The sequence below is a fragment of the Chiloscyllium punctatum genome, chromosome 10 (genome assembly GCF_047496795.1).
Source record: "Chiloscyllium punctatum isolate Juve2018m chromosome 10, sChiPun1.3, whole genome shotgun sequence".
Taxonomy (NCBI): Eukaryota; Metazoa; Chordata; class Chondrichthyes; order Orectolobiformes; family Hemiscylliidae; genus Chiloscyllium; species Chiloscyllium punctatum.
The window spans coordinates 71,951,398-72,023,486 of record NC_092748.1 but is presented as its reverse complement, the minus strand read 5'-3'; the positions used below and the strand labels follow the sequence as shown (position 1 = coordinate 72,023,486).

The 72,089-nt window shown below is 37.9% G+C and overlaps 1 long non-coding RNA gene across 1 annotated transcript; it reads left to right on the top strand.

Moving 5' to 3' along the window:
* The first annotated feature begins 32,466 nt into the window (after positions 1–32,466).
* Positions 32,467–45,542, top strand: LOC140481799 (uncharacterized). Its single transcript, XR_011961608.1, has 3 exons — positions 32,467–32,589; positions 32,749–32,821; positions 45,349–45,542. It is a non-coding gene; the product is annotated as an uncharacterized lncRNA (long non-coding RNA).
* Positions 45,543–72,089: the final 26,547 nt, after the last annotated feature.

The following is a 72,089-nucleotide window of genomic DNA, read 5'->3' as shown; positions in this document are numbered from 1 at the left end:
GAGACCAGAATTGCACACAATATTCCAAAAGTGGCCTAGCCAATGTCCTGTACAGCTGCAACATGACCTCCCAACTCCTGTACTCTGACCAATAAAGGAAAGTATACCAAACGCCTTCTTCATTATCATACCCACCTACGACTCTATTTTTAAGGAGCTATGAACCTGCACTCCAACAAATCAAATCCCTTACTGAGTCTCTCTCAGTTCTTTCAACCATAGGAAGTTTTTTTAGTCCCAGGATCACAAAAGAAATTCACTGATCCACTCTCCAGAAAACATGGTCTGTGATGATATAAGAGTGCAAATGCGTAGGTGTTTATTTATTATTTATACTTAATGAAATTTTTCAATTAGTATGCTGAGCATGGAATTTAATTACAAAATATCTAGAATAGTTTTAAAAAGGAATAATTTGTAAAAAGTATGACAAACAGGTTGTGTCAGCTAAAACTGGATAAGCTATGCTGAACAAAGCATAGATCATAGAACACTACATCGCAGTACAGGTACTTTGGCCCTCAATGTTGCACCGATCTTTGGAACCAATCTGAAGCCTATCTAACCTTCACTATTCCATTTTCATCCATATGTTTATCCAATGACCATTTAAATGCCCTTAAAGTTGGAGAGTCTACTACTATTGCAGGCAGTGCGTTCCATGCCCTGACTACTCTGAGTAAAGAAACTACCTCTGACATCTGTTCTCTACCTATCATCCCTCAATTCAAAGCTAGGCCCCCTCATGCTAGCCATCACATCTGAGGAAAACGGCTCTCACGGTCCATCCTATCTGACCCTGAAGTTATCTTGTACGTCTCAATTAAGTTATCTCTCAACCTTCTCTTTAATGAAAATAGCCTCAAGTCCCTCAGCCTTTCCTCATAAGACCTTCTCTCCATACCAGGCAACATCCTAGTCAATCTCGTCTGGGCCTTTTCCAAAGCTTCCACATCCTTCCAATATGCAGTGACCAGAACTGTACATAATTCTCCAACTGCAGCTGCACCAGAGTTTGTACTGCTGCAGCATGACCTCATAACTCCAAAACTCAGTCACTCTATGAATAAAAGCTAACACACCATATGCCTTCTTAACAACCCTATCAACCTGGGTGGCAACTTTCAGGATTTATGTACATGGACACAGATCTCTCTGCTCATCTGCACGACTAAGAACCTTACCATTAGCCCAGTACTCTTTATTCCTGTAGCCCCTTCCAAAGTGAATCACCTCACACTTTTCCACATTAAACTCCATTGACCACCTCACAGTCCAGCTCTGCAGCTTATCTATGTCCCTCTGTAACCTGCAACATCCTTCAGCACTATTCACAGCTCCACCAACCTTAGTATCATCCTCAAATTTACTAACCCATCCTTCGATGCCCTCATCTAGGTCATTTATAAAAATGAAACAGCAGTGGCCCCAAAACAGATCCTTGCAGTACACCACTAGTAACTGAACTCCAGGATGAACATTTCCCATCAACTACTACCCTCTGTCTTCTTTCAGTTAGCCAACTTCTGATCCAAACCATTAAATCACCCTCAATCCCATGCCTCTATTTTATAACAGTAATCTTGAAGTAATTTTTTTTTAAAAATGTGGATGCTGGAGATCTTTAACAACAACAAAAATTGTTGGCAAAACACAATAGGTCTGGCAGCACCTGTGGGAAGAAAGCAGAGTTAATTGTTTGAGTGCGGTGAATCTTCATCAGAATCTTGAATTGCACGACATTAAAAAATGAATAGCCGATATATTTGTCTGCAATTCCTGGCTTCACTACTTTTGATGTGAAAATTGGGTTAAAGCTTTTGTTAAAATAGTGGAATGAAGAATCAAAAATAAAAACAGTACACTGTGTTATATCCTATTACTGTACATGATTTCAGTAAAGTGATCAGATTCAAACCCAATTACACATAAATAGACAGTAGGTGAAGAAAGCAGGATAAATCTGCTTTTAAATACACTGCTGCATCTCCAGTTTTACAGATGTAAAACATGCATTTAATCATTCAAAACCTATCGGCAGAGATGGACACCGCACTACATTAGGAACAGTTCCAGAATAGGTGTCTACAGCTCACCAAATTTAGATATATTCTCCTACTTACAGAGAAAGCTTGCTACAAGCATCATAAACAGCTAATCTTAAGAGGATTGCTGAAGGCAATGATCAACAATATATTTTTCAAAAAGACAAAACTTGCCTACTGTGGAATTAGGTAGAGCTACAATACTTCTCAGGAGCTGGCCCACAGACTCAGAATGATGTCAGTCCCACTTCACCATTTCCTAATTACCTCCTCCTTGTTTTCTTGAGAATTGCTGTTAGCATGACCCTTAAATTGATGTTGGTTTTATTGGTGATGTGCATCAGGTGTCTGATGTTCACTGCTCGAATCTAAATAAGTCACAAGGTCCAATTGTTATCCAACCTTTCACCTTCCTGTGCTGGTACAGGGACTGACTCAGGTACTCAACTCTCTTGTCAAAGTGACCCTACCAAACTTCACCTCTAAACAATAAAATCGACATTAGAAGAAAGATAAATGCCACAGCTAACCTGAGATCCTGGGTTAATCAGCCTCCTAAACAATTCTTTGTCCTGAGGAGTAATGTACACAATATAGGAATGTATATAACATATGAATGTATATGACATAGGAAAGTATATAACATAGGAATGTATGTGACAGCCCAACTGGCTGTCCCCAGGATTCAGAAACAGAATACACAGTTCAATAGCTATTTCAGTCAAATTATTTTCTCTGTTGCTCATGTCCAACTCCCTCTTAAAATTATTGATGTTATCAGCCTCAGTCACTCACCTGGTCAATCCATTCCCAGTGTCTGAACAGGTTGTTTAAAACTATCAACATTGTGCCCTCGGTGCATTAATCCTTTTTACCTTCCCTCTTCTGAATTCTAAATTTTGAGCTCAAGATCCATCTCAGGACTTTAACCTGTACATGAGGCTGATGCTTTGGGTAGGAGTTTTTGGATGATAGTGTCTCCTGCCTTACCACTGAACATATCATCTGGGAACATGTTCCCATCATTACTGGGAGCCTATGCAGTGTTAATTAGTTGGAAACAGGACTTTTGCTTCTCACCTGGGAACAAGGTCCATGTCAGCTCTGTAAGCTCTGCAATGCCCACAGAAGCAAATTCAGGCAATCCCCAGATTCTGTGTGGGTATGTTATAAAATCTTGCATAACTTCTTGGCAATCTGGCCCCTTTTCCTCGTATTGTATGGTTGATTGCTCGCAGTGATGTACAATATGAACAAAATGTTTATTCCTGAGCTGAGAATTTGAGGCAGATTCCTAACACAAGTATAGCATTTTTAGTAGACAAAGCAAATTAACTTTCAAACCAAGATTAAACCTAATCTGATTGTTGTTGTTGAAAACATAGATCAAGTTAGCTTCTACACTGTGATTTAGGATAGCAGTGTGTATTATTGAATATTCTCATTACTGTCAATACAATGACACACTTTGAAAAACGTGGAAGAATGTTGAATAATCTCTTTGGAATTTTGTTTTGTAATTCTCTCATCATCACATTGATTTGCATATGTAATGTACGGGATAAAAACTGAAAACTGTGTTAAAATGAGCTGATGTAATTATGTTTCTTCAAATCTAAATTGACTGATTTGTATCATTTTATATTGAAGTGTTTTTAAATAGTCTATCTCTTCAAAGTAAAGCACTCAGCATGCAATATGCCATTTACAGTTGTGAAAAAGAAAATTGATAACTGCTCCTGGGAATAACTCCAAAAGGTAACTGCAACTTTTTTTGTTGTTGCTTCCGTGAATGACTTTTATCTAAATACCCTTGGAGACTATTGGCTTTGTGGGAAATACTTTGAAATCCTGCCAATCTAACAGTATCTTTGCAGCAGAAGGGATTTCAAAATCCTTTTTGTAAATTCTTTCATGGGATATGGGTGTCACTAGCAAGCTCAGTATTTATTTTGCATTCCTAATTGCCCTTGAACTGAATGTCTCGTTAGGCCATTTCAGACCAGTTAAAAGTTAACAACATTAACTTTTTAGAAATGATGTCCAAGGTCCAAATTCAGTTGTGGCACCAGCCACACTAATAGATCAGAAATATTATCTGAATTCTAGGCCTATGGCTGTTATTGCAGATAATCAAGTAAGTTTTTAACACATACTGAATAGTTTATAAATTAACAGGTTGTGATTCTAAATGTTACTGTTTGAAAAAAGGGCAAGAGTGTACCAGCCTGGGGATGTAGGAAAGCAGGTTGGTGAAATGCCAGGTGGCTGTCCTGGCAGTCAGACAGTCAATTATGCTGACTGAAAGGTCCAATTAGTGCCCTCTTCTTGGGCTGCTGGCATTTTGCCTGTGGCAGTCTAGCCTGCCATTGTTTGGAGTGGCTGCCACAGCAGAGAAATAACCTCCTTCCCATCTGGAGGCTCCTTCGTTCCTTGGTCCAAGGAGAGGAATCTAGTCACGGCAGCCACCACCTCTCTCACTGCGCTACCAGGTTTGCAGAGCTGCTGGCTCTCAGATTACTCCAGCATCATGGAGATGCAGACTGCAGTCCTTATCCATGGGCCTGCCTGGTGACAGCCTCTTAACTGGGGGCCGCGAGAATCATTGTTGCCAGAGTCCCCCTCATTCCCTGAGGGGGCTTGCTAGTGATATCAAGACTTCACACATACTGAGAAGACTCCTGTCATAGATTTCCTCGAGGGCAGGGTAGTATTCATCATATTTAAATGGAACTATATCTAATATAAAATATGTAAATTATAGTAATTATACATCACAATACATTTTTCTACACAGTCAGAAAATGGCAGCTACTCAAAGTTGTTAATGTTTGGAGTGCACTAACAATTTTTGTGTGACTGAGTACTGCTGATAACAAGCGTGCTCTTGTGAGGTTAAGTACTGCCATGTGATTATTCACTGTTTTGTTCATCCCTCTGACTGTTCAGTTATGGAAACAAGTATGTCCTCCTCTCAGGACTTAAGTATCGTATGCAGCATTTGAAAAAAAAGGAAAAATAATAATTTTTTTATGTTAATCATTTTGCTAAAAAAAGAAATTTAAAATTATAATTACATTGTGCAATTTGGATTACTAATTGCCCTAAATAGGCACCCACATTGCTTAATATTGTTAGTAGCTTAGTTACATCCAAAGTCATCCTTATATTCTGGAGAAATGTTGCATTCTAAGAATATAAATAAGCAGAAAATAAAAAGGAAGGGACTAAAGGTAACATAAAAAAACATAATATAAACAAATACTATAAAATTCAAATAATTTCCCTGAAGCTATGTTCAAAATATGAATACAGTCTACACACATACATGCATTTTCACATGTGCATTTACATGCTTAAACAACCTGGCTTGTATATGCTGAAACAACCAACATGCAAATAGGCCAGAGTGTGACGGTATGTTTTCACAGTGGCGTATCCAGTGCTTTATATTAGATTTAATGGAAGAGCACCAGAAATGGAAACCATTATTTTCCAGAATTACAACGCATCTTTTGCTGAAAATATGCAAGAGAATGGAAAAACCCATACATTGATATTAAAATAAATAGACTACTGATTTTCATAAAAATTCTCCTGATCAATTAGTGTAACTTTGATGGAAGTTCCACAAAACTTCTTGACAAATAATGTAACCTGCAATTAAACTAAATTTACTTCAGTTGATTGGCAGAAATGGTTTGGAAATGCAAACCCTTAGCATATTTTAATTAACATTTCAAAATAGGGCCTGATAAACTATTTCGTGTGAAAACTTAATTTTTCAAAATCCTTACAGAAGTTACCTTAATTAGGCTTGTTTGTTTTGAAGTATATTTCACAAGTTAACAACATAGATGAAGAAGTTGCTTGTGGGCTTGATAGTAATTTATCTGAAACAAAAGTAATTTATTTGAAACTTATGAAAACATTGAGGGGAGGAAAGAGAAGGCATGCAAAAAAGACTGGTGAGCAAGATTAGGGAGAATCCCAAGGTATTCTCCAAGTATATCAAGTGGAAGAGAAATATAAGGAAAAGAGTAGTGTCCATCAGGGGGCCAATGGTGAAATCTGTACAGAGCCAGAGGACATTGGTAGAGTGTTAAATGAATATTCACTTGGAAGAAGAAGGATGTAGGTACCGAATTTGGGAAGATGGACTACAAACATCTTTACCAGATTAACACAGAGTGGAAAAAAGTTGTCCAAAGTCTTTGGGAACTGTCTAAGAAGAAGAGAAGAGGTATTAGAATTACTTTAGGGAAGTCCAACACAGTCCAAGGGTCCTTGTGGAACTTATTTGGTTTCAAAGTGTCTTTGATTGGTAAACATTGAATAAAGGACATTCATTGTAGTCTGGTAAGGGAGAAGACTGACAGCTTTCAATAGGACACAATGTCATCACACAATTTCATATACTAATGAAAGCTCAATGAATGCAACATCTGAATTGAGCATGTGTTGATAGTCATTCTCAATATGGATGTTATGTCAGGGCTCTCATCAGATCAGAAATTAGTTTTCACCTTAAGGAATTTGGGCTACACCTTTGAAGAGAACCTGGCTAGGAGGAGACAATTTGTCCAGCAGAAATATGTGTCATAACAGCAATTTTTCCTGGTTTGAGAATGATGATTCTGCTTTCTTTAGTTTAGTTGAGTTAAAGCCTATGTCAATGTCAACTCCAGTATGAGTAGTAGAATGCAGGCATGAGGGAAGATATAATGAAATGGTCTTGGAGATTTCCTGCAGGGATTTGTAACAAGCTTCCTCAGTTGAAATGACCTTAGAACTGAGGAATAGCTTTAACATACAACACACACTAATAGAACACATTAAGAGACTGTTCGACCTCATAGTTTTCAATGAGTGGCCGAGTCCATTGATAGGTTCGGACAACCTTTATTGTGATTTTCGTATCAGTTACTGCATAACAAAAAAGTGTGCAAAAGTTTTGGAATGTCTTAACTTATACACTTCAAACTTAGAGCGCACACTCCCTCTCCTTTGATAACTATTGGGTAGCGGTGTAATTGGCTGCCTGGTACAGCATTTTATACAGATCAGGCATGCCTTTGCAATTTCAATGCATTTCCAATTAAGTTAATCGTATCTCTGAATGACAAAGAGATGAACCATGCGTGTGAAACACCCCCTGTCCTGCACAATGTTTTCCCAGACTTTCTTACCTTCCTTCTTGAGGCTTTTCACAATGGATACTGTATTCAAGTAACATTTGCCAGCTGCACTGTGTTAACTGCTAATTGATTGGATACTTGACTATCACTTCAGGGCCTTTTAAATTTCTCATTACAGGAAACACAAAATAATATTGATTTGTGATCAGTTCCAACAAAGTTATGTGGTTACATCTAATGTTATAATTCTTTAGCTAATAACTTGTGTCTTAATGTGTTCATTCAATTTATATTCCAATGTCTACTAATCTCTGTTACTATGATTCATTTCTCCCTTTAATGGTATAGGGCTGCTTTTACTGTCTGAAACTGGTTTGAATCTTTTCCATTAATGCTTTTAGTGAATTTTTTTGTATACAGGTAGATCTACAACTATTTTGGAATCTATATCTTGATTGTTTGAAGGATTTTCACTAAAACATCCTCTTAATATCATAACAGAGTGATTAAATAATTCAAGAAAAATAACTAATTAGTGTGAAATGTTCTTATCTCTGCCTTACGTGTTAGCAACTGCAGCTGCACATTCTATCTCAGTAACCTTGAGTCTACAGAGCTACTATTGTTCTACTTGCAAAGACTGCATTTAGCAAATATTTTCCCAAGTGCTCTAATTATTGTCAGCCATGTTCTGCTGCGCTAGCCATGGGCAGTCAATGGTCATTTTGTGTTGCTCAGTCATGGGTATCTCTAACAGAGACCTCACTGATAGACACATTGAATCTATGAAAACAGATTAATCTAATGGACCATGTTAACATCAAGATGCAAAATTGTAATGAAATTAGATGTTGCCTGATAAGCTGCTGATTCCAGGCTTCTGCATTATTGGACTTGAAGCCTGGATAAAAGCAAATCAACAAATGGTCTGTTCTTATAAAGGATGGCCTCAGTGCAAAATTAGCCCAAATTCTATTTTTGAACCACTGGAAACTCAAAGCTGCTCTAGTAGATGATTGGCAGTTGAAGATACTCTCTCTGTCCAATTAAAATGTCATAGTCCGATTGAAAAAAAAGATCAAATATAAGAAATTGAAGCAGAAGAAGGCTAATCCACTCTTGAGTGTGGTTCCCCCATTCAATAAGATCATGGTTGATGTGTCATGGCTTTTACTGCCTATCCTGCATAGCTCTTAACTCCTTTGTCAATCAAAAAAACTACCTAACTCAGCCTTGAATGTAGTCAAAGATTCAACCACTAATGGCCTTTGTGAGAGAGAATTCCAAACATGAGTGACTGTCTGAGATAAAAGAATTCCTCCTCAAATAGGAGACTCCTTACATTTTGAAACCCTAGTTCTAGTTTAGTAAAAGCAAAATACTGCAAATGCTGGAAACTTGAAACAAACACAGAAACTGTTAGAGAACCTCAGCTGGTCTGATAACATCTGTGGAAAGAGAAAGGGAGTTAAAATTTCAAGTCTGGCATGACTCTTCTTCAGATATCAATATAAATATTTAATTCAGTCATATGCTTATTTCAGCCAGCAACATTGAATGCTTATTCTGAGTGTCCTGACAAAATTACAATTGTCAGAGCAGGAATATGTAACAAATTGTGCCCTCTGTTATGGGGCATTTCTTTTTATTTTCCCTAGAAAGGAATTTAAAGTTATTTTCCCAAGTTATTTAAAATTACAAAGCTTATGTTCTCACCAGCAAAAAGGTCAGCGTCCATAAAATCCCATCCTTCTTCACCTTCCTATGTCCTTGATAGTTGATTTTAAGGTTCCTGCTAAATCTATAAATGGTTACTCAATCTCAGCTCTCCATACTGCCAGGTCTAATCACTTGTGTGCACCCTTCATGTTTCTTAATCAGTTTATTTTACTTCGGTGACTACTCTATGAACTAACTTGCTTTACCTTATGGAATTTCTTGCTTCACTGTTTGTAACTTGTTAGTTCCCATTCTTTCTTTAAAAATCAGTTGACTCTCTCTTTCCATTGTGCTTTAGTCCCCTTCTCAACCGGTCCCCTTTATTTGTCCTTGATTTTATCTACTTGATATAAACTGCTCTGTTACATGTTTTGGAGAAAATATTTCCAAGTCCTGAGTTATATGGACATGGAAGGTTTTATATTGTGGACTATCATGATGTTGTCATTTGATGCTATTTAAACATTATTGAAAGATAATTAGTTTTTATTTTTCTAGGATATTCCTGGCTCATATTCCAGGAAGAAACAATGCTATTGTGTCAACAATGGTATCAGCGTGTACATATTCATTACTAATGTGGTCGAAAGACTACACTATTTTAGCAGAATTACTGTGTACTTTTAACTTTTAGTCTAATGCTTAATATAAACCAAAATAAATTTATAAATTTAAAGAATATTCATGCAGCTTAATGTATCCCACCATTACATATTTCTCCCTGGTATTGTTACTTGCATTCCCGATGCATTTATCATTGAATTTTAATTAGATGGAATTTCCTTTTACTATGAAATTAAAATATTAGACAAGGTTTCAGCACATAATTTGTGTAATTAGTCAGAAAAAAAAGCTTGGACCATATTTGTGTGACAAAAATCTAAATAATAAAACACTTCAAATTGTTCTAATGAAATCATAGGTGTTAACCCAGATAAATGATGCTAGTTTTATGTAACTATTTGTTCTGACTGAAAGAGAAATGATCTAGCAAAAAAATCTTTGGAGTTATTAAAATAAGTTATGAGAAGGAGTTAATTGCTTCTTCATTACAGATACAAAAGTTAACAAAAATAAACCTGTACATGTGTTTAGTTGTGAGGCACATTCTCTATTTTTGTATTGAATGAATCCATGTAAAATTTTCATCTAAATATGTGCGACAGACCTCTTATCGCAATCTTCTATATTCCTCAAATATGGTACTTTGATAGATGTGCTGACAATTAGGTGAAATGATTCAGAATTTCCATTTCCACCACCCTGTAACACACATTGAGTGCATGGCCTCTTTGGTTTATTTTCATTTCTAGTTCACTTTTTTTTCTAAAAATGTCTCATCAAACCATTGAAGGAATTCAAGTGTGTATTTCCATGCATTAATGAAAACCACATGCATGACTAGTACTTCATTTGAGAATGGATATGGTCCATAATTCTACTTCAACAATTACTGTGCACTCAAATACATCAGTTATAATTTTTACTCAACTGCCCTGAAGTATTACATGCAAAAACCCATAAAATTTCATAATAAATCTATTTTCAGCATATATAATGGAATGCACAATTAAATTATTTGCCACAAGCAAAAGAGTGTATCTCTAATTGACGATGGGTATATCCGTATCGTTATAATGTAAAAATTTTCACACAGGAAATGCAAACTTCTGTCTCTTTTTGTTATGTATGTAAGACCTATTTATATTCAATTTAAAATATGCACAATTATATAGATTTTAGTTTGCAGATCATAAATCATAAAAATATATCGTAATTAGGAAGACACCTTGCAATGATAGGTAAGTCAGATAATAAGATTTTCCTGTACTTTAAGGGAAAATAAAGCTTTGAAAAATAAGCTTAGTTCTTCTGTTAATTTTCCCTTTCCAATACACTGCATTTGCAAACTGCAAAATAACAGCATCTATTTTCAGATTCTCATAGATTTAATGAATTAAAGATTACATGCAGAGCAATTCTTAAAATTCCTGTTTTTGCAAGGAAATTTACATTGATGTGCAGATCACAGTGTATGGAAATCTACAGGTTATAACTGGGAACTAAAATGCATGCCTAGGTTTTCCTATTGCTCAGTGCATTTAATTGGAGTAAAATCTTCAGATTAGTTGCCTATTTTGTAAGCACAATTTTCTATTTCCACCTTCAAAGTTTACTATATAATTTTGAGGATATAACAGAGCCATGCAATATTGGTGGTATGTAAACTCGTTGTTTCTGACTACAAAGCAGGTTCTGAGTAGAATATGGGAAAGTGTATGAAACTTTAGAAATGAACAGGAAAGAGACAGTTAGAGATTTTATGTCATTTGTTGAAAAATGGAGAATTAGTCTCAGTTTCTTAATTTAAATAAACTTTTCGCAAAATTAATTCCTAACCGTGGAAGATTGGGAATGTTTTCTTACCAAAGCAATACAATTAATCCTTAGACACAAGTCTATTCATTGATGCATGGTTAGAGGCTACAGCACAAGTTTATTTTTTTTTATTTTCAACAATCTTTCTTCCTTTAATATATACTTAGAGAGTGATCTGATCATATGTCTGACATGAGAGTCTTAAGTGGATTGTTGATTGTCGGAAACAAATAGCTTTTCCAGATTTTTTGCAAGTTCTTCTTGCATCGAAAAAGGGCTTTGGGAGTAAGTTAAATAAAGCAATGAAATGCTTTATCATTGGTCTTTAAAAAAATTTAGAACAAATTGTCTGGATTAAAATAAAAATGAATATCTGAAATATATGGAATGGAGGTAAACAACAATAAATGCTTTAGTATTCAAATAATAGTTGTTTTTGGACTGAGGTATTAATATTACAACTGTATTATTAGAATGTTATTGCCTGTTTCCTTTTTGACATATGCAAGTTTGAAACTTTAAAAAAGTATCTTTCCATAAATATTTCCATTAACTTGGACTAGCCAGCAGTCTAAGAAATCATACATTTCTTTAAATATTTAAGCTTAGAATTTCTGTATGGGGTTGTCCATTTCCCACCTTCATGTCAATGAAATATTAATGTAAACTCCAGAGAAATAGCATCAGTGATTATTTATGTAATTGCTCCAGGGTTTCCTTTGGGATTAGAGAATTTCTTTCTCCAAGTTAAGTGAAATTATGATTGTTACCCTGGTGAAATCCTTCCAATACTTTACTAGCAAACCACATAACAACTCACAAGCCAATTTAATATACTCTTAGCATCAGAATATACCATCCCATTCCCATATCCATGAGAATCTAATACCTTTGTTACAAAGATATTTAAGAATATTGTAATGATCTCAATAATCCACAGTGCCATTACATACAGTGGGTGGAAATCAAAGTATCCCAAGAGTGGGCTGTAAAATGTGGGCCTTATAGCTGGAAAGAATGCTTGAGGTGCAGAGTCTTCCTGACCACACCCAGTTAAACCCAGGGCAAGAGTGTTAGGTGCAGCATTTTGACGAGGGAAAAATTGAGTTCCTTAAGTGGTCAATTAAGAACAAGTAAAGGATCTCAGCCCGCTGTTGCTAATATTCTACCAGCAATTGGAGGAAAAACCATGCTAATGCCATGTAAATGGGTGTGCATGCCTGTTGCTTGGTTAGGGGTAGTGGTGAGATGGTCCCTCTTGTTCGACTACTCTCACATGTAAGCTGGGGTACCCTCACAGGAAGGCTTCTCCTGTCACTTTATACTGACACCATAATGTTCTCCTCATTGGGACCTGCCTGACTGTCTGTATCAAACTACTTTGCTTACCTTTGATTGGTCAGCAGAAGCTAGACATCTTTTTATCAGACCTAGAAGCTCTGACATTGACCAAGCAAATGCCTGATTGAGTCACATCCCAGTCACGGAACTAGTTGTGTTGGAGTTGCTACTGACTCTTCACATAGTGAATCAGCCCCTTACCTCAACTGCTAAATTCATCTCAATGTCTGGAACTGAAACATCTTTCATACTGTTTTATACAGGAAAGCAAAAGAAAAAAAAACGGATTGGAGTATCATATAATTGAAACTAGTTTTCCCAAATGTCATGAAATTCAAATTAAATGCACTTTTCCAATACTGTGAAAAAAATGCTCTTTAACTTATTGAGCTACTGTAAATCAACAGACAGTATGAAATAACTTATATGGGATAAAAACTTAATATATGCACAAGAGACCATCCATTTTTTAATAATATGTGCAATTTGCATAAACAGAAATGTTACTAGGGATCTATGGAATATCAAATGAATTAAATTCATGACAAATGTTTTAATAATTTACTCCAAACTTTTCACTGATCAGTAATTACAATTTTCTAAGACAGAGCATTTCAATTGCTGAAAACGTCACTTTCTAATGGCAGCAATGTTTACTTAATTGCTAATAACATTTGAATTATACAAAATATTTCATTTGATTATGAATTTATGCATTTGGTTAATGTACAAGCTCAATTAAAACACAACATTCGATTGTATAAGTAACATCTAGTCACAAGTTTCCAATTGTACCTCAGCTGTCGTAGGCCTTAGGCCTTGCTGTTTTCCCTCTAAGGCATTCAATAATATTAGTAACATAATTATCATCAGATGTTACATATAAAATTGCCAAACACTGTGAGGTAGATATTCAACTTGCTATCCCGGGGTAAAACTAGCTTTATAGTTCAGTAATCTGTATAGAAATTAACTAATTTTAATCCTGGCTGAAATTAACGGCTGTAAAAATCAGACAGCTGCTACAATGGATGTTGATCACAAGGTGGACTTCATGCCCAGATTGAAACTTAAAGATCCACCCCATATATTTTTCTTGCAAATATCATAGGTGGAAATACAAAGAATACACAGAAATAATTAAATATCTGTCACTGACAAAAAAGAGAAAAGATCAAGGTGGAGTCACACGCAAGTGGGTAAAAATGTAAGCAGAAGGCAAAAGAGTTAAGCATTCAAACATTTCTCTGCATCAAAAATTAAAACTGCATGGCAGAAAACAATAGGAGAACAAATGAAAATGCCAATTTTAATTTCATTTGCCGGTTGGAGATGGGCATCGCTGGCAAGGCCTGTATTTATTTCCTTTTCTAGCTTCATTGATTCTTTTACAGGATGTAAACATTGGCTAGACCAATGTTTGTTGAAAATCCCTAGTTGCCCATAAAAAGCTGGTAGCAAGCTGTCTTCTAGAGCTGCTGTAGTGCTTGGAGCATAAGAGCAACCACAGTGTTACTGGAAATGGAGTTCCAGAATTTTGTACAGAAACAGTAAAGGAACTGTGATGTGACTCCAAGTTGGAATAGTGGGTTTAAGGTGTTGATTCAATTTAAGCAGGTAGTATTGATGTCAAGATCCATGAGTGTTATTGAAACTGCACTCATCCAGGTAAGTGGTGAGTGTTCCATCACACTCCTGATATGTGACTTGTAGATTAAGATTATGTTTTGAGGATTTGGGAGGTTAGTTATTTCCCACAGAGTTCTCAGCCTCTGATCTGTTCTGGTAACCACAGTATTTATATGATTGATCACTGGTAGTCCCCAAGATGTTGATAGTAGGTGATTCTGCAACAGTAATCCTATTAAATGTCAAATGACTTTTTTTATTGTTGGTCACGGCTATTGCACAGTATTTGTGTGATGCAAATGCTGGTTGCCATTTATTAACACAAGCTGAGTGTCATCAGGTTTTGTTCCATTTTGAGGTGGACCGCTTCAGTAAATGAGAAGTAATGAATGGTGCTGAATGTTGTGCATATTCCCATCTGTGACTGTATGATGAAAAGAAGCAGCTAAAAGTAGGGTGGGCCTAAAACATTACCCAAATGGCCTCCAATAACCATAACCATTTTCCTTTCTGTGTAGTATCACTCCAACCTCTGGAGAAATATTTCTTCAATTTCCATTGACTCCAGTTTTGCTGGGAATCTTTGATGCCACACTCAATAAAATGTTGAATTGGTTTCAAGGGCATCACCCACATTTTTCCTTTGCATTTAGCTGCTTAATAGTATATATTTTAACCAAGGATATAACACAGTTAGAAACTGAGTGAGCTTGGCAGAACCAAAGCTGAGCATTGGTAAGTGAATATTGTTGAATAAAAACTGCTTAATAGAGCAGTTGATAACATCTTCCATCACTGTGTTGATGACTGGGAGTAAATTCTTGGAGTTATAACTCGTTTCATTTGTCTTTTTTATGTGGACTGCATGTACCTGGGCAAGTTTTCACAAATCCAGGTAAATGCCACTGTTTACACTTTACTGGAACACAAGGAAAGTGGCTAGTTCCTGAACACAATTCTTCAATGTTGTTATTTCGAGCCTTAGCCTTCAGAAATTCCTTCATATCATTTGGAATGAATTGAATTGGATGAAGACTGTTATGCGTCTCTGAGGATCTCAGGTGAAGGTCAAGATGGATGATCCACTTGGCACTCTTGGCTGAAGATGCTTGTAAATGCTTCAGCTTTGTCTTTTGCACCAAGATACTGGGCTCCCTCATCATTGAGAATGGGATATTTGAGGAACCTCCTCAAATTGTTAATTGCTTACCTTCATTCACATACTGATATAGCAGGATTGCAAAGCTCTATGTGACACATTGTCTAGTTCTGTCTGTCACTTTCTGCTTAAGTTGCCTGCCATGAAGGAAATCCTACATTGTAGTTTCATCAATTTGACACTCACTTTTGGTATGCTTGGTACTGCTCTTTGCATGACCTTCTGGATATTTAATTGAACCAATGTTGATCTTCTAATTGAGTAGAGGATATGCAGATGATGAGGGTTACAAGTTGTGGCTGAATACATTTCTGTGGCTGCCAATTACCCACAATGTGGATGCAAGTCTTGAAATGCTAGATGAGTTTGAAATTTCTCCCACACAATTTAATACAGGGAATCCTCAAATCAAAGGTGAGACTTCATCTCTACAAGGACTGTGCAGTGGTCACTTCAGCTCATACTACCATAACATATGCATCTTCCACAGAGAGATTGTAGAGGTCAAGATCATGTAAAATTTTACTTTGTGTTAATTCACTCACTACCTACCACAGCTAATATAGCAGCTATGTTCTTTGGGCCAGCTCAGTCAATAGTGGGAATACTGAGCCACTCTTGGTGGTAGCTATTAGAGTGTTTCAACCAGATACATTCTGTGCCATTTCCATCTGCAAATAGTATTCAATGAGGACTGATTCATCACCTGAAGGGAGATGATAGTTGCTGATCCACAGGAGACTTCCTTTGTCAGGTTTGATCTGATTCCATGAGACTTCATGGATTCCAGAGCCAGTGTTTGGAGCTCTGAGGGGAGCTCCCTCCTGACTATGTAACATTGTTTCACTGGGACAGGTTGGTGATGATGGTGTCTGGGGCTTTGCCTGTAAATTTGTGTTGGAAAAGCAACTTTCTTGAAACATTGCAGTCCTTGTGATGAAGGTACTCCATGGATCTAATAAGAAGGGAACACTAGGATTTTGACATGGCCATGTGAAAAGAATGGCAATAAATTTCTAAGTGAGGATAGTATATAATTTGGAGGGGAAAATTAAAAGGTGATGCTGCCATGTATCTGCTGCCCTTGATTTCTTTTATGTGTAGAAGTTGCAGGCATGGAAAATTCTTCTGAAAATACCTTGAAGAGTTACTACAATGCCCCTTATAGCTGAAGTATCCTAGGGAGGAGAGATTTCATTTTTAAGGTAATAAAGGTAATCAGCTGAGCTGCATTGTCCAAGATGGTGTCACACCTCTTCAGTTCTTTTGGAGTTGCACTCATTCAGGCAAAGGTAGAGTATTCTGACTATTATCTAGTAAACTATGAACGGGCTTTAGGGAGTAAAAAAGTAAGTTATACATTGCAGGGTATGCTGCCTTTTTAAAGTACTTTCACAGGATATAAGTGTTGCTGGCTAAGCAGCATTTATTGCCCATCCCTGATTGGCCTTGAGAAAGTACTGGTGAGCTGCCTTCATGCTCTGCAACAGTCTATGTAGTGTAGATACTCTTAGGATAGTGTTACAAAGGGAGTTCCAGGATCTTGACCAGTTAACAATGAAGGAATGGCAATATTCAGGCATGACAGGCCAAATAGCCTCCTCTGTGCCTAGGAAGGGGACTTGCGGGTGGTGGTGTTCCCATGTATCTGCTGGTCTTGTTTTTCTAGGTAGTAGAGATCACAGATTTAGATAATGCTGTGTCAGGAACCATGGTGAGTTATTGCAGTGCATTCTGTAGAAAGTTCATGCTGCCGTCATTTTATTGGTCACAAAAGGAGTGAATTTGAAGATGTGTGGCTTCTTGAGTATTGGTAGGGCTACACCCATCTAGACAAGTGGTAGTGTTGGTACCACACCTCTGATTTGTGCCTTGTAGATGATTCTGTATAACATAGGAAATAGAAGCAAAAGTAGATCATTTGGATCCTGAAGCCTGCTTCACCATTCAAAAAGACTGATTGATATGTTTGTGAAGTGGTAACTTGCTCACTGAGCTGGAAGATTTGTTCTCAGACGTTTCGTCATTGTGTTAGGAAACATTATCAGTAAGCCTCCAATGAAGCATTTATGTTTTGTCCTGCTTGCTATTTATGAGTCTTGCTCTGTTGTGGTGGTTGATATCACTTCCGGTTCTCTTTCTGAGACATTGGTAAATGGGTTCTAAATCGATATGTTTGTTTATGGAGATCCAGTTTGAATGCCAGGCCTCTAGGAGTTCCTGTACATGTCCTTGTTTAGCCTGTCTCAGGATGGATGTATTGTCCCAGTTGAACTGGTGTCCCTCTTCGTCTATGTGTATAGATACCAGTATAGATACCAGTGATAGTTGGTCATGTCTTTTGGTGGCTAGTTGGTGCTCATGTATCTAGGTGGCTAGTTTCCTGCCCGACTCTCCAATGTAATATTTGTTGCAGTCCTCGGAGGGTATGTTGTATATAACATTAGTTCTGCTGGTTGTTGATAAAGAGTCCTATAAATTCACCAGGAGCTGTATCAGTGTGGTGGTCGGTTTGTTGGCTACCATGATGCTTAAGGGCTGGAGTAGTCTGGTTGTCATCTCTGAGATGTCTTTAATGTATGGCAGGGTGGCAAGAGTTTCTTGGCATGTTGTGTCTTCTTGTTTAGGTCTATTGTATAGGTATCAATGGACTGCCCCACTTATCGGGTACCCATTGTTCCTGAATATGTTGGAAAGGTGTTATCCATTGGCTTCTCATAGTTCCTGGGTGCTGCAGTTTATAGTGGGTCATTTAAATAATGTCCTGATACAGCTCCGTTTGTGGGTGTTGGGATGAATGCTCCTGTAGTTGAGTATCTGGTCAGTGTGTGGATTTCCTGTAGTTGCTGGTCTACAGCTCTCCATTGGCTTTTCATTCTACTGTGACATGTAGGAAGGGGAGTTTGTTGATGTTCTCTTCCTCTTTTGTAAACTTTTTCAGGTAGAAAATCCTTTATCCAAACATCCAAAAACCGAAAAGCTCCAAAATCTGAAGGTTTTTTTGTGAAGTTTTTTTCTCATTCACAAGGTTGTTTGATGTGTAAACAGTTAACCCAAGTCGACTCCCACTCGATCCGTGTCATTCAGATGTGACGTGGGACGGGGTGGGGCCAAGCACCAATGGCCTGTTCTTACTTAGAAGTCAGCTTTTCTGATAAGATTTTTTTTAAATTTCACCATTAAATTGTCATTTATTCTGAAAACTGAAAAATTCCGAATTCTGAAAAACAGCTGGTCCCAAGCATTTCGGATAAAGGTTCATCTACCTATACCAGGAAGGATGTTGTTTATGTGTTTGTGGGTTTCTTGTAATTTATTGTGTTCCATGATTACAAAGGTGTCATCCATATGGCGGATCCAAAGTTTGGGCTGGATCACAGGAAAGGCTATTCATTCTAACCTTTACAAAACTGCCTCTGCTAAGAGCCCTGATATTAGTGATTCCATAGGCATCCCATTGATCTGTTTGTCGATCTTGTCGTTGAAGGTGAAGTGGATTGTGAGGCACAGGTCTACTGGTTTGAGGATGATATCCTTGCTGATGGAGTTGGTGCTGTCAGGTATTTGTGTCCTTGGTTCATCTAACAATGAGGGCATTGGGTGATATTTATTGATGTGAATAGGGCCATCACGTCGAAGGAAATCATGACCTCGTCGTCCTCAGTGTCTTTGATGATGTTGAGGAATCCTTGGGTGGAGTGGATGGAGTGGTTTGAGTCTTTTACTAGGTATTTCAGTTTGCATTGCAGTTCCTTTGCTAGTCTGTATGTTGGTATACTAACATACCGGAAGAGAGACTACGGGTCTGGGGGTTGGGGGTTGGAGCCTTTGTTTATGTACCTTTGGTAATCCATAGAAATGGGGTGTGTTGGATCCTTCAGGATTCATTCTTTGGAGTCCTGTCTTGCTAATTTCACCTATTAGATTAGATTGCTTACAGTGTGGAAACAGGCCCTTCAGCCCAACAAGTCCACACCGACCCGCCGAAGCGCAACCCACCCATACCCCTACATTTACCCCTTACCTAACACTACAGGCAATTTAGCATGGCCAATTCACCTGACCCGCACATCTTTGGACTGTGGGAGGAAACCGGAGCACCCGGAGAAAACCCACGCAGACACGGGGAGAACGTACAAACTCCATACAGTCAGTCACCTGAGGCTGGAATTGAACCCGGGTCTCTGGCGCTGTGAGGCAGCAGTGCTAACCACCGTGCCACCCTATGTTGTGAAGTTTCCTCAGGTCCATTGTAATGTGGTTTTCTCAGCGTGGAGTCGAGTTCATCACCACCTGCCAGTAGGTGTATGTACCTGCGAGCAATGTTTTCATTTTTTTTAATGTATTGTGTTCTGATCAGAATGACAGTCATATGCCCGTTGTCTGCTGGTAAGATTACAATATTTCTGTTTTTACTGTGTCCTTCCAGGACTTTGCTTTCTAGTGTGTTGAGGGTGATCTGTTTGTGTTTCAAATTCCACAATCTCATCTGATAACACTTGACTTTAAAATGTTGAATGCCACACCTGCAATGCCTTCTGAGGCAGAATTCTAAAATCACACAACCCTCAAAGAGAAAAAAATTCACATCATCTTTGTCCTGAAAGGCAACCCCTAGTCTTAAAGCATTACTTATTAGTTCTTAACTGACTCATAGGAGAAATATCTTTTCCACATCCACTTTGTCAAAATCATTCAGAACCTTATATACTTCAATGAAGTCAATAATCAGTCTTTTGAACTCCAGTGGAAACACGTCCAACTAGTCCAATCTATACGTATAAGACAACACATTCATTCCTGCTATACCTCAGGTAAACTTCCTCTGAACTATTCTCAATCCATTTATACCTTCTTTAAATATGGCAACTAAAACTGCACATAACATTTGAGATGTGACGTCATCAATGCCCCTAATAAATAAAACATACCACCCTTATTTTTATGTTCAGGGCCTCTCATAATAAAGGGTAGCATTCTATTAGCCTGCCTTCTGACATGCTGTTCATGTTTATTAACTTCTTGGAATCATTACGAGAATACTTCAGATTTACATATTCTCCATTTAAATAATGCTTTGCTTCTTTTAATTTTCCCAAAGTGAACAACTTCATATTTTCCCTTATTATACTTCATTTTGAGGAATAATAAACAGTAAAAGAGTAAAAAAAAAGATTTGTTGTCTGAATGCTTGTCATATTTGATACAAGGAAGATGAACTGAGAACACCAATAGAAATGAATTGTTATGATCTTGTGGCCATTACAAAGTCATGGCTACAGGATAACATGCATTTAGACCTGATTTCTGAATTGTATAGGACATTTAGGAATGACATTTAGCATGCTGCTCTGCAGAGGGACCTGGGTGTCCTTGTGCATGAATCACAGAAGGTTGGCCTGCAGGTACAATAGGTAACTAAGAAGAAATATGGAAATTTGTCCTTCATTGATAAAGGGATTGAGTTTAAAAGCAAAGAGGTTATGTTGTAGCTGTGCAGGTTGCTGGTGAGCCAAACCTGGAGTACTGCATACAGTTTTGGTTTCCTTACTTGTGAAAGGATATACGGGGTGCAGTGGAGGTTCACTAGGTTAATTCCGGAGTTGAGCGTGTTGGCTTGTGAGGAGAGATTGAGTATATTGGGATTATATTCAGTGAAATTTAGAAGAATGATGGGAGATCTTACAGAAACAGATAAAATTATGAAGGGAACAGTTAAGATAGAAGTAGAGAGGATGTTTCAACTGGATGACAAGAGAACATAGTCTCAAAATTAGGGGGATCATATTTAGGACTGAATTGAGAAGGAACTTCTTCACCCTGAGGGTTGTGAATCTGTGGAATTCCCTGCCAAGTGAAATAGTTAAGGATTCTCATTGAATGTTTTTAAAACTAAGCTAACTTTTTGAACAGTAAAGGAATTAAGCATTATAATGAGAGGGTGGGTAAGTGGAGCTGAGGGCATGGAAAGATCAGACCATGATCTTATTGAATGGCAGAGTGGGCTTGAAGGGCCAGATGGCCTACCCCTGCTCCTAGTTCTTATGTTCTTCAGTTGACACAAAACTAGTCAAAATGGAAGATGGGCTTTATTAGTTAATGATTGCATTAACAAAACAGAGAGGGACAGATCTAAGCTCGTGAAACCAAGATCTGGTAATAGCTTAAATAGAGATGGGAAATTATAAAAGCAAGAAGTCACTTGCTGGAGTGGGCGATAATCCCATTGACAGTAACCATACAGAAGAATGGTGGAAGCAGAGCTATTCAATATTTTCAATGCAGAGATGGAAAGATTCTTGATAAGCAGGAGGTGAAAGGTTCTCAGGGTTAAGTTAGAATATAAAATTAAGGTTACAATCAGATCAACCATGATGGTATTAAATACCAGAGCAGATTCAAGGAGCAGAATGGCCTACTATTGCCCATAGTTTGTATATTTGTACGTGCTAAGAGGTGAGTCACTTACTGCAGAATTCCCATCCTCTGAACTGCTTTTGTAGCCACACTAATCATATGTCTGGTCCTGTGCAGGGTCCTGGTCAATAATAACCCTAAGATGTTGATAGTGGTGGATTCTGTAATGGTAATGCCATCAAATGCTGGATTCTGTTTTGCTGGAAATGCTACTTGCCTGTCACTTGTGCATTGCAAAATTTACTTGCGGCTTAATAGTACAAGCTTGAATGTTGTGTGACGCTTGCTGCATCTTGACACAGATATTTCAAGATCTAAGGATTCATGAATAGTGCTATGCACTGTACAATCATCAGCAAACATCATTGTCTAAGCTGTTAAGAACATAGGAACCATTCAGCCCATTGAGACTGCTCTGTCACTCAATGAGATCATAGCTGATGTGACAATTTTCAACTCCACTTTCCTATCTATGACCCAACAATCCTATAAACCTTGATTTTCTTACTGATTAAAAATATGTATATCTCAGCCTTGAATATGCTTAACAACATAAACTCTATTTCTCTCTATGGTAAAGAATACTATGGAATCAGCATCCTAAGAAGAATATTTCTTCTCTTTCTTTAAGATGTGATTCTTTACTCCAAGATTATGCTCTCTAGTCTGAGGCTTCCCCATAAGGAGAAACAACTTCTTCATATTGACTTCGTCAAGCCCCCTAAGAATCTTCTTTGTTTCAATAAGATTGCATTTCATTCTTCTCAGTTCCAGCAAGTACAGACCCAACCTACGAATCTCTCCTTATAAGACAGCCTCTTAATTGCTGGGATCAGCCTATTGGACCTTACCTACACTGCCTCAAATGCCAATTTAACTTTCATTAGATAAAGAGCCCATAAATAGTTACAATAGTCCAAATAGTGCCTTTTATAGTTTTGAAAGACTTCTCTTTGTTTATACTCCATTCACTTTGAAATAACAGACAATGTTCAATTCACCTTCCCTTTTAATTGCAGAGCTTGGATATTCACTTTTCATGATTTGTTCATAATAACTCCCAAATCCTTCTGTGTTATAGCTTCTGGCTGTCATTCTCCATTTAAATAACATTCAGACCCTCTATTCTCCCTGTCAAATTTCATAATCTTGGTTAGAGACAAAAGCAAAACTGCAGATGTTGGAATCCAAAGTAGACAGGCAGAATCTCACATTTTCCCACATTATATTCCATTTAACAGGTTTATGCTCATTCACTTCATCTGTCTATATCCCTCTACAGTATTGTTGTTTCATCCTCATCACTTTCCTTCCCTTTTGATTTTAACTTTATGATGGAAGGAAGTTCATTGATAGGTAGTGGGAAATGTTAGGACTTAGAATAATCCCTTGAGGAACTCCGAGAGTGATGTCCTGAGACTGAGATGACTAACACCAGAATGTTCAAGAATCATCACTATTTTCTCTTGCACTCAGTACCACTCCAATCACTAGGGACCTTACCCCACTCCCACCAATTCCCATTGAATCCAGATTTGCAGGGCTAATTGATGCCACATTTAATCCAATGCTGCCTTGACATCAAGGAAATCTGATTCACTACACCTCTTGAGTTCAGAGCTTTTGTTTATGCAAGCATGTAATGAGGTCAGTAATTGATTGGCCCTGACAGATCTTGAACTGATCATCATTGAGGTGAGTATATGCCACTTGATAACACTCTTAATGACATCTTCCAATCACACAACACCAGGTTATAGTGCTATGCATTGTACAATCATCAGCAAACATTATTGTCTAAGCTGTTAAGAACATAGGAGCCATTCAGCCCATTGAGACTGCTCTGTCACTCAGTGAGATCATAGCTGATGTGCGGTTTAATTGGAAGCACACTAGCATTCAGAGTGCCGTTCCTTCATCAGGTGGTTGATGAAGGAGCAGTGCTCCGAAAGCTAGTGTGCTGCCAATTAAACCTGCCGGACTATAAACTGGTGCTGTGTGATTTTTAACTTTGTACACCCAGTCCAACAGCGGCATCTCCAAATCTGACTACTATCTTCCATCATATTACAGATGACTGAGAGAAGATTGCTGGGGAAGATTTTGGCTGGAACGAAGATGTCCTTTTTTGTGGACGCAATATTACTTTGTTAGATTAATGATGCTATTCTATATGAACACATAGTTGTTGCTGTTTCAGCTATTTCTTGATATGATCTGGAACAAATTTAATTGACATAAGACAGCTTTCTGTGATAATGAGGGCATGTGGAGGAAGCCAAGATGGATCATCCACTTGATATTTGTGCTGAAGATGTTTGCAAAAATTCCAGCTTTATCTTTTGGACTCATATGTCAGACTTCACATTATTGAGGATGATGAGTCCCCGGGAGCCTCAGTTGCCTGTTTCTATTTGATTGTCTCCTACCATTCATGATTGGATGTAATCGGGCAGTAAAGCTATAATCTGATCTGATGCTTTGGATCGCTAAACTCTGTTCATGTGTTGTGTAGTATTGCTGTCTGGACCAACATTCCTAATTATTCAGAAGGCAGTCAAACATCAACCATATTGCCATGGGTCTGGAGTCACATGTAGGCTAGATCAGGTAAGGACAGCAGTTTCCTTCCCTAAAGGAGATTAGTGAACGAGATCATATTTTCTGATAATCGACAATGGTTGGATGGTCATCATTAGACTCTTTATTCCAGATTATTATTTGTATGGATTTTTATTGCTGTGGCAGGATTTGAACATAAATCCCCAGATTGTTTCCTGCCTCAATGGATTAATAGTCAATTGATAAAACCATAAGTCCATTGTCTCCCCTTTGCTGGATAGAATTTATTGCACGTTTGTTAACAGTGGGGCATTTAAGCTGGTAAGAATGTAATAGGTAGAGACCTGTCAACTACCATCCTCAGTCCATGTAAGTCTTGGGAGGGAAGGCTCACAGTTGACCATCCTACTCTCAAGACAATTGTAACATACAATTGGGCAATAAATGCACATTTAAGGTCCTCATTTACTGCCGCTGGTTGACTACAAGATGTCTGCGAGAAGCCTGTAAAGCTAGGCAGGCTTCTGGTATTGATGGAGCTCCTTGTTAACATTTACTCCATGAATGATCATGGCATGAGGCATCAGGCGGAGTTGGGGCTTCACGGCTGACCTATCATCCCCTTCCCTGTGTTCCAACCCATAATCCCCTTTCTGCTATGAGTCACCTGCGGCCTGAGAATCTTGGCGATCTTTGATCTCAGGTCAGTGGTACAACCTGCTGCTGGCCTCTAATTGACTGGATGGTTCCAGGGGAGGCTGGATTTCTGCTCATAGGCCTCATGTCATGCACAAGGCTTGCTGCCACCTATTTAAGTGCCTGATTAGTATTGTGTTTATTGGGCTCTCCCAAAAAGTGGTGATTTGGGGGTGTCTCTGGTTCTCCAGTCGGTGGGCAAGCCATTGGTAGCCTGTGCTAAACAATACTTCTGGACACCCCAGTATTATGGATAGTATTACTGGCACTGCAAGCATATCAAGTTTGTTTTACCCTTTACCCAGAAATAATTCCCTCTATATTATTCCTATGATCTGTAATACAGGACTTTTATTTAAAAAAATTCTAAGTATTTGCATTTAAGAATCTGTACTTTGATACCTTTGTACTGAAGATTCAGCCACAAGTGACAACTTAAACTTTCCGCTGCATTCATTTGTGTATGTGTGACAATAAAGCTAATTCTAAATTCTAATTCTATACTTGAATAAAAATGACACAAATTATAATTTTTAAAAATTCAGATTTTAAGTTACTGGATATTTTAATGAGTTTTTTGCACCTTTCAGCGCTTCAATTCTATTTGTTAATTAATAAGTGGCATTAATCTGTGAATACTTTAATGAAATGAACACAAGGAGACACTTTTTCTCATTTTTCAATGTTGAAATTCAGTTAACCTAGTTAAGAGTTTAGTCTTTGCAATCGATCATGAGTGAGCTTAGTTCATGTATAAAGCATATGTAGGCACTTCCAAATGCTTTTATATTTTAATATAAAACACACTTGCGTATAACCCACACTTAACCACAAATTAGCCCTTCTCTTTACAAGGCTCTGCAATATTTAAAGAGATTTTCAGGATATACTACTTGGTTACAACAATGTCCTTTCACCACTGGGAATTGGTTTTAAATCTAACCATATATGCTAACTCATGAAATTTAAAAAAAAATATTTTTCCTGGCAATGCGAGGTCCTAAAATAAAATCAGTTTGGCCATTTTATCATATTATAAACGTTTCTGAGCTCTTTCCCCCCAAGGATAACTTTAGCTTTTTGATTGAAGGTAAGATGGGCAAATAGGTGTCTCATGAAATGGTGTACGTTTGCTATCTTCCAAACAAAAACTACTAACATTTGTAAATTAATGAATAAAATGCAGACTGCAGAAATAGGGAGAGGTAAAGTTCCAGCACAGCTTGGAGAAACTGATGAAAATTTTAAAATAGTAGCATGATGTCTAAGCAATGTATGTCAATAAGTCCAAGGTGATTCATGTAAGCAGGATTTCACACAAATAAGCACATAAACATGAGCACAGGTGGTATGGTGGCTCAGTGGTTAGCATTGCTGCCTCACAGCACCAGGAATCTGGGTTCGATTCCCTCCTTGAGTGCTTGTATGTGTGGAGTTTGCACATTCTCCCTGTGTCTGTTTCAGGTGCTTCAGCTTCCTCCTCTAGGCCAGGTGAATTGGCCATGCTAAATTGCCTATAGTGCTAGGCGCATTAGTCAGGGGTAAATGCAGGGGAATGTGTCTGGATGGGTTACTCTTCAGAAGGTTTTTGCGGACTTGTTTGGCTGAAGGACCTTGCTTCCCTAATGTAGGGAATCTAAATCAATTGAGTTTTGGATTACCTCAAGTTTACAAGAGATATATTAACATATTATTGTATATATTGAACAGGAACTTCAAAGTTTGGTAGAACTTGCTGAAAAGATAATGACTATCAATCTGGGACTCCAATATTATTATGAAAATTGGCCAATGAATTCAGGAAATTAAAAGACACTTCATGAGTTATAAAGTTTTGCAACTTGCTGATGATTTAGACTTGGCCAATATTTGCTTCACAAAGAGAATATTTTGCACATAATCCCTTTGGTGTTCAAGAACATGTTGGATTTACACATTAATTGTTAAACTCAACACAAAGTGTTTTAACCAAGACCATAGATCTTCATAGGTAAGTCGATGATTGAAAGTCCAAAGAATCCTTCCAAAAATGAGAGTCAACATACTTGCTGTGTATTAAATGTGAATTGCTAGTATTATGTAAATGATCAGCAGTCTTTATAGTGAAAGAAAACACAAATTCATATTAAATCAATGTTATGTGTTTTATTGGATTACTTCATTCCACAAGGATATCTTTAAACCATAATCAAAACATTTTAAAAATCTACCAAATTAATTGCTTCCATTATCCAATGAATTATTCATCAAAGTAATTCCTGAGTTACTTTGTTTATGAAGTCATTGTAAGGATCCCACTCAGGATCGGATTTAGTTTTCTGCTGCAATGGATTTTCACCATATAAGGTGGAGTAACTAGATGTCATTCTGAAATCTTTCCTGTGCTCAATATTTGATATGGCCCACTTAGGTGTTTATACATGCATTGCATTTCTGATGATGCTATAACCAGCAGACACTTTCAAGGGTCCATTCAAATACATACTTCTCAAGATTAGACCAGGGGTTGATCCAACATGATTGCATTGGTTGAAAGCTTGGAAGTTCTGACAGATATGTGGCCAGTATCCCCTGGAAAACACACAGAAATCCTTATTATCCCCTTCATAAATGAGGATATTTTATTTTAAACTGGAGATTTTTCTCCATGGATCAAAACCTTCATCTCTGACTGGAGTACATGTAACTGCATCTCAGAAATGAAAGTGTGAGGCAACTACATCTAGTTTGTATGTGAGTAAGGTGTTCCCTCCAAGTGCAGCACCTTTTTCAATGATTAATCATAAAACTGAGCTTTCTGGCAGGTCAGAAATATCAATACAACTAAACTTTAAAGTAAAAATACAACAACTAAAATATAAAGTAAGAGTTACCAGAGTTGCTTACTTTTTTTTCTTTTCATCACAGTAGGCCTCTGAAATTTATTCTTGTTGGTATTCATTTCTATGTAAAGACATGTGTTGAATGCCAGTGGGGAGTCTGACCTCCAGGCTGTGCATGTTGGGAAATTTGCTAGTGCACAGCCCACAATTAGTGGATATATGCAGCTAGCAGGCAACTCCCGCTGGCTGCATATACTTGTAAAAAACAGCTCCATTAATTTGACATCCAGACATTTAAGAAAGGCTGAGGCCTTCAAATGAAAACATGTATAAATTGACTCAAAAATAGAAAGTACAATTTTATTGATACTTCACAAAACTATCATTCAATGTATGTACTTTTCTGTCTTTATTAAATTATTACTTGGAGGCACCAGTGTTGGACTGAGGTAGACAAAGTTAAAAATCACACAACGCCAGGTTATAGTTAGACTGCCTGATGAAGGAGCGGCACTCCAAAAGCTAGTGCTTCCAAATAACTCTGTTGGAATATTACCTGGTGATGTGTGATTTTAACTGTATTAAGTTACAAACTGTATTTTGGATATTAGAAAATACAGGTTCAAGGAAAATGTGCTAGCTGAAAATATGTTTTTTGTACAATCTATTGGTGGTGTTTCATATTGAGTAAATTTGGTAAATATTTAGCATAGTTACAGAATAGTATTTCATTATAATTCTGTCAGTGAAAATGTGCAATGTCCCTGCATAATTTCAGAATTATGACACTATTTTTAATATGGTATTTATTGATCAGCAATGGCCTTGCTTTAAGAATGCAGAAGATGTAGGGCAAGTAATTGGAATTGAACATGTTCCCTATTTTGATTTGATTTATTATTGTTGAGAAGGCGTACAGTGTGTTAGCTTTTATTGGTAGAGGGATTGAGTTTTGGAGCCATGAGTTCCTCTTGCAGCTGGACAAAACTCTGGTGCAGCCACACTTGGAGTATTGTGTACAGGGCACAAGTGAGGACTGCATATGCTGGAGATTAGAGTTGAGAGTGTGGCGATTAAAGCACAGCAGTTTAGGCAGCATCTGAGGAGCAGGAGAATCAATGTTTCGGGCAAAAGCCCTTCATCAGGAAACTTATGCCCGAAATGCCAATAGTAAAAATGAGGACAGTCATCTAAAGATCTTAAAGACCTATATCTACCCAACTTCTAAAATCTTTTGGAGTAAGCTTCAGTGGGGATAAATCTTTCGGAGTATTGCATAATGTTCTCATCACTGCATTATACGAAGGATGTGGAAGCATGAGAAAGGTTGCAGAGGGGATTTACCAGGATGTTGCCTGGTATGGAGGGAAAGTCTCATGAGGAAAGGCTGAGGGAACTAGAGGGCATAGGTTTAGGGTGAGAGGGGAAAGATATAAAAGAGACCTAAGGGGCAACTTTTTCACACAGAGTGTTGTATGTGTATGGAATGAGTTACCAGAGGATGTGGCGGAAGCTGGTACAATTGCAACATATAAGAGGCATTTGGATGGGCATATGAATAGGAAGGGTTTGGAGGGATATGGGCCGGGTGCTGGCAGGTGGGACTAGATTGGGTTGGGATATCTGGTTGGCATGGACAGGTTGGACTGAAGGGTCTGTTTCGATGCTGTATATCTCTATGACTCTATGACTTGAGGTGGTTTTCATTAAAGAGAAGAAGGATAAGAAGTGACTTAATAAGCATACAAGATGATCAGAGGATTAGGTAGGATGGACAGTGAGAGTCCTTGTCCTTAGATGGTGATGGCTACCATGAGGGGACATAGCTTTAAATTGAGGGGTGCTTGATATAGGACAAATGTCAGAAGTAGGTTCTTTACTCAAAGAGTAGTAAGGGCATGGAATACCCCACCTGCAACAATAGTGGTTTCACCAAAATTAAGGGCCTTTAAATGGCCATTGGATAAACATTTGGATGATAATGGACTAGTATAGGCTAGATGGACTTTAGATTGATTCCACAGGTCAGCGCAACATCGAGGGCTGAAGGGTCTGTACTGCACTGTAATGTTCTATGTTCTACATTCTATTATTGTCACGTATACCTAAGTACAGTGAAAAGTTTTGTTTTGCATGCAATATAGGCAGATCATACAATACAAAGTACATAAGAGTAATACAACAGAGTGAGGAATACAATATTATGGCTGCAGAGAAGATGCTCAAAGAGCAAGATCAACATTAAATTTGAAATTTGAGAGGTCCGTCCAAAAAGTTACTAACAGTGGGGAAGAAGCTGGTCTTGAATCTGTTGGTATATGTGTGTAAGCTTTTGTATCTTCTGCCAAACAGATGAGGTTGGAAGGGATTATAACTTGAGTGTGAGGGGTCTTTGATTAAGTTGGCTGCCTTTTCAAGGCAGCGAGAAATATAGATGAAGTCCATGGCTGCAAGATTGGCTGTGATGTGATCCTTAGCAATCAAAAATGGCATCCATAATTCCCTGTCAGACTTTCAGGAGGAATTGCACTGGATCCTGTGTTAGTGAGGGTATTAGACAGGAATATGCAGGGTAGGCAGATATTGACATTACAACAGTTCTATTTTGGAACAGGATATTTCGGGTAATATCCTCTCTTGACCTCAGAAAGATAAGCACATTTTCAGCAACAGGAAGAACACTGACAAGTGTAATTCAGAGCAATAATCAACTACCTAAAGGGTAGCTGATTTCTTCAGGGTGCTTGCCAGTTATTTGGCATTTTACATAGTTGTTTTAAGCTACAAAAATCTGCAATAATGATGTGATAAGTGCTGAAGGAATTTATCTTACTTTCCAACCAGTTCCCCTATGGGTGTACAAATAACCATTACCCTTGGATTGGAGCATGACTTGAAGAGTAAGTATAAATACGTACTTAATAAATAGAAGCTGGAGTGGATCATTTCACCAATTGAGCCTGACTTGCCATTCAACAAGATCTTGGTGATTTTCTATCTCAAATCCACCTTCTCCCATTATCCTATATCCCTTAATTTCCTTCGCATCCCCAAATCTGCCTTGAATGTACTCAATATTGAGAATCCTCAGATCTCTAGAAAAAAGATGTTCCAAAATTTAGAAATCTTTGACTCAATGATGTTTGCCCTATTTCAGTCCTAAATGTCTCAGTACAATTTTCCTTCCGAACTGCTTACTGTGCCTCCATGTTAATTTTCTATGATTTATGTGAGTGGCTAGAGACCACACAGAGTGAACAGGACAAGCTGAAGATAAAGTAGGGAGGAAGGGGAGAATTTCTTTCTGATGAGCATCAAATATAGACAGGATGTTCAAGAAGTAATTCTCCTGACACTCAGGCTGCAACAATATGTGAATATTGCACGTCAGTAAAAATGCCTTCATTAATAATGTCATCTTCCACAGTCACAAAAATCTGTATTCTAAGAGCATCTGGGGTATGTTGGACCACATTGCCATACCTGCAAATATATCTTTAATCCCTCTGGCTCTTTGCAGGCAGGAGCTGGGCATAAACACAGTGGTGATGAAATTAGCATAGTAGACATGTGAGGGGTGAATTAGAAATGAATTATTCTGTGGGCTGTTTGGTATTTGGAGGAAACATGATTAGCCAGGAATTATATAAAGAATACAAGCCATCATTGGACTGAATACGCGAGCTCACCTTAGCTCACAGTCTTTACCTAGGTACAATGCCAGCACAACTAGAATTAAGTTAAATAGTTACATTGTCTACCATAACCTGAGAAGGTTTTAAAATTTGACATTTAAGTTTAAAGGTTGAAACCACTAAAACAAAATCAAATTTAGTTGATACAAGTGCTCAAAGTTGGACCTATTTTTCCCCCTTTTTGGGGTACAAAAAGAGTTCACATTTTTCCAATTTATAATATTAATTGCTCATGATCAAAAAGCATGCTGCATTCACTAAATAATGTAGAGTTAAAGAGTGTTGGACTGAAAAATGATAGGATAGTCTGAAAAGAAATGATCATGAATAGTATAAATGAGGACAGTCATCTCAGGTTCTTAAAGATCTATATCTGCCTAACTTCTAAAAGATTTATTTTTCAACATGAAAAATGTTGATGAAACAGGGATGAAACAGGTCTTCTATAGTAGCAACAACTGACATTAATGAATCAGCTTTTTTTGTTGCAGTCAATATGCCCTCTCCAGTTGGTGTCTCCATTCCAATGTCAAAATTCTAAAGGTCTTTCCCCTGGCAAATAGGGTCTCAGTCAGTTGCTTTATAATGGTGTGAATTGCAGATAGCTTTATCTGTCCCCTGTGGTAGCCTGGAAAGATCTTGCTGTATAGAAACCTAATGGCATTGTGACCTCAAGTCACAGAAAAGGCCGCTTTAGTTCATAAAGTTGTCTGTAAGTCAGCTAGCAGCAGATGGCACCGCTCGATCCCTGCCTCTGCAGTGAAGTGGAGGCAATGATGGCAGGTCTCGTCTGCCATGGTCTATAAATATGAGTCCTTGGATATTGATGAGATGAAACATACTGCCTGAGGTCTCAATAAAACTGAAGATTTTGACCCCTCATGAAATGGTTCTCTAATTCATACAGCTCAGTGCAAAGACCCAAAGGGATTCCCATCCTCCTAAGTTGAAAGCTGGAATGCAACAATTGAAAACCTGCAGGAAGATGTAAGTAAGTTAGAAAATGGACAATATAGAAAATTTTAAAAGTACAATTAAATGTTGTTTCTTGACTATACTTAACAGTAAATCACTGATATGACTATTTTAAAACCACGACTGATAATTGAATACTTTTTATTGTTTTGTGTTTTATATTATTTTCAGTAAAAAGGTAGAAACTCACATTTGGTTGGCCAAATGAGACGGAACTTACCCTCTTCTTCCCAGTAGCCTAAGCGTGAGTATAACAAAGGCATATAGAACTAGACAAAAACAAAATAAAGCTGATAATGAAAAAGTACCAAAACATAAATGGTAGCAAGTAACCAATTACATAAATTGTCTTTCAATGTTTCATAGTGTATAAGTAATTTGATATCTACTGTTCTTCTCTGTAAGTCCGATCACATAAACAAATGTTTACATTCATAACATGCATCAATATTGTGTTAGCTGTCATATTTTGTTAGTTAATGCAAAACTATACCATTGAACTTGAAAGGTTAGTTAGATTATATTTGTAGCATTACAGATTTCACCAAAAGGTCGTGATACAGATGGTCACTACGTCCTTGGAAGATGGAATTTAAATATTTATAGTTTAATAGATTATAGTGTTGAAGTGACTTTTTGTGCCCTCTCCTGGTAAAAATCTGAAATATGCTTGTCAGTTCCAAACTTTTGTTCTGTCTGTTGCCAATGTGCATAATGTGAAGTTTAGTCCTGCTTATTCCATTTCTTCAGTCTCTTGTATATAACTTGATATAGTCATAATAAAAGGAAAGTGAATCTGTATCTTTTTTTCCTATCTTTATCAAATAAAGTGTGAAGTTGTTGTTCCAGCTTATTTTGGGAAAGAAAATAGAGAAATTTATAACAAACAAAGCTCCAACCGATTGCATCCTATGGTATTTATGTGGTTATATATATATATTATTTTATTTAATTAAGTTATGATTTTGTAACATATCACCTTCGAAGTCTCAATTTACTTCACATTTTGATAACCCTAATTGTTTTATGACCTTCCATTGTCCTGCCCAGAGATTTTTCCAGTTAATTGGATTATAGAGTGCTAGACGGTTATTAATGCAATCATATATCTACACATAGATTTTGAGTGTTTTTGATTCTGTACCTTGACACAATTTCCTATAGAAGCATCTTTGATATAAAAGTACAAAATAATACGGAGTGATGGAAGATTTCTGTAAAGTACAAATCACCTTCACCAAATGCATGCAATTAAAGGCTGAGGCTTCAATGTAATCAATTGGATATTAAAGCACAGGATGATAAGGAGGTAATTTGTGCTGCATACATAAGGTAAGTGAATTAAAGCTCATTTTTAAGTTTGTGATTTTTATTAACAAATTCAATAAGTACATCTGAATATAATCATAAAGCATAACACCACATTCACCTGGCTGAATTCCCTACTTCATTTACATTGCTAGGTTTTGGTGAAAAAAAAGAACATTAGATGAAAACATTTTGTAAGTATTTGCATTTGATTATACAAATGAATTGATAATTTAATTTATTAGTTAATTTTTCATGGTACTGCTCATGGTGAAGCAGAGGTTAAACTGTTTCAAAATGGAGAGCTGAAATGGGGGAGGTGAGTGAATGGCTATTGAAAAGACTTGGACAGCAGCTTGTGAGAGATATGCATAGAGGTTGTGAGTGTTTTTAAAATTCTTTGAGGCAAACGAATAAATAGTATTTTCCTTAGGAATTTAATTACTTTTATAAACAAGGAAATTAATATACCTCAGCTGCAACAAAATACATTTGTGCCCATAAGAATCATGACTCAGGCAAGAAAATGTACATGGTGGGATTGAAAGGCAAGTCAGAGACGTACTTTGTCCAGTTCAATGATGTACAAGGTAAGGCAAGATAATAATATGTTCAATTCCAAATCGGGTTTGCAGAGAATGCAGGAATCTCACAGGATGAAGATACTAGAAACGGAAATTAAGTAATACTGCTAAAAGAGGGTGAAGAGTGTATAATGTGGGAATGGAAATGGTCTGTCTCTACAGCATTAAATAAACATTATTTCTGGAATAAGTTTTAATTGTATTACTAAGCAAACTCCTTGTCTATAACTATTTACATAACGTTTTCTGTTCAATTTGCCACCAAAGTTGGAAATCTCACGCTTTACATTGTTTTCATTTTTTGATACTTTTTTAAAAAACTATTATAGGCCAGGAATTTCCAGAGTTGTTTTTGTTCCCTCATTGTAATGTTTCTGCAATGAAAATCCATTTTGCCACAAAAATATTAAGAAAGCCAAAGAGTTCAAATATATGGCCTGAAATGTTTCTGCAATGAAAATCCATTTTGCCACAAAAATATCAATAAAGCCAAAGAGTTTAAATATATGGCCTGAAATGTGTGCATTTTGGCCATTTCCACACATCTTATCAAACCCTCTATCCCTGTTATCTGCTCAATGTTCAAATCAACAGCATTGATTTTAAAACAGGAGGTAATAGCACAGGTTCAAGTGATATAAAATTGCATCTAACATCCATGTGACCACTCTATTAACATGTCTTTGACTTTTTTTTTACAGTCCTCCTTATTACTTGTTGAATATGTCATTGCAGTGTGATCAGCAAATGTCCAAGTCTGTTTTTAACGAAAGTGTGTGCAACAGTATTCCCAATTATAGCAGGTCAAAACCATCCATATATCCAAGCAACACAATGAATCAATGAAACCTTAAATGGGGAAAAGGGATCAAATCCATTGTCCATTTCATGCCCCTATTTTCTTTCAGTTTCCATTGAATTCAGTGCTAATCTGATCCCATTAGTTTGCTGCCTAATGCATTTCCAAGTTTCCTGAAGGTATCCGTGTCACTACATTTTCTGTTGTATCAAAACCTTGAACAGGTGAGCTGTGTTTATAGAATTCTTTCACTGTGTTGGGCCTAGATATTGTGTTAAGATAAAATTCATAAGAATAGAATTTAGAAATTGGAAGGGAAGCATTGGTGTTTGCCACTAAACTGTGTGGATGAAATAGGGGTGAAAATCTGCAGCTAATTAAGAACATTATGTAAGAATGAAACAATTATATATTAGGTGATTTTCACTCATCCAGAGCTGATTGAAATATGTTTAATGCATCTGGTTGCAGTTGAGGATGCTTCTGAGATATCTTCAGGATTGTTTTCCTAGATCAGCATGTTTATAATCCAAAGAAAGGAGCATCGATCAATTACTTCTGGGAAATGAAATGAAGCCATTAATTAGATGTATGCGAAGGAAAAACAATGGGGAAATATTGATCATAATATAGTTAGCTTCAATCTGTGAATAGAAAAGGGTAATGAAGTCAAAGATAATGGTCCTGGACTGGAAAAAAAATCAATGAAATAAAAACAAATATAACCCCAAATTAAATAGGAAAAAATGAACTAATGGATCTTTGGACAAAATAGATGCCTTAATCTGTTTGATTAATCTATTGACAAGAAGAAGTAGTTATAGAGTCCACAGCATACTTAGGTTTTTATTTTTACCAGTGATGTACTGATGCCTTTAATCTTATCAATATGACACCATAGTTCCTTGGTCAGTATTCTTAAATATCGTTAAGTATATCATGAGTCTTGATAGTATACTTTGAGAATACTCATATGAACGTTAATAGCTGAAACTGTTCAGTTAAAATAGCAATTGTCAGAAATTTCCATATTATGCATTTGTATACTCAGTGCCAGTAATTATAAACCACTGGAGGACCTCACCATATTTTAAAACCTGCAACTAGAAACATAACAGGAGTCATGGACACCAATGATTACTCAGAATTCTGATAAAATTATGTCAACACTGATAGATGGCAAGTACGTGGAGATTTTCTAATGCTGTCGGGAAGGCAGAATGATGCTTTCCTGACTGTAGATTCAGAAGGGTGAGAAACAAAGATGGAAATGGAAAACAAGAAATTAAGAAATATTTATTTGATAGAACAAGAAGCAAAACTTAGACAACATAGGCACTGTTCAATAGTTAGCAACATAAATGTCAACATAAGAAGTTTAAAGATTCAGGTAGATGAGTTGAGGGTGCAAGTAGATACTTAAGAGTACAGTATCTATGGGCAGAATATTATAGGCATCTGAGAATTGTGAGAAAGTTGTGGTGAAATTGAATGAGAAGTCATCCAATTGATATCAACTCTCTCAATCTTTTATGATTTTGCTGAGAGGTGAGATGAGTTGCCAATTCAGGGGGATTTTATTGTTTGTTAATCACCTTTTTAACATGGTAAGTAACCCAATTAATATTCACCTCCTATTATACCAAACACATTAAACAAGCTAGATGCTGAGAATTCTTGACATGGCAAGTACCTGGTGAATTTAGCTCACAACTTTCTCCAAAGAATCTTTATGTTGCATAGGACCAAACAGCATCAGGGCATGATCCATGGGCACTGGCTGCACACACTCCTCATCCAGGGAAATTGGCATCTGGCACTTGCCAACCCCCTCATGACCATCTGCAATACAGTTGCAGAATACTGTAATCATAGACCAGTAATGCAGGGCTCAGTGATAGCTAGCACTGAATGGCTGCAGCAGAGGTTCTTTGAATACAGGGACAGACACCCAGCTCACAGATTGGACCAGGCTGCATCTCAGGATGGCTTGCTTGGTCTCTTAGCATTTGCTGACTTAGTGCCTACCTGCATCCATGTGTTGCTTAGCCTTGCCTACCAACTGTCTGCACAACAAACACTACATATGTATTCAACCAAATGGCCCTGTCAGAAACTGAGTGGCAGCTTATTTTCAATCTAGGCTGGGGGGTCATTATTGGTCAGGGATGTCCTAGGATCATTGGTCATGGGCACAGTTTGCACACAGTACAGGACATTTCAAATACCCTAAGATTAGATAAAATAAAACCAGTGTAAAAGAGATAGAGGATGTAAAATTAATAAAGTTAAATCAGGGGAACTTTTGTTGCTGAGGTAGAAGTAACTATTTTTACCATCAAGACAACATTTGATCAACACTGACATCAAGGAGCTCCGGGAAAAAACATATGTCTAGCATAAAGGAAGATGTTTGTGGTTTTTGGAGGTTAATCATTGATGCAGGAGTTCCTTCGTGTAATGTCCTAGGTGCACCCGTCTTCAGCTGTTTCATCAATAACGCCCCCTCTGTCATAAGGTCAGAAGTACGGACGATGGCTTATGACTGCACAGTGTTCAGCACCAATTTTGATTCCTCAGATACTGAAGTAGTGTAAGTTCATATACAACAAAAACTGGTCAACTTTTTTGGGTGAACTAGAAAATTGCAAGTAATATTAATGGCAAACAAGTGCTGAGCCAACAGTCTCAAACAAGAACCTGACTTATTTGACATGCAGTGGCATTAACATTGCTGTGTCCTCCATTATCAACATTCTGGAGGATTATCATTGAACAGAGGCTGAACTGAACCAGTCATATAAATGTTAAAGGAGCAGGTCAGAAGCTGGAAGTTCTGTAGCAAATAATGTACTTCTTGACTCCTCAAGCCTATCCACCATTTATAAAACCTATGTCAGGAATGTGGTGGAATATTCTCCACTTGTGTGATAAATGCAGATCCAACAACACTCAAGAAGCTCAATACAATCCAGGGCAAAATAGCCCTCCACCACTGCTGCACAGTGGCAGTAGATTGCACCATCTACAAGATGGACAGCAGCAACTCATCAATGCTCCTGCATCAACATCTTTAAATCCACAATCTCACCACCAAGAAGGACAAGGGCTGTGGATGTCGAGGAACATCACCACCTGCAAGTGACCTTCAAGCCATATACCATCCTGATTGGAATTATATCACCATTCCACACTGTCACTGGGTCAGGATTCTGGTTCTGCCTCCCTAACAAGTACTGTATGTGCCTCTACACTACAAAGTTTTAAGTTCATAGCTCATCAAAACTTTTCAAGAAAACCAGGGATAGGCAATTAATACTGGCCGACACATCTTGTGGACAAATTAATAAACCCAAAATGAAAGGGAGCAGTTCTGATTTCAGTCAAGAGAAAGCTTAATATTTGAAATGAGTATCAATAGGAAATCATTTTTGTGTAAGAATAATAATTCAGATAGATTCAGAATTATCATGGAAAAGAGCAAAGAGAGATCAAAAATAGAATTTTTACATTAGAGAACAGCCCCAAATTTGCTTAGCCAATAGGTGACTTGGCAAAAGTATTATGAAAACAGCAACCTGAAGCTAAATCAGTGCAAGAACAATGGGAGCTACCACTGAGGAGTTAGAGAGCATTCAGAATAAATAAAAAGAGGAAGAAAACAAGGAAGGTGGGATTTCCAAATAATGGATATAATGTTATATAATATAATGATATATTGGCCTTGAACAATCATGAAATAAGCTGCGTCACTGCTGTCCCTGGGCATCAAGTTTATACCTGTTGGTGGCCTACAGAGGAAGATATGCACAGATACACTGGAACTTCTCATTTGCATTCGCATCAGTTTAGTAGTCATTGATGTGACATCCATGCAAAATGGTTGTGAACAGCTGAACTACCTGGAAAATATATCACAAATTTCAAATAGCCAGTCAGTCTATATTTAAGATTGCAGACTGAAGATAAACTGATAAATGAGTCTTTTCACTTTACTTTCAAGTACATTTACTGCATGCATTTTCAATATGTTTATTACACATAATGACCACTTAAACATGAGTTGTGACCAGATAGTAGCAAGGGTTTCATCCAGAAATACAATTTTCTTGTAATAATTCATGGATATGGGTATTACTGGCTGGCTGGATTTTTGCCCAAATTTGGTTGACCTTGAGAAGGTGGTGGTCAGTTGCTGATACGTTTCTGCGGACACACCCACTTTTAAACTCATCACTCCCTTTGTGAAGAGGATGCATGCAACATCTTCACCTTGTCTTCCTCTCCAACAATTCCTGCTAACTTACCACCAACAATACCACAGGCACTTTCCCACTCCTCAGTATTGCATACGAGTCTGAAAGTGTTGATGTTTGATTCAGTGTAATAAGGACTACTAACAGTGATAATGCATGAGGACTCAGTGAGAAAATTAAATAAGATATTATGGGTGACTTTCCTAATAGCCTTTGTTGTCATGTAGAGCCTTTTATAAATTGTAAATGATTGCCCAGAAGCAATGTTGCATTTAGTTTACTCTACAAGTCACTTCTTGTGATGGAGTTATGTAGTGGTAGCGAGGATGTGGCACTGGCTGATTCACACATCAAGAGGAATATTAAGGACTGAAATGTGGGTGAGCATGTGTCACTTTTCCAGCTGAGCCTGAGGAGAAGGTATAAATAGTTTGGGTGTTCTGAAATCTAGGGTACTTGGCTGAAATAAAGGGTGCATGAAGAACTCCAAAACAATGTGCAGCCTCAATGATCACTCACTGATGAGTGACAACTACCAGGTTTAACTCTCAAGTCTATAGTTAGCTTTTGCAGCAACATCAACAAGGCCTTTTATCTTCATGGCAGGTAGCAATGGAGTAAAAGGCAACTTCACTGGAAACTGGAGCAGGCTCCCTACTTGGAAGCATGGTTGGTTCTACCACCTTCACATAAAGTTGGGCTCACTCAGTCTCGAGGGAATATTGAATAAATTGAAGAGTAACATATATCACAGCTTCCAAACTGTAATAACTGCTTTGTCTCATACTATCCAGGGTCTAATAGCTATCATTAACCAACCATTCTCATTGATCAGTAGGTTAATCAACTAGGTTCAGAAAAGAAATCCATCTATCTGAAGAACAGCATATATCAGAATTCCAGCCTTCATCCCCAGTTACTGGGTAATAAAGAAGATGAGGCCATGCAACCTGGGAAGATCCTTTGGTGATGCAGCCAACAACATTATAAGCCAGTCAGGAGGCAGCCACCATCAGAAAAAGGCCAATTTATTTTCATGACTTTATTATATAACTACCACATCCCATGATCCAAACTCCCAGATGATACTTTAAAGTAGCAATAGATGGAAAGCAATGTGTTAGGACAAATGGAAAGCAATGTGGTAAAAAATAATAGTGTATTTTTTGCACTTTATAATTATAACAATCTCTCCTCAATATCTGAAAAACTAAACAGCTGATCATCGACTTCAGGAATAAAGGAGGACATGCCCCTATCCAAATCAACGGAGCAGAGGTGAGAGGGTGGAGAGTGTAAACTTCCCAGGAGTGACAATAACCATCAATCTGTCCTCATCCTCCCATGTAGATGCAATGGTCAAGAAGGCACAACAACAACTCTTCTTCCTCAGGAGGCTAAGGAAATTTGGCATGTCCATAAGGACCCGCACCAACGTTTACAGATGCACCATAAAAACATTTTAGCTGAGACATCATGGTTTGGTACAGCAGCTGGTTTGCCTAGGACCATAAGAAACTACAGAAAGTTGTGGGCACGGCCCAGATCATCATGCAGGCCAACTTCCCATCCATGGACTCCAACTTCATTTCTTGTTGTTATGGAAAGGCAGCCTACATCATTAAAGTTCCCTTCCTCCCTGGTAGTACTCTCTTCCAACCTCTTCAGTCAAGCAGAGGATACAAAAGCTTAAATATACTATCAACAGGTTCAAGAACAGCTTCTTCCCTGTTGTTATTAAACTGCTAAATGGACCTCTCAAATTTCAAATTAATGTTGATATTGATTTTGTGCACCTCCTGTGCAGCTGTAACCTTGTGTACCCCACTTTGTTTAAATGCCCCTATAATTTGTATGTCCTCGTATGCTATGATCTGCCTGTACTGTACACAAAACAAACTTTTCATTGTAATTAGGTGCATGTGACAATAATAAATCAAATCAGATCAAATCTTTGTATAACAATAGACTGTGACTTTGTAGTGCTTTGTAATTCAGAGAGATTAGTCATGCAGAAAAGGTGCATTCACTTGATGCTGATTTATTCATTCTAGAGATTATTACTGATGAAATCTTATACTAACATTGTAATTTTATAACATGCTTATGGATTGAAGAAATGTCTCTTTATTTACAAATGAAGGAAAAGGAGGTCAAGCTATAGTGTCAAAAGAAGATTTAGTTAAACAGTGAATAATACTTGATTGAGTATAATAAGAACTACCCACTGTGATAATGCCATCAGCACTTGGTAGGAAAGTAAAAGAAGATCTTGTGGGAGATAGATTTAAGCGTAAATCCTCCTAACAGTCTAAGCAGTCACAGAGATTGGTGTTTCTTACTGTAATTAATGAGGATTTGCTTGAATTTCCACGATTCTGATAGACTCTCTCATGTCTTCTGGATGCACTCAAGCCAGGGCTTTCTGTTTGCTGCAGCATCTCCTGAATGATGTTCGTGTGAATTATACAGTACGTTGTCACTATTCTAGACATCTAAACAGTTGCACATTACAAATTCAATGCTGATCTCTCCAAACACTGAAAGCACGTTTTCAGCACCTTGATAGAGCTCTTCATCATCAGCCTGGTAACTACATGTATAACATAGTAGCTCTCTACTCCAGATTAATTCATTCTGGTCTTGGTTTTCAGCCATGTGAGCAAGCAGAATATCTGCTTGTACATAAACCAAACATAGATCTAATTCTATATTTTGAACTGGAGGGCATTTGACAAAGGATGATGGCACCATGGCAATGTACTACATATCATGTGTTGACACAAAGGAACATCTGACTGTTTTTCAACTTATTCCAGACATTGAGGAATCACTTTCACTTGGAGGATCTGAAAGGCCATTGGATGATTGTCCTCAATATAATATAATCACTCAATCTCTCTGCTGCTTTCTTGTGAAGAAAAGCTTGTGAATTAGGCTACTTTGTTGTAAAATATTTCAGCATCTGATGACTATCACGCCTTCCTGATCTCTGAGTTAAATTGTAGAGTTCCACAGTATCAGTCTGAAGTGACCCTCTGTCACAAGAGTTAAATGCATCAGCCACTTTTATTGTTATAGAAGGAGAAGTGAGAGCAAATATGCATGATTTCAGATCTCCATGTAACAAATCTCAGAGATCCCCATTGCATCTTACTGTGGTTCTTTATGCAAAGGCTCCCATATGGCCTGTGCAATGTAGGTAGTAGCTGATGGACTATGTCCTATTTTGAGTGGTACCAGCATCTCCTGAGTTTCATCCTTTGCTGCTTCTCCGTCGTTATTGAAACATAGATTCAGATTCCCATAAGTAAAACCATATCTACTCCTGAAATTTCCCAGGGCATGATGTGCGAATGTCTTCAGGTACTGGCACTGTGAGATGATCAAAATCAAATACAGCTCTTGGCAGAAAAATAAGATAAGACAAAAAGGTTACAAAAAGCATTTTGAAAGTGCATAAATCATTATATGACACTTTTGTTAAACTCACACATTCCTCATGTCTCTCTGGAACAGGTGATTATGGCAATTGCTGCACCTTATTTATCTCAGTCAGATTTACTTGGAGAACAATAACAGAATAAATCCAGAAAATGTGCAGCTGTTCATACTATTGCTTCTCATTTTAAAAATTGTATTTGAGGCCTTGCTGACTCATTGGGTGCAATGTGGAATGGTTTACAAACTCAAAAAGGATTTTAAGGGAGAACAGGCAGCAAAAATGTTTCTAGTTGAACTTTCTCATTATAAATCTTTCCTGTATTGCTATTGCATAATAAATAGACAAAGAAATTAGAAAATGTATCCCTGCTGATTTCTGGTTTCTGTTGACCTATGTTTATGTACTGTGCAAATTCAAGTAAGGGCCTACTGTTGTTATTTTGGTCCTAAAATGTACCTCAGATTATCTTGGAAGGGTAAGGTATCTTAAAAATTTGGATGACTGGTGAAGATAGCCATTTCACACTGCTATTATACAGTAGAAATGCACGTACTTTGCCCCACAAATAGAATGTTGTCACAGGTGATTATGGAAGGGGAATTTTAACTTTCCAAACATAAACTGACACTGCCATAGTGTTAAGGGTTTAGATGGTGAGGAATTTGCTAAGTGTGTACAAGAAACTTTTCTGATTCAGTATGTGGATGTACCTACTAGAGAAGGTGCAGAACTTGACCTAGTTTTGGGAAATAAGGCAGGGCAGGTGACTGAGGTGTCAGTGGGGGACCACTTTGGGGCCAGCGACCATAATTCTATTAGTTTTAAAATAGTGATGGAAATTCATAGCTCCTTGTAAGTGGAGTAGCAGGTAGATAGGATAGTGAAGAAGGTGTTTGGTCTGCTTTCCTTTATTGGTCAGAGTATTGAGTACAGGAGTTGGGAAGTCATGTTGCGGCTGTACAGAACAGTGGTTAGACCACTATTGGAATATTGCGAGCAATTCTGGTCTCCTTCCTATCAGAAAGATGTTGTGAAACTAGAAAGGGTTCAGAAAAGATTTACAAGGATGTTGCCAGGGTTGGAGGATTTGAGCTATAGGGAGAGGCTGAAAAGGCTCGGGCTGTTTTCCTTGGAGCATCGGAGGCTGAACAGTGACCATATAGACGTTTATAAAATCATGAGGGCCATGGATAGGATAAGGTCTTTTTCCTTGAGTGGGTGAGTCCAGAACTAGAGGGCATAGGTTTAGGGTGAGAGTGGAAAGATATAAAAGAGACCTACGAGGCAACCTTTTCACTCAGAGGGTGGTATGTGTAAGGAATGAGCTGCCAGAGGAAATGGTGGAGGGTATACAATTGCAACATTTAAAAGGCATCTGGATGGGTATATGAATATGAAGGGTTTCGAGGGATATGGGCCAAGTGCTGGCAGGTGAGACTAGATTGGGTTGGGATATCTGGTTGACATGGACGAGTTTGACCTAAGGGTCTGTTTCCATGCTGTACATCTTTATGACTCTAAATTCAAAAGATATTCTGCTTCAAAACCATTGAATAATATTGATACAGTTGGATCTGCTATAATGTATGTTTCTTTAGTGCGAATTGGGTTTAATGCGATTGAAGTATTTAGAACATTATTTGTAGAACATAAACTTTCCTTACCTGTTTTGGCTAGAACGCAATTCCAGCCCCATTAGTTTAATTGGTGTGGCTATTGCGCAATTTCTTATAACGCGAGATCACACAAGAACATAAGTATCATGTTATATCAGAACTGACTGTATATGAATTTCAGTAAAAGGGTGTTGACAGGTATGTAGACCCTTTGTTCCAATGACTGCTGAATCAAATCAAATCTCCATTCAGTTGTTTAAACAGGCAGTGTGTAGCCAATCAGTCCATGCTTGCAAATCCAAAAGTACAGTGTCGAACATTAGTTAAATTCTGCAATTGAAAAGCACTTGCTAAATAATGCCATTGTGCTGAGATATACATTAATAAGCAATGTAAGTTTATCAATTGGGCTTGTGAAACAGTTCACTTATGCATGTCATATGCTATTTCTATTCACACGGTTGACCAGCTCCTCCAGCATAAACACCTTGCTTTTCACAATGGAACAAAAACCTTAGTGCAACCTGTTGTGGTTCCATTCGCCAAGGTAATAACTCAAGTAATCAATGTCAACTTTCCTGGTTTGAAATTAATTTTAAAAACTTGGTAACTATTTGTTCTCCATGGGCATGCCTCCACCAATTAGAGTCCACTGAATCAACATTGTTAACTTCTCATGCAATAAAAACTGATGTCCCAGTTGGGACCGGATATTTTAGCAACACAAAAATAAAACTTCTATGGCATGTTTCTTGTTTTTCAGAAATATTGTAAGAAGAAGTTGGAGAACATCATAAAGCTAATGTCACTGGAGCAGAGCGGGGACAGCAGCCAGTGGGCCCGGACTGAAGATGGCTACAGGTTTGGAACTGGTGGAGCCCAGGCAGACCTTATGGAACCCCTTAGGAAAGACTAATATCCAACTTTTTAGCTTTATTTCTTATTTTCCTAACTTATACAATGTACATCTGTAATGTAATGGAATATTTTTCTTTATTTTCTCTTTTTTTTGTACACTGTGTTGGTGACATTGTATATATTTCACTGTACCTTGAGTAGATATGACAATAAACCTAATTCTATTAATCCAGAGGCCCAAACCAATGCACGGGAACATGACTTCAAAGCCTACCAGTTGGCAGGATTCCACAACAGCTAGTGGAATTTAAGTGCAATTAATTAAATCTGAAATATACGCATAGGCTCAATAATGGTGATCATGAAACTTGCATTGATTACCATTAAAACAAACAGGTCACTACTGTTCTTCTTGGAAGGAAATCTGCAATTCTTACCTAGCCTGGCCTACATGTGTCTCCAGACTCACAGCAATGTGTTTGATTCAAATGGTATGACAACTCATTCAGTTCAAGGGCATTTAGGGATGGGGAGCAAATGCTGGGCTTGTTAATGGCATTCACATCCCATGAAAGAATCATTTTTTAAAAATCTTCAATCTCTTCTGAAGGGAAAGACGTAGTAATCTGGAGGAATTTTTCTCTACTAAATTGTTCAGCTGCTGACCCTCCTATTTTAATTTGAAGGACAGTGTCTTTAGAAGTGTGAACAGTAATTTAATAACAAAATTGTGTTTAATGCTGAGGAAGTCTGGGATTAATTACTGTTCTCTTCTAAACTTTGGGGCTTTCAAAAGTTTTCAATGTTCTATTTCTTGCCAGGTCTACTGGATGCCAGCTTGTTAAATTTTCTCGATAGCCTGGGAAAGGGCTTGGATATGCCTCTAAAAGGAGATTTTTGTCATAATGGGGATTGTATGAAGATGCATGTGTGTTCCCAGGGTGTAATGGCGTTAGAAACCTGGGAATCAGTTAAGTCAGATAAAATAACAAGATGGCGGTGGAAGGATAGGATGTGTTCGGTCTCTGTACCCGTATGCTCAGGCTCACCAGCTTGGCTGGATTCTTCTTTGTTTTTTATTGTTGTTTCTTCATATCTTAATTTTTCTTTTGTATTAAAGTTCACCTTTTCAGCTTTTTTGTGGTTGTGGTGGAGGCAGGCAGTTGTGAGGGCCTGTTGCTGTGGTGGCAGTAGCATGGTGGATCCAGATATCTATTCCTCATGACCACAGCCGTAACTTCATTGAAGGCTTCATCGTCGGTGTGTCTGGTCCATTCATTCCGGTGGTGGCTATAGTGGTGGAGGCACGGTGGTTCCGGTTCATTCCTCGTGATCATGGTGGCAATGTGGTGGCTTTGGGCAGCTACTGAAGAGGCGATGGCTTGAGCAACAGCTCATGCATGGCAATTTGGTGGGTCTGGTCTGTCAATCCTTGCTATAGCAATTGCACCTGCGATGCAATGGCTTTGGTAGTGGCAGTGTAGCGGATCCGGTCCGGAAACCTTTGTTTACCTGTTCTCATTGGCAAGAAGAAGGCTAAGAGGGGATTTGATAGAGACATACAAGATGATCAGAGGATTAGGTAGGGTAGACAGTGAAAGTCTTTTTCCTAGGATGATGATGTCAACTTGTAAGAGGGGGCATAATTACAAACTGAGTGGTGATAGATTTAAGACAGACGTCAGAGGCAGGTTCTTTACACAGACAGTGGTAAGGGCGTGGAATGCCCTACCTGATAACGTAGTCAACTCAGCCACATTAGGGAGATTTAAACAATCCTTAGATAAGCACATGGATGACTTTGGGATAGTGTAGGGAGACGAGCTGAGAATAGTTCACAGGTTGGCACAACATCGAGGACCGAAGGGCCAATTCTGCGCTGTATTGTTCTGTGTTCTGTGTTCTATGTTTTGGTGGCCTCCGAGGCTGTTTCAGAAGCAGTGTCCTGCAGCCACTCCATAAATCCAGATTACTGCCTCAGGAATAAAAGATGAACTTTGTTCCAATTATTTCTTTTTATAAGTTCTGTAATTAAAATGTCACTGAATTGTGGCGACTTATACACATCTCACTGTATTTTCATAATTACAAATGACATAGAATCATAGAATCCCTGCAGTGTGGAATCAGTCCATTCGGACCATCAAGTCCACACCGACCCTCCAAGCAGCATCCATCCCAGCACCAGCCTCCCATCCTATCACTGTAACCCTACATTTTCCGTGGCTAATCCACTTATCCTGCATTTCCTTGGACACTGGACAATTTAGTATTGCCAATCCACCTAGCCCGCACATGTTTGGAAATCTTTCAAAATAAGTTGCCATTCTATTTGAATTGCTCCAGTTTCCCTCCCACTAATCAGATTTTCCATCAAAGTAATCTCACTTCAATCACAATCACATTTCATCCAAATTTGTTTTTTTTCAAACTGCATGCTCAGAAGAGCAATGCTAGCAAAGTGGAAGTGGTCCCTTCGGTCTGAACACTCCACTGGATTTATTGAAAATTATACTTTAGTGAAATCAAAATATAGGAAATACCACAGCTATTATAACATTTCAAAAATCATCTCCTGAAACAATTACTTGCTTGTTAAAATGATGTGCATTCACTTTAATCACAATGCTGTGAATGTCGGTAATAATAAAGCCAACACAGACCCACCAAACCATCAGGCTACTCCCGAGTTAAAGAGAGATGTTCAATGGTGCTTTAACCTTAGAGACCATGCCTCAGGTGAGAGAAAAGGTTGAGAATGGCAATTCTTTACAGTAACCTCAGCCAATGCTGGAATTGAACACACACTGCTGGTAATACTCTGCTTAGCACACCAGCCATCCAATCAACTGAGCTAACCAACCCCAGTCAATCATACATCAGCGATAGAACAATGAAGTTTCCCAGTAACTGAAGTCTCTAAACACTTCCTAGTAGAAAGTTTAAGTCTGGACTAACCTTCACTCATCCTTGTTTTAGTTGATTGATTACATCATTTCTCAGTGATACTACAGGATTGAGCATGAAGAGTGAAGCATTTCAACTCAAGCAGTGGAGAAACCAATGAGGCTTGGCTTAACCTGCACCAATTATTGGTTGGTTGGTTGGTCGGTCATGGAGCACTATTGATAAGGTATGTGAAAAATATATTGACCTAGTTTATGCTGAAGGAGTTTGTATGGAGATGAGCTGCTCTCATGATAGATAAAATAGGAGTGACAGAAATGGATTCAAAAAGCATTTAAAATTGCTACAGCCATCATGCTGGTAATGGGATCAAGAAGTTAGCAAAGAAACGTCTCAACACTCGTGCTTGAATATATGTTCTACAAATATTAAAAATTAATGTATTTGATAAGATGCTGGTTAAACTTACCTATGTAAATAGACCCATCCAAAATAATGTATTCAGCTGGAAACCATTGCTGAATGATCATAAGCAGCAAGGTAGCCAGTCACAGATATTAAAGTGAATTATATCTAATCTGAATTTTAGTCACGCTACATTAACTAATAGAAAGTTATTAACATTTCAAAAGAAAAAAAAAGCTTTTGCCTGCAAAATTAACAGTGGCTGAGATGTGACCTGTGAGCCATGCAGACTGATCACTGTAATGACAGTGTAATGGCATATTTACATTAAAATCTCAGCAGCTAATATGTGATTCAGAATTGGACGCTAAGTCTGGGGATTATTTAGTCTGGCCTTCTGGCCTCTCTGAATAGTTTTGCTTTTATACAAATCAGAAACTTTTCTATTCAAGATTTCTTGTGGACAGTACTTATTTGTCTTTCCTCCCAATTTCTTTCTTTTCATGTTTGACATTTAATTCCAAGAGCGAATATTTGTATTTTTGTCAGTTTCTTTCCTTCATTTTTCTGCTTCTATTTATGCCTGTTAACTTTTCTTAAATCATCTAATGTCATTATTTCACTTTCTGTTTCTCTTTTCACTCACACTCAGGTCCCTATTTTAACTACAGGAGAATTTTACACATGGCTGTGAGTAAGAAATTTAATTTACTCAGCTTACTCAGAAATGAGTTTTAGGGCATTTTAAATCAATAAAACACTAAAATCTGTCCACAATTACATAGGGCTAAATCTTACAATATTTCTTAAATATCAATGTTCTTGAGTTTCATAGAGGGTTTTTCTCTCTCAATACCTAACATGTTTTCTCTTTTTACATATCTCAAACTCACTTCATTAACTATCTACAATGCCTCTACAGTGTCCATCTCATCTGATGTTAGCATGATGCTACAAATTTCCGTAACGGGAAGGGCTCACCACTGGCCAGTTTTCCCATTATAGGCTGGCACCCCTGGCATTGACGCCATATTTAAAATCCATTTTTCAACCAATCAAGTCCTGGCATTCCAGAGGTGTTCTGCACAACAAATGGAAATTGGCACACTGTCTTGCAGATCAGGTTTTGGCAGCCCTGGTAGAGTCAGTGGTGAATGGAAGGATTTTCCCACGGGAATGTCAGAAAACTAGGACACCTGAACTTGCCAGTCTGTGATGTAGACACCCAGGGCAATGCCGGCTCCACAGTCTGAAGGAATGCACAGCTGTATATGAAGATGGTGAATGATCTTCTCCAATATGCCAGGGTAAGTGCCACCATCTTTGCTTTACTACCTCACACGCATTCTATTGTTGCTATTGCATCCAATTCCAACTACGGCTCATGCTCTACCACTGTTTCTTTTGCATTCAGCATTTTTATCACAAATTCCAACATGCCACTCGACCTTTGCATGACCTTTGTGCTGCCCTCCCACTCATTTGAGGAATCAAACCACCATTCTTCTACCAGCACCAGTGCTGACACCTACGCCACCCCCTTTCTCTCATTATAGGAGAAATCATCCCATAAGAAATAAGTATTGCTTTCAGTTACTCCCTGCACTTTATATATTCTACAATGCCTTTGTTGATTTTGCTCCCTTTGTACCTGTGAAGGCCAAATAACAGATACTAAGAGCCAGTGTTAATGCTGTGGAACAAAAAAGCCTCAGATGCACAAATAGGACTGAGCAATGACAGAATGCTATGCTGATAAAATTGTATGTCTCTTCAGATGTTTTGCAGATGGAGGATGTAGTTTCAGATTGGTGCACAAACAAATATTTATTTGTACAAAGATGCAGTAGAACTACCAACATAAGAAAAGATACCTTTTGCTTGGAGAAATTGCAGCTAGTGACACCCACATCTAGTGAATAATAGCAGTTAGTGGAATTTAAATTCAGTTTATAAAATTTGGAGCTGAATAGTATATTAGTCTTATACTAATTATTCTGGACTATGAAACTATCGTTATTTGTTGTAAAAGCCCATTTGCTTCATTAACAAGCTTAGGGGAAGAAGCCAGCCATCCTTGCTTGGTCTGGCTTACATGTGATTCCTGACTGTCAGCAAAGTGCTTGAGCCTTAACTACCATACAAACTGGCCTAACAAAACATTCAGTTCAAGGGCAATTGCAACATATGCTACCAGGCCAGTGCTGCCTTTTCCTCATGAAACAAGATAAAATAAAATTTTGAAAAAGCAAATGTAACAGAAGAGTTCAACATCTGGGGAATTTGCAGATAATTTCATTAATCATTTCAAAACATTCATGGAAAAATTGAATGTGGAGATTTTGAATTCAGAATTAATAAGAGATAAAATTGGTGTTGATACTGTGGACAAGTTTTTTTTGTCAGATTTAATGCACGTGCAATGACAATTTGACTTTGGAAAACGCTATTCACATTGTGCTGGAATATAAACAAAGTACTGCTCAGGCTGGAATGTGAAATAAAATCAGAAAGTTCTCAAGAATTTAATAGGTCTGGCAGCATCTTGGAGAAAACAAACAGCGCTAACATTTCAAGTCCAATATTAATCTTCCTTGGAACAGAATGTGCTGGAAGCAGAAACCAGGAAGAGTCAAAGGGAAATTCTGACAGGAGAAAAATATCCTTATCATTGGAGAGCAACAGAACCTATCTACTTTATAAGGTATAAACACCGAAAGACATGTGACAAGAGCATGAAGAGAAGGCGAAGGCCAAATAACAGATACTAAGAGCCAGTGTCAATGCTGTGGAACAAAAAAGCTTCAGATGCACAAATAGGACTGAGCAATGACAGAATGCTATGCTGATAAAATTGTATGTCTCTTCAGACGTTTTGCAGATGGAGGATGTAGTTTCAGATTGGTGCACAAACAAATATTTATTTGTGCAAAGATATTGATGCAGTAGAACTACCAACATTAGAAAAGATACCTTTTGCTTGGGGAAATTGCAGCTAGTGACACCCACACCTAATGAATAATATTTAAAAATATGCTTGCACATAAAAATGCATAAACTCATTGGAACTAGCAAAGATGTCCAAAGACTGAAAAAAATAGTACTGTGGAGTGGTTTTGAAGAAATCCTTCATTTTATGGATGCTTAATGAAAGACTCATTTTCTCAAGTGACAATAAATGAGAAATAATAATCACTTCATCAGCTCCTCCCTTTTTCTTCAGGTATAGAGTCGCCATGGTGACTCAGTGGTTAGCACAACTGCCTCACAATGCCAGGGACCCAGATTTGATTCCCACCTGAGGCGACTGTCTGTGTGGAGTTTGCACATTCTCCCCGTGTCTGTGTGGGTTTCCTCCAGGTGCTCCGGTTTCCTCCCAGAATCCAAAGATGTGCAGGTCAGGTGAATTGGCTATGCGAAATTGCCCATAGTGATAAGTGCATTAGTCAGAGGTAAATATAGAGTAGGGGAATGGGTCGGGGTGGGTCACTCTTCAGAAGGTCATTTGGATTTATTGGGCCGAAGGGCCTGTTTCCATACTGTGGGGAATCTAGTAAGAGTCACATTCTACTTTTCACAGTTCAGTTTATCACAATTGTTATACATCTTTCCTCGACTGAATTTACTTTGTGATTTTGAATGGTGAGAAAATAGCAGTCAATCAGGAACTTTGTTGAATTCTGATGTGAAAATCTATGCCTTTGAATGGTTCTGTCCATGTTTTGGTTTGGTTTGTGTAAATAGGGAAATGTTCTCAAACAGTATTAGTGATTATCACAGATTCAAGAATTGATCAAGATGTAACTGATTAATATTTTTTGAAGTGTTCAAAGGATATAAAAAAACTCACTCTATTGTGCCAGGATCCAAGCAACCGGAGACCCCTTCATTGACCTAAATATATAATTGAGCTTGTCTTTGTTGTATGTTGACTTTAGTAGCTGTTTTAATTACGCCCCCTCCCCAACCTGCCTATCACCTTCCCAGTTATCTATCCACCACCCCATCCTCCTATTTATCTCTCAGCCTCCTTTTCCCACATTCCTGATGAAGGGATTATGCCCAAAATATTGACTCTCCTCCTCCTCGGCTGCTGCATGACCTGCTGTGCTTTTGCAGCACCACACTTTTCAACTTTAATAGCTATTGCCAAAGGACACCACACTGACAGAATATGGGTGTCATGGACTGTTATAGTACTGTCCCTACTTCTGAGTCAGAGACATAGGTTCAAGTCCCACCTGCTCCAGAGGTGTGTAATAAAATCTCCGAACAGGTTGGTCAGAAAATATCTGCAAAATGAGCATCACACAGATTGAAATTTGAGTGATACAGAGATGGGAGGATGAACCAAACAGATGCAAATGAAGATATAGAGGTATTGAGTGTCTCCTGGAGATGAAAAAAAGGTCTTCCACTTGAAATAACTGTAAGTGGATCAAATAAATGAGCCCAGTGCAGTAGTTAAATCTATTCGATCCTAAATATCATAAACTGCTGTTTATTGTCACTTTAAAATGGCAAAACCCATAACAATAATTATAATACTTGCAATTTTATGGTTTCCTATCACATAAAATTGCTTCAAAGCACCTCATACAATTAATTACTTCACGAGTGCAGTGTCTGCTATATTTTAATCCATATAATAAAACAGGGCTAAATTGTAACTGAAAATTCTAGAAACAATTACAGTTGCACAAAATTATGCAGATAAATTGATGTCTGGACTTTGTGCTCTCAAGTTGAACTCAGGCGAAAATGATTAAAACAAAACTGACCAAACTATGGACGGATGGGCTGGAAAGTGCACATGAAAGCAAGATTACAAAGATGCTGATGTAAAAGGTGAGAGAGAGGAACAGGACCAATATTGATGCCATGCAAAAAGATTTGTGCAGATTTCTAGATGCCCTTTTTAAGCTTTTTGTTTGAATGTTTTGCAGCAGAAAGCAAGAAACAGGAGACATAATTAACGAAATACTTCCAAAAAAATGGTTGGCCATTTAGAAAGGAAAATCATTTGAAACCAGTTGCAATTTTCAACTGACCTTAGCTGAAAGTAACTAGATTCTAAGTTTAATTAGACTCGCAATAACTGACAGTTTTAATAGGAAACTAATTGAGATTCCTTGTCTATTTGGTATTGATATTTTGAGAGTAGGTGTACCTTTAACCAGTTGACTTGTTAACATTTCAACTAGGGCGAGTTGTTATGCAGGCATGTTTAAGTTGGAACCAGTTGGGTTTAACTAGGAGCAGTTAACATTTAGCTGATTCAACTAGAGACAGTTGTCATGCAGATTCTTTGAACTGGAACCAAATGTCACGTATGAAAATAATTGTTTCAACTGAAAGCAAACTGGTAGTCAATGTTTTTAATCAATCTGTTCTGGCATGTGATGATACATCCCTGGATCAAGTGAGAGTCAAGCCCAGGCCTTCTAGCTCAGAAGTAGGGACATTACCAATGCACTACATACATGCCCTGGCAATCTGGTTGTATATTTAGTTCAATCTCATCATGTGAAGCTAACTGGACTGATTTAACTCTAACTAGTGATCAGCTGAAAGAAATTTGGCCATTTAGAGAAACCATTACATGATTCCTTTTGCCAGAACAGGAGACTGTCAAGATTGCTTTTATACCTAACTTGTGTTTTTACACTCAATTGGTGTGGTGTTGAATATCAATTAATTCAGAAAATTTCAAATACATTATTTTGAGGGTTATTGGAAGACTCCCCTCTGAAAATGAAATTCTAAGCAAGGTGCATTTCATTGTTGTATTTATTGTTGATTATTTTAATGAAACATTACTTAAATTATGTGGCAATTTAAATAAGGATTCATACATTTCAAAATTTATATAAGAACATAGAAAACAAGAATTAAGGGCAGAAGTCAACTGCACTGTAGAAGCCTAAAATACAGCACAGGGATAACAGTGATCAAAGAAAGGTATGTTTGTGTGTTACAAGGAGTCATGTGCAGCTTCAAACTTTTCAAATTAACAGTGGTCCAATTCAAAACCAAATACTTTGGAAAATATGCAACATAACATCTGTCACTATCAATAATCTCCATTTAGTCACTACATCGTGAGGAGATACTGTTTGGATATTTGGAGAAATACCTATGAAACCCCTCAGATGTGAAATAAGCCTTGCAACCATCTCCTTTATTACAGCCACATCTTGGATCAACAGCTATTAAAAAATCATAGAAAATTCTGGAGAAATTCAGCAGGTTTTGGTTATTGTCAAATGATTAATAAAAAGCTTAAATAAAAGCAAAATACTGACGATTTTGGAAACAAACACAGAAAATACTGATCAAGAGAAAATGTCTCAAAATGGTAATTCTTTTTCTCTTGGCACAGACACTGCTGACCTATTGAGTTTCTCCAGTAGTTTACGGAATTTATTGCAGATTTCCAGCGTCTACAGTATTTTATTTTTATTTGAGCTCTTTAGTCCTCATTAGACATTGACCTTGAAATGTTAAGAAGCTCGTTGATTAAGTTATTAATTGGCTAATAAAATAATAAAATAATTTCTGTGCAGAGTTTCAGGTATTTATTATTGTATATTCAAGTACCTGCTGTGCTTTTGCATCATTCCACACATTTTACGACAGGCAGAAGATACGGAGGTTTGAACACACTCACTAACATGTTCAAGAACAGTTTCTCCCTGGTGTTGTTAGATTGATGAATGGAGTTTCTAACTTCAAATAACGTTGATCTTGTAAAGTTGATCTTGCTTTGTGCATCTCCTGTGCAGTTTATCCTGTATGCCTTACTTCGTCTAAGCACCCTATGATTCTATGTCTTTGTTTGCTATGATCTGGCTGTACAGCTCAAAAAACAATGCTTTCCACTGTACTTAGATGGAGGTGACTACAGTAAATCAAATCAAATCAAATCAAATGTTCTCTCACCTAATTAAAAGTTCTAGTTCAAAATTTCACTTCTTGAATAGTTAGCTCATTTTTCGTTTACATTACACTATAAAATATTTTCATCAACGTTGAGATTGCAACCTTGTCCAAAAAGAGTAAAACAAAATTGCATGAAAAGAAACTTGAGAAAATATTCTTATACTCTTTACATACCTGTTTCATTTGTCATAACCATTCCACTAAGCAAAAGAATGAATGGGTTCACAAAAGGCGCACCCTGCTTGAGATGGGGAGTGTGTTTGCACCTTTCTTCTATGTTGCATTCAGACGCATGTAACAATGCAGAATGCAAACAAATTCACTGGATATCATGAACGTATCACGTGCTGTCATCCTGGGAAAGCAGTGGACAGGATGGTCAAAATTAGTAGATGTCTATAATCATTAAAGTCAGATAGATAATAAAATGCTGTGAGATGTAGGTCGGGTACTGGGGAAAGGAAGAGTAATTAGGAGTGATAAATGACCTGTTGCATTTGTGAATTTGCACATATTCCATATCATACTGATTCCTCTCAGAATCTCATTAACTGCTTTCTATTGGGTGCTAGCAGACAATAACTTGATTTGTGGATCTCCTCAGTAGACAGTCAATTTGTCAGTGGGTCATCCCTAACTTCACCTGAGATTGATGAATATCTGTGATCCATTAAACTACCAAAATTTGTCATGAGATCCCAAAGACAAATAACAGAAAGGGAGTACCGGAAGAAATTAAAATGACATATGCAATGACTATTCTAAAGTTTGCCATGTTGAGATCGGGTTCTTGAATTTTTTGATTTTTTTTTAATTAGAGTCCCTACAGTGTGGAAAGCAGAAAGTTATTTCAATTGCCAGATTCTTCTTGGATCCTAATTTTGTGGTGTTTTCTCTGCTGGAACAGTTAGGTTCTCAATAAACAATGCTGGTTCGCACATAAGAATAAAAACCAGATTCAGGAGTAGGCAATTCACGCCTCAGGCCTGCTGCGCCATTTCACATGATCATGGCTGAATTCATTTCAGCCTCAATTTCCCTTTCCTGCCCACTCTCCATAATCATTCAACCCATTACTAATTAAAAATCTATCTCCTTTTTAAATTTACTCAATGTCCTGGCATTCATCATACTTTAGTGTATTTAGTTCCACAGATTCACAATCCTTTGAGAAAATTAATTTCTCCTCATCTTAGTTTAAATCTGCCACCCCTTTCTCCTAAACTATGACCTCTCATTCAAGATTGCCTGCATAAGGGAGCATCCTCTCCAAGGTGACTTTGCTAATCCTTTAGCATCTTATGTGCCTCAATTAAATTCACTCTCATTCTTCTAAACTTCAGAGAGAATATGCCTAAACTGCTCAATCTGTTTTCATGAGATATACCACATATCTCTGGAATTGCTTTATTTCTAATAACCCACCATGGAACTGACTCTAATTCATTAATTTTCTTCCTCAAGTAACTACAACTTGGAGGTGCCAGTTTTGGACTGGGGAGGGCAAAGCTAAAAATCGCATAACACCAGATTATGGCAAGATTTACATATCAAAGAACAGAAACCAACACATCCCAATCTAAAAGATGAAAAACATGATCTGAAATTGTTTAATGTATCATCACATTTCTATGACTCTGTACTCATTTGACTATAAATTCTATGTCTTATTATTCTCCACAACCACCTGATGAAGGAGCAGCACTTCGAAAGTGAGTGTTTCCAAATAAACCTGTTGGACCATAACCTGGTGTTGTGTGATTTTTAACTTTCTCAAATAAGGGAGCCAAAATTGAAGACAACATTGCAGGTGCAATTTCTGTAATGCCTTATACATTTGCAGCAAATACTTCATACATTTATAATCTCTTCCTTCAGCAATAAATGCCAAAATTCCACTTGTCTTCTTTACTACCTGCTGTATCTGCTTACTAGCTTTCTGTCATTCATGCACAAGGACATTCAAATCCCTCTGCACCAAAGCACTCTCAAGGTTTTCTACATTTAAATAATAGGTTGCCTTTCTATTTCTCCAACCAAAATCAATTAGCTCACACTTGTCCATATTAAACTTCAGTTGCCAAATTTTGGCCCATTCACCTAACATATCCACATCCACTTGTAAATGTCTTATTTCTTCAATGCAATTTATTTTCCACCTATTTTAGTGAGATCTGCAAATCTGACTATTGTACTTCCTATTCTAAGTCATGAACATAGATTGTATCATGTTGGGACCCAAGGACCAAACACTGTGGCACTCCACTCATTACATCTTGACAAACCTGAAAATATCCCATTTATCCCAACAGTCTGCTTTATATTGGTTGACCAATCCTCTATCCAAGTTAATAAATTACCCGTAACCCCATGTGATCTTGATAAATTACCCCAACTTCATGTGATGGTTGATCAGATAGAAGTTAAAAATCTGATGAAAAAGAGAGAAACAAAATTGACATAATTTTCATATTATCTGCTGAGCCTCAAATTAAATTCAAACTTCCAGCATTGCATTGGCATTACCTAATCTGGCTAAATCACATTCTCTCTTACAATGCAAAAATGAGTGACCATTAAATGTAATATGAATGTTAAATGTGTGAATGCATTTTGAGGGCATATGAGGTGAACTTACCAATTAGGAAACCACGCATAAAGAGTCAGAAGGTGAATTTATCATTTCTTACTGTTTTTTCCCTGACATTAATGTGTATCCCAGTGTGTTCCCACTCAATTTTGAGTTGTATCATTACAAACTCTAATGTTAGTTCAAAGTTTTGAATTATTTGTGGCAAAAACAAATCTGTCAGTCCTTGTATAATTGTTGTTTTTAAATTCCAGACTGCATTGTTTCACTTCACAACAACCAACTTTAGCTGGTTATTTTTGAGTCATAAGGATAAAACAACAACTTGGAAGAGATTCAGCCAAACAGTGTGCTAGGAGAATAGTTGTACCATATCCACAGGGACCTTATAGATCTGGAAGAACAACTCCAAAAATCATTTCTTTACTGAAAGGCAATTCTTTTTTTTAAATTCTAGAATGATTGTTTCTCATATGTGTCGGAGCTTAATCAAGGTCTTAAAAATGTAGGCGTTTGACCTAAGTTGATCCTTTTTTCTTATGTATTGTTTATTATGTATTTTATACTATACTAGCTAAGCCAGCATTCATTATCCATCCTGAATTGTCCTTGAGAAAGTGGAGTGAACTGCTTTCTTGAACAGCTGCAGTCATTGGAATATAGATTCATTCATAGTACTGTTAGAAAGTGAGTTCCAGGATTTTGACCCAGAGATCTTGAAGGAAGAGTGATATATTTCTAAGACAGGATTGTGTGTTGCTTGGAGGAGAATTTGCACACGATGGTGTTCCATTCATCTGCTGATCTCCTTCTATGTGGTAGAGGTTGCAGATTTGGAAGGTGCTGTCAAAAGAGTCTTGATGAACTGTTATATTACAGCTTGCAGATGTTACACAATGGTGCCATTATGTGTCTTGGTGAAGGAAATGAGTGTCTGCAGTTGTGGAGGGGGTGCTTTCAAGCAAACTACTTTGTCATGGATGCGAGCAAACTTTCTGAAGCAAGAAAAGTTCCATGAGCAAGAGAGTTCTTGCCATTTATTTTAGCAACTGTTACTGTACCCACAGGTGAGGTGCCGGAAGAGTGGAGGTTGGCAAACATGGTGCCACTGTTTAAGAAAGGTGGTAAGGACAAGTCAGGGAATTATAGACCAGTGAGCCTGACATCATTGGCAAGTTGTTGGAGGGAATCCTGATGGACAGGATGTCCATATATTTGGAAAGGCAAGGACTAATTAGGAACAGTCAACATGGCTTTATGCGTGGGAAATCATGTCTCACAAACTTGATTGAGTTTTTTGAAGAAGTAACAAAGAGGATTGATGAGGGCAGAACAGTAGATGCGATCCATATGGACGTCAGTAAGACATTTGACAAGGTTCCCCATGGGAGACTGGTGAGCAAGATTAGATCTCATGGAATACAGAGAGAACCTTGGAGTGCAGGTTCATAGCTCCTTGAAAGTGGAGTTGCAGTTTGATAGGATAGTGAAGATGACATTTAGTATGCTTTCCTTTATTGGTCAGAGTATTGAGTACAGGAGTTGGGAGGTCATGTTGCGGCTGTACAGGACAGTGGTTAGACCACTGTTGGAATATTGCATGCAATTCTGGTCTCCTTCCTATCAGAAAGATGTTGTGAAACTTGAAAGGGTTCAGAAAAGATTTACAAGGATGTTGCCAGGGTTGGAGGATATCGGCTATAGGGAGAAGTTGAAGAGGCTGGGGCTGTTTTCCCTGGATCGTCAGAGGCTGAGAGGTGACCTTATAGAGGCTTATAAAATTGTGATGAATAGGAAAAAATAGAGAAAGTATTTTCCCTGGTGTGGGGGAGTCCAGAACTCGAGGGCATAGGTTTAGGTGAGAGGGGAAAGGTATAAAAGAGACCTAAGGAGCAACATTTTCACACAGAGGGTGATATGTAAGTGGGTGGCATGGTGGCACAGTGGTTAGCACTGCTGCCTCACAGTGCCAGAGACCCGGGTTCAATTCCCGCCTCAGGCAACTGTCTGTGTGGAGTTTGCACATTCTCCCCGTGTCTGCATGGGTTTCCTCTGGGTGCTCTGGTTTCCTCCCACAGTCCAACAACATGCAGATTAGGTGAATTGACCATGCTAAATTGCCTGTAGTGTTAGGTATAGGGGAATGAGTCTGGGTGGGTTGCTCTTCGGAGGGTCGGTGTGGACTTATTGGGCTGAAGGGCCTGTTTTCACACTGTAAGTAATCTAAACTCGCCATTTGGATACAGAACTGGCTCAAAGGTAGAAGACAGAGGGTGGTGGTGGAGAGTTGCTTTTCAGACTGGAGGCCTGTAACCAGTGGAGTGCCACAAGGATTGGTGCTGGGTTATAAATTATTCGGATGTGAGCATAAGACGTATAATTAGTGAATTTGCTGATGACACCAAAATTGCGCCACCATTCAAGTTGGTAAAGTATGTTCTTATAAATCAATGCAATTTTCCTGTACTACCTCTATATCTTTTTATATCTTTAATATTTAGAAAATGATCAAATGTGTCTTGAATATACTTAGACTGGGCCTCCACGTGAAGATACTTAGGTGTGTAAAAATGCACTTTCTTACACTAAGTCAGAAGTCACACAACACCAGAGTTATTTGCAATCACAAGCTTTCAGAGTGTTGCTACTTCGTCTATAACCTGGTTTCATGTGACTTCTGACTTTGTCCATCCCAGTCCAACACTGGCACCTCCACATCACTTTTACAATTAGCGAGTAATAATAACCTGGAACTTAGTGATTACAAATGAGTGCAAGCAGAACAGATTGATGGTTTCAAAAGAAAAGTTTAGATGAGGAAAACAGACTTGCAGGGCTTCCAGGTTAGGCTGGTGAAATGGGACTGGCTGGAATACACTACTGAAAGTGCGGATGAACTCAGTTGATCAAATGGCTCTGAAAGGAAAGACTCTTTGAATTTGTCTCTAGAAAATAATCCTTTGAAATATCATTACCACAATATTTCATGGTTTTAAGGTGAAACAAAGTAGACAAGAAAGACAGCAAATCAAATGCTGAGAATTTTGGGGAAACTTAGCAGCTCTAGCAACAGCTGTGCAAACAGAAGCAGAGTTAATATTTTCAGTCTGGTATGACTCTTGTTCAGAACTGTTCTCCACAAAATAAACTATTTGCAACAAGTCCAACATTCTATGCCTTGGCTCGATCTCAAATGTTAATACCAATCCTTGATATGGACAGGATGCACAAATAGATAAATTCCTATGATCCACGAGGTAACAAACACATCAGTTGCAAACCAAAAATTTCAAACTGAAATATTGATCTTGCACATTTTGGGCTTAGCCGAGCAGAGTAGGTTCTGCAAGCTACATCAGCTAATGTCCAGCTGTAACAGCTCAAAAAGAATATCATCAACGAGTGGCCTGATCACATTCAACAGCTGCTTGAATGACTATGTCCTTTCATTTTATATGTTCACAGAATGAGAGCATCACTGGCTTGGCCAGTACTTTTTGCTTCCCCTAATTGCCCAGAGGGCAGTGAGCCACATTGCTGGTCATTCAGTGATGAACGAGGATACTCCAAGAATGTAACCTTCAAAAGATAACCAAATCATAACTTTGCAAGCTCTACATCAAGATATACAAGACCATGCTCAAGTAGGCCATAGATGCAGACAAAAAAAATAGAAAGATTGGTGCATTCAATATTGGCCTAGTATTAATAAGGACATAAATCAACTAATCAAGTCATTTGAAATAGATTATTTCCACTAATCTCAATGTTTGACAGAATATATCTGTCCACATCAGTTTTCTTCTGGTACAAAAGATCCTGCTATATGGGGTAGTGCTGAGGCAGGATGTCCTTTTCGACCAGGACCAGCAGTAGAAGCCCCCACAGCAGACCATACCAGCCTAGCTAAACGTTACCACCTTGACCAGGGCACTTTCAGTCATCTGGAGGCAAGCATAGCAATGTAAGAAGACAGTCAATGACCTTCTCCATCTTGCCAATGAAAGTGCCCCAGTCGAGGTGGTAACCTTTAGGTGGTAAACTTTATCTTTCAATAATACACATGCAGTCTCTCTCTCTGCTGTTGTGTCCACTGCTCATCAAAGTTCATGCTCTCACTGTTGCCTGCAACCTGTTCTCTCACAAGCTCTCAGCCACCTCAACCCTGACACCAGTAACCCTGCATGCCCGCTGTGTCCTCACTTTCTAAGAACACTTGCACCCAGAAGTTACACTTTTGCCATACATTTTCTTAGTATTACTTAATATTTCCTTAATACCTGGGTCTCCCTCTCATCCAGCCCACAATAGGGTGGAAACAATCAAAGCAGGTGATGGGCTGCCAACATTTGACTCCTCACCTTTTATGAGGTGAATGTCTTGACTCTGACTGTCCAAGTAGCCGACTGACCATGTCCATGAACCTAAGCCAGTATCGGAGGCTGCCCTGACCTATTGAGCCAGCACTCCCTGACTAATTGAACTGAGGCCTGCTACCAAGCATAGCTTGGTGTCTGTGCTAAACAGCTCCACAACACTGCAGTACTGTAAGCTTGATATTTCTTGCTGAAGAGGGGCTGATGCCTGAAACGTCGATTCTCCTGTTCCTTGGATGCTGCCTGACCAGCTGCACTTTTCCAGCAACACATTTTCAGCTCTGATCTCCAGCCTCTGCAGTCCTCACTTTCTCCTCAAAGATTTCTTGCTGAGGGACAAGGCACAAAAGGGCAAGGCAGAGATGCCTTGAGGGTCACAGCAAGTGAGAACCAAGAGAGCAAGTGAAAGGACCACAAAAATAGACAGGTCCAGTCCATGAGCTGGGTGTGTGTGTCCCTGAGTGCAGAATGTTCTTGCTGCAGCTTCACAATGATAGTTGCCATTGAGCACTGAAGTGCAGCATTGACATGCAGAGCATAGTGTAAATGGATTAGCGATGTGCCATGATAGTTCATAGAGGCTGGCATATATTGAATGCAAATGTCCTAGGGTGTGAGGTGCCTGTGACCAATGCCATGGAGCGTGCTCTGAAATATTGTTGCCTGGTGTCCAATATGGAGATCCTTGGAGAAAGCACCCACTCTGATTTCCATAGACAAATTTTTGACATTTAGTTTGATTGTGGTGGACAGTGCTATCGAAATCTGCACAATAATGAAGTAAGGTCTGTAATTAATAAGATTGTAAGCAAGTAATAATCCTGCTTTAGAGACAGTTTGCTACTGCCTAGCAAGAAACTCACCTCAATACATGAACCTTTGTTGAAAGGTACAGAAATTTGTTCCTGAAATTTACTTAGGCTTCATTGGATTTCTGACATGATTCTGCACATTTCTCAGTGTTGCCCATGTATCAGGCTCTTATAACATTTTGCCCTATATATCTCTGTGCCACCTTGACATTTTTATTAGAAAGGGTTCCCATTCCAAAAAGGAAAGTGTGTGTTATGTTATGGTATAAACTCCAGATCAGTCTAGACAATATAACTTTAAGACAGTTACATGACATCACAATATCTGATATTCCAATATAAAGATACATGTCTTGCCTTCAGTTACTCTCTGTGTGTACTGGAATCAGTGTAGTGTTGTCAGTCAGTTAGTTATTTGTATGTTATGTATGGTAACATCAGTAAGCAGAGAATCCAGATCATGGAGATTCTGTATGCATGTCTGAGATATTGTAGCATTGCATATATTTAGTATTAATAAGTTTGAAGACATGTCTTTTGACACAAAACTCTCTGTTAAGTGTTATGAGGACTAACATTATAGAAAATCACAAAGCCCATCAAACAAATTGTAACAACTTCCAGAATAATCCAATAACTGTACCAACAATAGATCCAAATCCAATATATTTATCTTTGTGGATTCCCTTTTTGCTTGTGTCATGATGATCTTTCTCTGGGCTAATACTGCTACACAGTCCTACTCCAGTGACTGCTGCGTGTCTTGTCCATTGACTTTGTGCTGTCTTCACATTTCAATGATTCAAGTGTGCAGCCTGTCAGCGGCATGTTTTGCGTTGGGCTGCATGCTAGAATAATTGAAATGTGACGGCAGCATGAAGATTGCTTTGCTGAGTTGATTAATTTACTTATTGCTTTCATTACGAGTTGGATATTTGCAACAGGAGCAGAAATAAGGATGCAATCAGAATATGGATAATTTGAAAGTAATTTAGAGTGGGTCAATCCAGCTGTGAAGTATTTGTGTATTCATGGACTGAATCAGGAAATTATGAAAAATTGTTTCATTGATGAGGCATTATAGATTTTTAAGAGCATTCCAAAATTATTATAGACATCAGTGAGTTAAAAAGTGCTGGTGAGAACGTTGGATGATGATCATAAGAGCAGATATAATTGACAGTATGACGTAGTCCCTCAACCTTTTGAAGTAGACTTGATGAGATACTTGAAATTGTATTTGCTTTTACCGAGTAACGAACACAGTATATTGCAGCTTTTCCTTTTCTCTGCAATGTATTCTGCGGAAGACAAGGTGACAGGTAACATTCTGAAAACAAGTGGTGATGCTGAGCAAATAGAACTGCATCCATTGTCAGAACACCACCAGATAGATGTTAGAAAAGCCTGAGGGATATTGATTAAAAACAGTTTGTATGTCTGTTGCAGAACTCACATTAATGCATGAGCAATGTATAATAAAGTCCACGTGCCCATCATTCGTCTATCGTCCCACACATCATGGACGAAAACACTGGTAAGTAAGAACAGTAGCATTTACCTCTGCTCTCAGGGTCACCCAGACCATTAGAAAAAGGCAACTGTTCAGAGATAAACACATTGCAAGATTTTAACAGTTTTAAGGAGGGAACTTAGGGTGAATTACGATAGTGATTAAGGAGTGAATAATTCTTAATTCCTCTACTTGGTATGATTAGAAGCTGTATAAAGCATAGAGTACATAACACTGCTGTTGACAAAAGGATGTCAAAAGCAAATCGCATTAAACACAGACTGCATGTATATTCAAGCACAAATAGATGCAATGCTGGATACTGTGAAAATTTAACCCTTTCAAAGCATTGCAGTCATTTGTAGGCTTGCACAAAAAAGAATGGAAACAGGGAAATCTATTTCATGAAAACAACATTTAAGTTGGCACACGTTGTCAATAAAATTATCCATGGATAATGTGGTGATGTTTGTTAAGCATTTGTTCCTTGTAAGGCAACAAATATTACATTGCAAGTGACTTCTGTTTGAATTTAATCTTTTCCTGGAACGTTTGGTTGCTGCGGTCTATCAGGTACATCCTGTGGAAACTTACAGTTGTATTATTAGGTAGTATGCAAAACAAAACTGATATTCTGGCCTTTTTTAATTCTTTCATAGAATCTGACTGTTGCTGACCAGCGCCCTTCCTTATTGCCCTTGAGAAGGTAGTGATGAGCTGCTTTTTTTGTACTGCTACAGTCCATATGGTTGAGGCACACTCACAGGACTAATCTCATTGGGCATTAGGAAGCTATCTCTGAGTGTTCAAACAACAGAAACATTGCCTTGATAGCCCAAAGATATATACCATGGGATTGAATGTTATTGAGCAGCACTGGAATTCTCAATAGACAACCATGAATTTTGTTTGCTGCTCGGTTCAGTTGGAGAATTATAGACGACATAAATATGCTTGAGTCATGAGCACAAAAATGAACATTAAATTGTACAATTCTGTAGCCCAGGCTGAAGCAGTCAGCCCTTCTATTAGTAAAAAGAGAAAAGTTGGACTTAGGTGAATAGATGGTGAGCAAGTGCAATTAACTGAGTCTTGCAAATACCAGGAATCTCTAGAACTGAGTGTGCCTCTACAGCTGCTGCAGCATCCTGATGCTGAATTATCTGCATACAGATGCATATCCAGACACAACAGCTGTTGTCTATGTGATGCAACAGTGAACTACATTCAGGCTAATCACAGTAAGATCGACAGATGATGGTTGGAAGTTGTAGATTTTAATGAAACACTCAATTTTATTTCCACTGGTGGAGTCATTGAAACATTTCTATTTAGCTGTAGGTCTGATCCCAGGTGATGGCCCAGTTGATTGATGGTGCCACTTGTAAATTACAGCATACACACACTGTTCCCCATTGAAGCTTCTATAACTGACAATACTTGTTGAGTAGTACCAGTGCTGTATTTGCTTCAGATGCCGCTCAAGGCTTCCAGACAATTGTGTTTTGCTACTTTTGGTCTTCGTCCATGACCCCATCTCTGTCAAACTTGCAACCAAGTTGCTGTGCACTGAGATTCCTTCTCTTTGACATGGACACTATGATATCTCCCGTCCTGTAAAATCTTTGAACTCTGCCAACTCCCTCTGGTGTTTAGCATAAACTGGAAGCACAGATGCTTCCAGACCTGTTGAGTAGGGCTTTTATTCTTTTATTTTGTCCTTACTTTAGACTTACTTGTTTTTTTTTGAGTTGATCTTAATACTCTATTCCCAGCCAAGAGACCGATAAAGTTTTTTTTAAACTTTAATCATTGCTTACCTTTTGGGTTGGTCATATTTCAGTTTTCCTTTATACCATTTCATTAATTTATTTGAACTTGAATTTGTTATGCTTTTCTGAAACTGTTTTTATTTCGTAATGCTTTGTTAAAACAACACCCGTACTATAATCATTAAACACTGTTTTACAAAGGTTGAACACAACAGTGAGACATGCAGAATGGCAGCCAGCACAGTTGCTGGACAACATTATATCTCATAGGAGGTCTCATCTTATCAGTTTTTCCTACCTGAAAGAATTTTGAAACAATGCCTGTAAGCATACAAGAGGATAGAAACTGTTTTTTTTCCTCTGGAGTAGTTGAGCACTGTCATTTTACAAATAGAATCACCTTGAAAATTTAGAGAATTAATACCATAATGAAGAAGTGAGTGCCCATTAGCTGCATCTAATATTGCTCCAGAGAGTAATGATGGATGTCCAGTTGCTTCAAGCCCTTATTTTCAGAGAGTCACCTCTGCAGTTGCCATTATTAGGAAGACATCTAAGGCAGGAGATCAGACACGGCGGCTGTGAGATGTGATTCAGTTTGACTGGTTTCCAGGGAGGCATTGAAACAACCCCAGCTATACCTGTCACGATAGCTTGCAGCACTTACTAAACGTCTTCGCTATAGGAAGCTTTTTTTTTCATTCAAGAACAAGCAATCGCTTAATAAAGATGATAAAACATGGCAGTTTTCAATAATTACAAAGAACAAATGAAATATTGGTCAGGATGTACATAATGAAAAACCGTTGCATTTTACACGGCCTTCAGTGCTTACTACTCAATAAGTGAGCAGCCGGTTCAGCTCAGCCCATCTAGCTTACAGCAAACAGGAGGTAGCAGTTTGCAAGGAGCAGCGTTTTAATGTGATTGGACTATAACAGACAATCTATTTACAGCATGCTCTGGGGAGCTTATAAACAAATGTTGAGTAATTTCAGCCAGCAGTAATTACCCTTGCAGCTGACAAGGATAGCGTGATACTTTCTCCTTCACCTCCAGCCCAGTCCTGATGGCACCGTATGGAACTGCAGTTCCTCTAATTATTTCTGCATTTCTATGGTTGAGGACTACAAGTATATGTCAATTTAAATGTCTTTCAATCAAGACTCCTTAAAGCGTATCGATTGGAATAATTCAATTTAAAGGCTACTCGTATTATTCAAAAAATAATTGCTTGTGTTTTCTTTAGCACACTGTCTTCTTTGTGGATTACAGCAAGCTTTATCAGAATGGTAATTTAACCAATAAATTTGAAAAGAAAAGGAATGTCCAAATTCTAAATATTTATTTTGTACAGAAGTAGTGTCGGTAAACTGGAATTTACAGTGGAAGACTGATGTTCCAGATTTACAGCTATTGTAAAACAGATGCTGAATTGCAGAAAATTGGTTGCTGACAAAGTTGTACTCACCTCCAAAGTGATGCTTCTTTGTAAATGTAAATGCCAAAAACTGCAGTACTCAAAATTCCATCATTACACTGAAATTAGATCGAAGTTGAAAGCATAGTAAGAATAGTGGCTTATTAAGCAGAAATTGCTTGAGTTTACATACTTGAAGTTTCCACTATTTTGTAACATTAGATTTGTTGGAAGTGATTAGAAAAAAGCTTTTCCTCCACTGCTCAAATGAGAATGGATTCTGAAAACTGCCTTTCAGCAATTTCAGGAAGAGAATTCCCACTCTTTTGTCATGGAGCCCACACTACATAGCTCACTTTGGACATTCATTTACACAATGGAAGAGGAAATGATAGAAGATTACAGGATAATGAAACATCAACAGAGGAGATAGAGTGACTGCCTTCCCTAGCTTCTCTAGATCATATTGCTCACATGCTTGCCTCTGAAGAGGGTTGCTGAAGTGGGCAACAGTTCAGGGAGAAGCATAAGTGGAAGTCTTTCTCCTATTGGAAGCTGTTTCTAAACATTCTTTCAAATTATAAAGAACAAGACCATAATACCATAGACATAGGAGTAGGAGTAGACCACTCGGCTGGTTGATTCTGCTCCGCTACTCAATGATATTATGGCTGATCTGGTGATCCTCAGCACCTTGGTCTTGCCTTTAGCCTATAACTTTTGTTGTGCTTCCTGTTGATCTCAGTCTTGAATATACTTAATGACCGAGACCTACATCCCTCTACAATAAAGAATTCCACAGATTCACTGTCCTCAGAGAATGAGATAAAGATAAACCATTTCCACTGGTTGAAGATTCTAAAAAGAGGGGGTGCAGTCTAAGAATTAGGGGCAGGCCATTTAGGAGAGGTATTAGAAGGTACTTGGATATTCAAAGAATAGTGGAGATCTGGAACTCTCTTTCTCAAATGCTAATTAAATTGTTAAATTTACGTCTGAGATAAACAAATCTTTATTAAGCAAGGATATCAAAGGATATGGGCCCAAGGCAGACATAAGCTACAGATTAGCCATGATCTTATTGAATGGCAAAGCAGGCTTGTGGGGTTGAATGGCTTATTCCTGTAGCTTTGATCCTATTTTCTCACCTTCTATCCTATCTGACTAACTTCATACCACATGCCCTTAAAGTACGCACACTATCTTGACTTGGAACTGTATCCTAGTGCTATCACTGGCACTTGGTCAGAATCCTCACCATACCGACTGTACCACTCCAAGAGGTAGGCTCGCTACCAACTTCCCTAGGGAAATTAACATGGCTAGCAAAAGCTGACTTGGCTAGCAATGCTTGTGTCCAAATAAATAAAACAGTATATTAAGAATAAAATGAGTAATTTGGTAATACATAATTTAAATCAATAAGTCAATTCTGATAGGCTAGGTATTTCCACAGTGAAAACAATGGGAACTCAAGCTCACAGGCAATTTTTAAAGATGGCCATAAATTGAACATATTCCTTTTGTTTGCAGAGAGTATTCTTGCTTGTAAATGCATGTCATTTCCAGCAAGCATAAATAAGCCACGTTATAAGCTTAATTGATTATCTTGAATTGATTGTCAGTGTAACTATTTACACACTCAGGATTGTTCAGCAAGTGTTGACCAAGTACAGAATTTCATCTTTAAGTTTTGTAAGCACAAAATTGGTGAGAATGGTCTGTACACTGTCTACTATGAACAACCAAAGGATACAAGATGTTTCATTTGATCAGCCAGGCACTGGGTTGTATGGCCAAGTAAATGCTGAAACTCCTTGCAAACATCCAGAATTTGCAATGGAGGACTGAACTAAATATGCAACATAATGATAAATTTATCAGCCCATCAATGTTTCAGACTCTTGCAGTAAAGTGTTTATTGAGACAATATTACATGTAAAAATTGAACAAAGTGGCTGAATTCCTCTAAATAGAGTTCAAGAACTATTACGTTTTTTCAGTCCTAATCACTTTTCTTATGGTTTCAACTGAAACCAAATATAGATACTCTATCTATATTAACAGTCAATTGCAATATGCCATTAAATTCTTCAAGGATTCCAGGACTCTCCATTGAGTCATAAAACCTTTTGTAGTTTTGAGCAAGAAATGGAGAGATTTCACAAGGAATTCCAGCATAATTGACTGTGCATTGCTTTCATGAACATTAACAGTTTCACCCACTTTGTTTCATTGTGTTAAATCTCACTGGAAATAGCCATTTTTAGGAGAATCATTTGAGTACCATAAAAGAGACATTTTGAAACAGCAACAGGGGATACATAGGGAGACATCACATGCTTCTGCATTGAACCAAGCTCCCAACATCTACAACCTACAGTGTTTTAAAAGTGAAATGAAAATATCATTCTTTTACTTCTGGAACCTGATCTGCTCTGCTCAGCCCCACTGTGACAGCATCCTCCATCTATTAAATTACAGAAGATACTGCAGCCGCTGATTCGAGTTCAATGTTTCAACTCCTTTGCTTTGGAAAAAGAACCCATAAGTCCTGCAATAATAAAGAGACTGACCTCATTTCCATATTCATGCCCAATTTTTATCCTTATTTAATTAAATCTTTGCACCTGTATTTTAGTTAATAACTCTCTTGCATTTTATTTCACAACTTTCCACAATAGTTGGATAATAAATTAACCATTAATCTTGTTTAAAGCATAACAATGTGCTGCTGGTTATTTTTAAATTGAAACACCAATAATTGAAGGGAGGCTACATGCAAGCTTAATCAAGTTCTTAGTTCAAGGAAAACTCTGAGGATACACCTGGTTTTCAGTCATGACAGGAGGTTTAGTGACCTGTTGGCATTGTAATGGTAACCACATGTCATAGGTAATGCCAAATGCTTTAATTGCCAAGACATAGGCCATGTTGCAACTGCTTGTTGAGTGAAAACAAAAGCTGGAAAGAGAACTCTTTCTAGTATTAATAGAGAACAGTAGCATTAGAAAGGTGGCGATCACAATTCTGAAGTGAGCGCAGTGTTTGAACTAGGAAAAGGTACAGATTTTTAGATATTTTGGTAAATTATCAGTGTATCAACTTGCACATTGATATGGCTACTGATCGGTCAGTCATAAATAGAGACATGTATGTGAGAAAATTCAGCACTATATTTTTATTTGACAGCACAGTTCAATTGAAAGTGACCTTGGTAAGATATTAGAAACATGACAAATGGAGTATAATACAAGGGTAAGTCCCTCACGTTACTCATTGTTGTAGCAAAAAAGGGCAACAAATCAATGGATAAATAGCATAAGCTGAAGTTAAATTGGAAGTCATTTTAGCTGCTTGAGATAACCAAGAATCTTCCTCGATAATTGAATATCTATGCAAAATTTTCAAATACAGCAATAGAGATAAAACAGCACATATCAAGATCTGACCTGATGTAAAACCAGGATATTAAATAACTTCGTCATTTCCTATGCCAAGGCACAGCCCAATGTAGATTAAGAGAGTCAACGTTATCTCATGATAAACATATACATAGAGTTATATGTTATAATATGAAGGCTTCTCCAAAAATCTTCAAAGTTATGATTGATAAGATTTTACAATGAGTGCCTCATTGCCTGTGAAACATGGTGCTATGTTGGTCATTATTGCAATGGATGAAGTGAATCTTCAAATGGTAAATGGAAAGGGCTCAATGATCACAATGTAGTATTGAAAAGGAATAGAATCTTTATGCAGACTGAGGGGTGCACCGTGCCTAAATTTCAGTCAAAGAGAAAGAGAAGATAAAGGTTATAATCAATACTCCCAAACTAAAAGATGTGCCTGAGCTTAGACTTGTATGAGGCATTAATCAAAATCATTTGCGAATTCTGTCTGAGCTTG